Genomic DNA, 72089 nt, shown 5'->3' on the forward strand with positions numbered 1-72089 from the left:
GGGGTGAAACCTTCCCGTACCTGTACAGTAGGTTGCTTTTTATTTTCGTCCGACTCCACAGGAGATTGTGGCCCCAGTGAGGAAACTGCTCAACCAGACTCTAGTTTTGGATTGCAAACATTATGCACAAAACATACATTCATTTTTTGCTTCCCATGAAACCAATTAAACCAACAAACAACAAGCCTTCTTTTGTTTACTTTCCTCAATCATCAGTTTCACTCCTGGAGAGAAGCTCACTTACCTCCGTTTCAAATTGGTTTGACAGACATATTGGCGAATTCCCGGGCAAGAATTGTGTGTTAAAAGGCTCATTCAGTCCTGAACGAGCCGTTGCTGCTGCGTTAGACATATAATCCAAGGTCTAGTGCATATCACTGTGTTTATCATGGCTGATGACTCAGCTCAGCAGGATCATTTCTTATGCAAAACAATAAACGGATTGTCTCTACGGCAACACATTCAGTCAGTCTTACTTAACCACAAGCTGGGTCCTTGAAGCACACGCGTTACTTCATCTGACAAACGTTGATTTTATAGAACTAGCACTGCCTATTAGATATGAAGCAGGATGTGAGCTGGTTTTGATATGGCTGGACACAGCAGGTGATATGGCTGGAGGACATAGCAGGGTGTTAGCTGGTATTGATATGGCTGGAGGACATAGCAGGGTGTTAGCTGGTATTGATATGGCTGGAGGACATAGTAGGGTGTTAGCTGGTATTGATATGGCTGGAGGACATAGCAGGGTGTTAGCTGGTATTGATATGGCTGGAGGACATAGCAGGGTGTTAGCTGGTATTGATATGGCTGGAGGACATAGCAGGGTGTTAGCTGGTATTGATATGGCTGGAGGACATAGCAGGGTGTTAGCTGGTATTGATATGGCTGGAGGACATAGCAGGGTGTTAGCTGGTATTGATATGGCTGGAGGACATAGCAGGGTGTTAGCTGGTATTGATATGGCTGGAGGACATAGCAGGGTGTTAGCTGGTATTGATATGGCTGGAGGACATAGCAGGGTGTTAGCTGGTATTGATATGGCTGGAGGACATAGCAGGGTGTTAGCTGGTATTGATATGGCTGGAGGACATAGCAGGGTGTTAGCTGGTATTGATATGGCTGGAGGACATAGCAGGGTGTTAGCTGGTATTGATATGGATGGAGGAATAGCAGGGTGTTAGCTGGTATTGATATGGCTGGAGGACATAGCAGGGTGTTAGCTGGTATTGATATGGATGGAGGACATAGCAGGGTGTTAGCTGGTATTGTTATGGCTGGAGGACATAGCAGGGTGTTAGCTGGTATTGATATGGATGGAGGAATAGCAGGGTGTTAGCTGGTATTGATATGGCTGGAGGACATAGCAGGGTGTTAGCTGGTATTGATATGGCTGGAGGACATAGCAGGGTGTTAGCTGGTATTGATATGGCTGGAGGACATAGCAGGGTGTTAGCTGGTATTGATATGGCTGGAGGACATAATAAAGAATTGAAAGCATTTCGTGTTTAGAGAGTTAATACAGGAAAGTATAGTTATGTCTGGGAATCTCCAGGTTGTTCCATTGGCTGACGTATAACTATGACCTCCTGACCTCGCCTAGCCTGGTTCCACCTGGGCGTGTTCTGGTTGCCTCATTAACCCTCTTGGGCCAGACGTTTGGGTATTAATCACGCTTATAAATCACATTTAAACTCATTCCCAAACATTTTATCCCATTTGAAATGTAATCATTGACAAAGTCATTGACAACCAAACAAACAAAAAATTTGAACTAACAAAAACAACCCAACAGCAACATAAACAGATACTTCCATTCCTCCTCAATTTGCGCATCCCTGCTAAGTCTACGGTTTCTCCTCAGTTATTTAAAAAACACCACAGCAGGAGAAAAGCCAACCACCAAATCAGCTGCAGTTTAACTTGTTGGATGGAGTTCCAGTGTTGTTCTCTTCCCAAGATGTCATGTGACTCCCTGCTTCCCAAGATGTCATGTGACTCCCTGCTTCCCAAGATGTCATGTGACTCCCTGCTTCCCAAGATGTCATGTGACTCCCTGCTTCCCAAGATGTCATGTGACTCCCTGCTTCCCAAGATGTCATGTGACTCCCTGCTTCCCAAGATGTCATGTGACTCCCTGCTTCCCAAGATGTCATGTGACTCCCTGCTTCCCAAGATGTCATGTGACTCCCTGCTTCCCAAGATGTCATGTGACTCCCTGCTTCCCAAGATGTCGTGTGACTCCCTGCTTCCCAAGATGTCATGTGACTCCCTGCTTCCCAAGATGTCATGTGACTCCCTGCTTCCCAAGATGTCATGTGACTCCCTGCTTCCCAAGATGTCATGTGACTCCCTGCTTCCCAAGATGTCATGTGACTCCCTGCTTTCCAAGATGTCATGTGACTCCCTGCTTTCCAAGATGTCATGTGACTCCCTGCTTCCCAAGATGTCATGTGACTCCCTGCTTCCCAAGATGTCATGTGACTCCCTGCTTCCCAAGATGTCATGTGACTCCCTGCTTTCCAAGATGTCATGTGACTCCCTGCTTCCCAAGATGTCATGTGACTCCCTGCTTCCCAAGATGTCATGTGACTCCCTGCTTCCCAAGATGTCATGTGACTCCCTGCTTTCCAAGATGTCATGTGACTCCCTGCTTTCCAAGATGTCATGTGACTCCCTGCTTCCCAAGATGTCATGTGACTCCCTGCTTCCCAAGATGTCATGTGACTCCCTGCTTCCCAAGATGTCATGTGACTCCCTGCTTTCCAAGATGTCATGTGACTCCCTGCTTCCCAAGATGTCATGTGACTCCCTGCTTCCCAAGATGTCATGTGACTCCCTGCTTCCCAAGATGTCATGTGACTCCCTGCTTCCCAAGATGTCATGTGACTCCCTGCTTCCCAAGATGTCATGTGACTCCCTGCTTCCCAAGATGTCATGTGACTCCCTGCTTCCCAAGATGTCATGTGACTCCCTGCTTCCCAAGATGTCATGTGACTCCCTGCTTCCCAAGATGTCATGTGACTCCCTGCTTTCACTGACACAGACTCCACAGCAGGTTGACGTCTGGAAGCCTCGTCAGAAGACATGTCCCAGATATCCGTCCCTCATTTCAATTGCCTTTGGGACGTTACGCTCCCGAGTGGCGAAGAGGTCTAAGGCACAGCTTCTGAGTGCTAGAGGCATAACTACAGTCCCTGGTTCAAATCCAGGCTGTATCACATCCGGCTGTGATTGGGAGTCCCAAAGGGTGGCGCACAATTGGCCCAGCGTCGTTCAGGTTTGGCCGGGTTAGGCAGTCATTGTAAATAAGAATTTGTTCTTAACTGACTTGCTTAGTTAAATGTAAAAGTTGTGTCAAGCACAAATAGGTGAGGTCCCAAATTGCACCCTATTCCCTATATAGTACACTAGTTTTGACCGGGGCTCATGATCAAAAGTAGGGGACTATATAGGGAATAGGGTGCCATTTGGGATGCAGACATAAAGTATTGTCCAGTTGAGTTATGTTGGAGAGGCATGGAAACTGAGAGATGAAAAACATGGCGAAATGAGAACTCTGAGGAAGACCGCAAGGCTCCGGCGAAGGAGAACACGAGAAGGTCACAGAGCTCACATGGATCCTCTACGCTGTGTGTCCAGCCGGCCCGAGGTCTGGTCTGGTCACCCCGCCGCAGGGCAGGGGTTGGTTGGTAATACCTCCAGTCCTCCAGCAAACCTACTGTAATCTTGGGCCTGGTCAATATCATCCCCGCCTGAGTCTGCCACGCATGCAACTGACTGGCCAGAGAGACTGGCACATGACTGTCAGACTCTCCATCCACTCACTGTCTGAAAACAGATTTCTCTCACATGTACGAACAAGAAAAGATGAACACATTTACAAATAGAACTGTGTGTAATATGTCATTATGATCTGTGTATAATATGTCATTATGATCTGTGTGTAATATGTCATTATGATCTGTGTGTAATATGTCATTATGATCTGTGTGTAATATGTCATTATGATCTGTGTGTAATATGTCATTATGATCTGTGTGTAATATGTCATTATGATCTGTGTGTAATGTGTCATTATGATCTGTGTGTAATATGTCATTATGATCTGTGTGTAATATGTCATTATGATCTGTGTGTAATATGTCATTATGATCTGTGTGTAATATGTCATTATGATCTGTGTGTAATATGTCATTATGATCTGTGTGTAATATGTCATTATGATCTGTGTGTAATATGTCATTATGATCTGTGTGTAATATGTCATTATGATCTGTGTGTAATATGTCATTATGATCTGTGTGTAATATGTCATTATGATCTGTGTGTAATATGTCAATATGATCTGTGTGTAATATGTCATTATGATCTGTGTAATATGTCATTATGATCTGTGTGTAATATGTCAATATGATCTGTGTGTAATATGTCATTATGATCTGTGTGTAATATGTCATTATGATCTGTGTGTGATATGTCATTATGATCTGTGTGTAATATGTCATTATGATCTGTGTGTAATATGTCATTATGATCTGTGTGTAATATGTCATTATGATCTGTGTGTAATATGTCATTATGATCTGTGTGTAATATGTCATTATGATCTGTGTGTTATATGTCATTATGATCTGTGTGTAATATGTCATTATGATCTGTGTGTAATATGTCATTATGATCTGTGTGTAATATGTCATTATGATCTGTGTGTAATATGTCATTATGATCTGTGTGTAATATGTTATTATGATCTGTGTGTAATATGTCATTATGATCTGTGTGTAATATGTCATTATGATCTGTGTGTAATATGTCATTATGATCTGTGTGTAATATGTCATTATGATCTGTGTGTAATATGGCATTATGATCTGTGTGTAATATGTTATTATGATCTGTGTGTAATATGTTATTATGATCTGTGTGTAATATGTCATTATGATCTGTGTGTAATATGTCATTATGATCTGTGTGTAATATGTTATTATGATCTGTGTGTAATATGTCAATATGATCTGTGTGTAATATGTCATTATGATCTGTGTGTAATATGTCATTATGATCTGTGTGTAATATGTCATTATGATCTGTGTGTAATATGTCATTATGATCTGTGTGTAATATGTCATTATGATCTGTGTGTAATATGTCATTATGATCTGTGTGTAATATGTCATTATGATCTGTGTGTAATGTGTCATTATGATCTGTGTGTAATATGTCATTATGATCTGTATGTAATATGTCATTATGATCTGTGTGTAATATGTCATTATGATCTGTGTGTAATATGTCATTATGATCTGTGTGTAATATGTCATTATGATCTGTGTGTAATATGTCATTATGATCTGTGTGTAATATGTCATTATGATCTGTGTGTAATATGTCATTATGATCTGTGTGTAATATGTCATTATGATCTGTGTGTAATATGTCATTATGATCTGTGTATAATATGTCATTATGACCTGTGTGTAATATGTCATTATGATCTGTATGTAATATGTCATTATGATCTGTGTGTAATATGTCATTATGATCTGTGTGTAATATGTCATTATGATCTGTGTGTAATATGTCATTATGATCTGTGTGTAATATGTCATTATGATCTGTGTATAATATGTCATTATGATCTGTGTGTAATATGTCATTATGATCTGTGTGTAATATGTCAATATGATCTGTGTGTAATATGTCATTATGATCTGTGTGTAATATGTCATTATGATCTGTGTGTGATATGTCATTATGATCTGTGTGTAATATGTCATTATGATCTGTGTGTAATATGTCATTATGATCTGTGTGTAATATGTCATTATGATCTGTGTGTAATATGTCATTATGATCTGTGTGTAATATGTCATTATGATCTGTGTGTTATATGTCATTATGATCTGTGTGTAATATGTCATTATGATCTGTGTGTAATATGTCATTATGATCTGTGTGTAATATGTCATTATGATCTGTGTGTAATATGTCATTATGATCTGTGTGTAATATGTTATTATGATCTGTGTGTAATATGTCATTATGATCTGTGTGTAATATGTCATTATGATCTGTGTGTAATATGTCATTATGATCTGTGTGTAATATGTCATTATGATCTGTGTGTAATATGGCATTATGATCTGTGTGTAATATGTTATTATGATCTGTGTGTAATATGTTATTATGATCTGTGTGTAATATGTCATTATGATCTGTGTGTAATATGTCATTATGATCTGTGTGTAATATGTTATTATGATCTGTGTGTAATATGTCAATATGATCTGTGTGTAATATGTCATTATGATCTGTGTGTAATATGTCATTATGATCTGTGTGTAATATGTCATTATGATCTGTGTGTAATATGTCATTATGATCTGTGTGTAATATGTCATTATGATCTGTGTGTAATATGTCATTATGATCTGTGTGTAATGTGTCATTATGATCTGTGTGTAATATGTCATTATGATCTGTATGTAATATGTCATTATGATCTGTGTGTAATATGTCATTATGATCTGTGTGTAATATGTCATTATGATCTGTGTGTAATATGTCATTATGATCTGTGTGTAATATGTCATTATGATCTGTGTGTAATATGTCATTATGATCTGTGTGTAATATGTCATTATGATCTGTGTGTAATATGTCATTATGATCTGTGTGTAATATGTCATTATGATCTGTGTATAATATGTCATTATGATCTGTGTGTAATATGTCATTATGATCTGTATGTAATATGTCATTATGATCTGTGTGTAATATGTCATTATGATCTGTGTGTAATATGTCATTATGATCTGTGTGTAATATGTCATTATGATCTGTGTGTAATATGTCATTATGATCTGTGTGTAATATGTCATTATGATCTGTGTGTAATATGTCATTATGATCTGTGTGTAATATGTCATTATGATCTGTGTATAATATGTCATTATGATCTGTGTGTAATATGTCATTATGATCTGTGTGTAATATGTCATTATGATATGTGCGTAATATGTCATTATGATATGTGTGTAATATGTCAATATGATCTGTGTGTAATATGTCCTTACGATCTGTGTGTAATATGTCATTATGATCTGTGTGTAATATGTCATTATGATCTGTGTGTAATATGTCCTTATGATCTGTGTGTAATATGTCATTATGATCTGTATGTAATGTGTCATTATGATCTGTGTGTAATGTGACCTTATGATCTGTGTGTAATATGACCTTATGATCTGTGTGTAATATGTCATTATGATCTGTGTGTAATATGTCATTATGATCTGTGTGTAATATGTCCTTATGATCTGTGTGTAATATGTCATTATGATCTGTATGTAATGTGTCATTATGATCTGTGTGTAATATGACCTTATGATCTGTGTGTAATATGACCTTATGATCTGTGTGTAATATGTCATTATGATCTGTGTGTAATATGTCATTATGATCTGTGTGTAATATGTCCTTATGATCTGTGTGTAATATGTCATTATGATCTGTATGTAATGTGTCATTATGATCTGTGTGTAATGTGACCTTATGATCTGTGTGTAATATGACCTTATGATCTGTGTGTAATATGTCATTATGATCTGTGTGTAATATGTCCTTATGATCTGTGTGTAATATGTCATTATGATCTGTGTGTAATATGTCATTATGATCTGTGTGTAATATGACCTTATGATCGTTGAAGGTAGTGTAAGTTGTTGTGTATTTCTATTATTAGATTGTGGGATAAATTATATTTATCCAGTGTTTTCGAGTTTGATTTAATACATATCGTACTGCTCAGTGAGGCATGCTGCTTATAGTGTTCAGGTTGTCCCAGGCTCAGCCTCTCATAACAGACTGTTGTTCAGGTTGTACCAGACTCTCTCTCTCATAACAGACTTTTCAGATTGTACCAGGCTCTCTCTCTCATAACAGACTGTTGTTCAGGTTGTACCAGAATCTCTCTCTCATAACAGACTTTTCAGATTGTACCAGGCTCTCTCTCTCACAACAGACTGTTGTTCAGGTTGTACCAGGCTCTCTCTCTCTCATAACAGACTGTTGTTCAGGTTGTACCAGGCTCTCTCTCTCATAACATACTGTTGTTCAGGTTGTACCAGGCTCTCTCTCTCATAACAGACTGTTGTTCAGGTTGTACCAGACTCTCTCTCTTATAACAGACTTTTCAGATTGTACCAGGCTCTCTCTCTCACAACAGACTGTTGTTCAGGTTGTACCAGGCTCTCTCTCTCATAACAGACTGTTGTTGAGGTTGTACCAGACTCTCTCTCTCATAACAGACTGTTGTTCAGGTTGTACCAGACTCTCTCTCTCTCATAACAGACTGTTGTTCAGGTTGTACCAGGCTCTCCCTCTCTTAACAGACTGTTGTTCAGGTTGTACCAGGCTCTCTCTCTCATAACAGACTGTTGTTCAGGTTGTACCAGGCTCAGCCTCTCTTAACAGACTGTTGTTCAGGTTGTACCAGGCTCTCTCTCTCTCATAACAGACTGTTGTTCAGGTTGTACCAGGCTCTCTCTCATAACAGACTGTGGTTCAGGTTGTACCAGGCTCTCTCTCATAACAGACTGTTGTTCAGGTTGTACCAGACTCTCTCTCTCTCACAACAGACTGTTGTTCAGGTTGTACCAGGCTCTCCCTCTCTCATAACAGACTGTTGTTCAGGTTGTACCAGACTCTCTCTCTCTTAACAGACTGTTGTTCAGGTTGTACCAGGCTCTCTCTCTCATAACAGACTGTTGTTCAGGTTGTACCAGGCTCAGCCTCTCATAACAGACTGTTGTTCAGGTTGTACCAGACTCTCTCTCTCTCACAACAGACTGTTGTTCAGGTTGTACCAGGCTCTCCCTCTCTCATAACAGACTGTTGTTCAGGTTGTACCAGACTCTCTCTCTCTTAACAGACTGTGGTTCAGGTTGTACCAGGCTCCCTCTCATAACAGACTGTTGTTCAGGTTGTACCAGGCTCTCTCTCTCTCTCATAACAGACTGTTGTTCAGGTTGTACCAGGCTCTCTCTCTCTCATAACAGACTGTTGTTCAGGTTGTACCAGGCTCTCTCTCTCTCATAACAGACTGTTGTTCAGGTTGTACCAGGCTCTCTCTCTCATAACATACTGTTGTTCAGGTTGTACCAGACTCTCTCTCTCTCATAGCAGACTGTTGTTCAGGTTGTCCCAGGCTCAGCTTCTCTTAACAGACTGTTGTTCAGGATGTACCAGACTCTCTCTCTCATAACATACTGTTGTTCAGGTTGTACCAGACTCTCTCTCTCATAACATACTGTTGTTCAGGTTGTACCAGACTCTCTCTCTCTCATAGCAGACTGTTGTTCAGGTTGTCCCAGGCTCAGCCTCTCTTAACAGACTGTTGTTCAGGTTGTCCCAGGCTCAGCCTCTCTTAACAGACTGTTGTTCAGGTTGTACCAGGCTCTCTCTCTCATAGCAGACTGTTGTTCAGGTTGTACCAGGCTCTCTCTCATAACAGACTGTTGTTCAGGTTGTACCAGACTCTCTCTCTCATAACAGACTGTTGTTCAGGTTGTCCCAGGCTCAGCCTCTCTTAACAGACTGTTGTTCAGGTTGTCCCAGGCTCAGCCTCTCTTAACAGACTGTTGTTCAGGTTGTACCAGGCTCTCTCTCTCATAGCAGACTGTTGTTCAGGTTGTACCAGGCTCTCTCTCTCATAACAGACTGTTGTTCAGGTTGTACCAGGCTCTCTCTCATAACAGACTGTTGTTCAGGTTGTACCAGACTCTCTCTCTCATAGCAGACTGTTGTTCAGGTTGTACCAGGCTCTCTCTCATAACAGACTGTTGTTCAGGTTGTACCAGGCTCTCTCTCTCATAACATACTTTTCAGATTGTACCAGGCTCTCTATCTCACAACAGACTGTTGTTCAGGTTGTACCAGACTCTCTCTCTCATAACAGACTGTTGTTCAGGTTGTACCAGGCTCTCTCTCATAACAGACTGTTGTTCAGGTTGTACCAGGCTTTCTCTCTCATAACAGACTGTTGTTCAGGTTGTACCAGACTCTCTCTCTCATAGCAGACTGTTGTTCAGGTTGTCCCAGGCTCTCTCTCCCGCTCTTAGCAGACTGTTGTTCAGGTTGTCCCAGGCTCAGCCTCTCTTAACAGACTGTTGTTCAGGTTGTACCAGGCTCTCTCTCATAACAGACTGTTGTTCAGGTTGTACCAGGCTCTCTCTCATAACAGACTGTTGTTCAGGTTGTACCAGGCTCTCTCTCTCATAACAGACTGTTGTTCAGGGCTAGAGGCCAGCTATCAGTTAAGGTTCCCTTTTTCCATTCATTTGTGAGATCTGTTATGGAAATGAATTGTGTTTGGTTAGCTTTGCAGGCTGACAGGAACACATGGGAACGAATGGCCAAACAAAGGGAAAAGAGTGAAACCTCTCATATCAGACTGCAGAGGATGCAAATGAGATGGCATGAGATTCCTTGTGGTGTCCCCCAAATGGCACCCTATTCCCTATATAGTGCACTGCATTTGACCGGAGCCCTATTGGCCTTGGTGAAAAACAGTGCACTAAACAGGGAAGAGGGTTCCATTTGGCCTCTTAACCCTCTATGCTACATTATGCAGGAAACATAATCTTTTCATCTTTCTGCTTGTTTTGTATTTAAATCAGAGATCGCTGCGTCGCTGCAGAATCTAAACAAAGATTTAACCAACGAACGCATTTGACGTGAACATTTTGCACAAGACAAGTTGTAAGTTACAGCAAACATGACTAAAATCTCAGATTTAAAGGTCTGCCATCGACCGCTTCCAAAAGTAGCAAAGATAAATCACAATAGTAGTTGTTGGCATGTGTCCCAAATGGCATCCTATTCCCTCTATAGTGCACTACTTTTCACAAGAGCCCTATGGAACCTGGTGAAATGTAGTGCACTATATAGGGAATATGGTGCCATTTGGCACGTTATTTATGGGCCAAAGCCAGCAGTCTAGTCTGTGAAAACAGTTCTGCTAGGCTAGCCACCAAAGGGTGCAGCATTGTGATATGTAATTGGTGTGTGGGTAAGGGTTTTGACTTGGTCAGAGGGACAGGGCTAAGCTGTGTAGTAGATGGTTTACCTCCTCTCACCACGTCTCCTTTGTGAGTCCGTTGGTGTCAGGGGAGAGACCTCACCGCAGGACAGCTGACCAGGCGTCCACGCCTCGTCCACGCCTCGTCCACGCGTCACTGATGCCGTGTGTGTGTAGGATGTCCAGCTACCGTTACGCTGGGTTGTGGTGTGACTGTCGTGTGTGTGTGTGTAGGATGTCTCCAGCTATCGTTGTGTTGTCGTTGTGGTGTTGTGACTTCACAGCCGAGGTTTCCCTCCTGCCTACGAGGATGAGGCTCGTGTCTAACTACGTAGACTGTAGGTCTGGTACGTATTGTTCTAGGTTTTCTACGTCATCTGTCTGGTACGTCACCCAGTGGGTGAGTCACGATCGTCTGCTAATCCCTGTTTTAGAACAGAACTTTAGAATAGAACTTTAGAATAGAACTTTTAGAATAAAACTTTAGAATAGAACTTTAGAATAGAACTTTAGAATAGAACTTTAGAATAGAACTTTAGAATAGAACTCAGTGCAGTTCTGGAGAGACTGGCAGTTGTCTTCTGTGCTGATCTCACAACACACACACACACAGCGCCCCTGAAGCCATATACAGTCCATATTTAATGACACCCTTGATACAGATTGCCAATAATAACTAAAAGAAAATAGTAATAAATAAAATAAATAGTACCAAGCTATATTGTATGCTCCACTAATGTGGTAAAGTTACATTATTTTATGATAATACAACTGTAAAGAGAAAGAGATTTTGTTTAGTAAAATAAGTCCTGTTTTTAATACCTTTCATTGCCTCACCTTGCCAAGATAACACAACCTTTACTAAAATGTTGGATGAGATTGGAGAATACATTGTATCATTCCTCCATTCAGCGCCATTTTCAGAATTCAATTTTCATGTCATTTGAATAAAGGTTCCGATCCAAGAGCCAGTGCCGTTTATCAAACTCCAGGCGTTTACATTTGTTGGAACCTTTGTCTAAAGAAAGATTCATAAGCAGAAAATAACAACATACCTGTAAAATATAGTGGTGGATCTGTGGTGTTATGGGGTTATTTAGCTTCCACTGGCCCTGGGGTCCTTGTTAAGGTCATACCTGTAAAATATAGTGGTGGATCTGTGATGTTATGGGGTTATTTAGCTTCTGCTGGCCCTGGGGTCCTTGTTAAGGTCATACCTGTAAAATATAGTGGTGGATCTGTGATGTTATGGGGTTATTTAGCTTCCACTGGCCCTGGGGTCCTTGTTAAGGTCATACCTGTAAAATATAGTGGTGGACCTGTGATGTTATGGGGCTATTCAGCTTCCACTGGCCCTGGGGTCCTTGTTAAGGTCATACCTGTAAAATATAGTGGTGGACCTGTGATGTTATGGGGCTATTCAGCTTCCACTGGCCCTGGGGTCCTTGTTAAGGTCATACCTGTAAAATATAGTGGTGGATCTGTGATGTTATGGGGCTATTTAGCTTCCACTGGCCCTGGGGTCCTTGTTAAGGTCATACCTGTAAAATATGGTGGTGGATCTGTGATGTTATGGGGTTATTTGGCTTCCACTGGCCCTGGGGTCCTTGTTAAGGTCATACCTGTAAAATATAGTGGTGGATCTGTGGTGTTATTGGGTTATTTGGCTTCTGCTGGCCCTGGGGTCCTTGTTAAGGTCATACCTGTAAAATATAGTGGTGGATCTGTGATGTTATGGGGTTATTTAGCTTCTGCTGGCCCTGGGGTCCTTGTTAAGGTCATACCTGTAAAATATGGTGGTGGATCTGTGATGTTATGGGGTTATTTAGCTTCCACTGGCCCTGGGGTCCTTGTTAAGGTCATACCTGTAAAATATGGTGGTGGATCTGTGATGTTATGGGGTTATTTAGCTTCCACTGGCCCTGGGGTCCTTGTTAAGGTCATACCTGTAAAATATAGTGGTGGATCTGTGATGTTATGGGGCTATTTAGCTTCCACTGGCCCTGGGGTCCTTGTTAAGGTCATACCTGTAAAATATGGTGGTGGATCTGTGATGTTATGGGGCTATTTAGCTTCCACTGGCCCTGGGGTCCTTGTTAAGGTCATACCTGTAAAATATAGTGGTGGATCTGTGATGTTATGGGGTTATTTGGCTTCTGCTGGTCCTGGGGTCCTTGTAACCGAAAGGTTGCTGGATCAAATCCCCGAGCTGACAAGGTAAAAATATGTTGTTCTGCCCCTGAACAAGACAGTTAACCCACTGTTCCCCTGAACAAGACAGTTAACACACTGTTCCCCTGAACAAGACAGTTAACCCACTGTTCCCCTGAACAAGGCAGTTAACCCACTGTTCCCCGGTAGGCCGTCATTGTAAATAAACATTTGTTCTTAACGGACTTGCCTAGTTAAAAAAATAACTTTTAATCTAAATTGGTTGACTTATAAGAGTAGGTCAATTAATATTTGGACTCCACAGCACACTAAATGTCAATCAGATAAAGGTGTAGTTTGGAAATAGGGAGGAACTATTGGGGTGCAGGAATATGTTAATATCTTTAGAAATATGTTAATATCTGTAGGAATATGTTAATATCTGTAGGAATATGTTAATATCTGTAGGAATATGTTAATATCTGTAGGAATATGTTAATATCTTATATGTGTAACGGCCGATGTTGGTGGAAGTAGGTGAGGACCAAGATGCAGCGTGGTATGTGTCCATATTTATTAAATGAACACGGAAATAACAAAAACAACAAAGAGAACGACTGAAAACAGTTCTGTGTGGTGCAGACACACAACAGGAAACAGCAAAGACATAACAAAAGAACTAAGGTCAGAACGAGATATGAGATATGTTAATATCTTTAGGAATATGTTAATATCTTTAGGAATATGTTAATATCTGTAGGAATATGTTATTATCTGTAGGATAATATCTGTAGGAATGTGTTAATATCTGTAGGAATATGTTAATATCTGTAGGAATATGTTAATATATTTACGAATATGTTAATATCTGTAGGAATATGTTAATATCTTTAGGCGGAAGTGGACACTCAGGACTGCAATGAATAATAAACAACCACATTGACAAACTATACTTTACATCTCAGAAATCCCAGTCCTACTTTTCCTAATACCTGTACACAGTATTTGCATAGTCAATAGTTCTAGGGTGGGAGGAGTTTAGCCATAATTTAGTCATAATTAATTTGAATTTGATTACAAATTCCAGACAAACAGTACAGTACCTTAAAGGACTCACAACCCCTTGACTTGTTACATATTTTGTTGTGTTACAGCCTGAATTTAAAATGTATTGATGTGAGATGTTGTTTTACTGACCGACACACCATACACCATAATGTCAAAGTGGAATCATGTTTTTATACTTTTTTTTAACATTTTTATAATAAATAAATGAAAAGCTGAAATGTCTTGAATCAATACGTATTTAACTCCTTTGTCATGGCAAGCCTAAAAAAAGTTCAGGAGTAAAAATGTGCTTAACAAGTCACATAATAAGTTACATGGACTCACTCTGTGTGCAATAATAGTGTTTAACGTGATTTTTGAATGACTACCTCATCTCTGGACACCATGCATGCAATTATCTATAAGGTCCTTCAATCGAGCAGTGAATTTAAAAATAGATTCAACCACAAAGACCAGGGAGGTTTTTCGATGCCTCGCAAAGAAGGGCACCTATTGGTAAATGGGTAAAAAAGCAGACATTGAATGTCCCTTTGAGCATGGTGAAGTTATTAATTACACTTTGGATGGTGTATAAAAACACCCAGTCACTACAAAGATACAGATGTCCTGTCTAACTCAGTTGCCGGAGAGGAAGGAAACCGCTCAGGTATTTCACCATGAGGTTGGTGGTCACTTTAAAACAGTTACAGAGTTTAATGGCTGTGACAGGAGAAAACTGAGGATGGATCAACAACATTGTCGTTACTCCACAATACTAACCTACATGACAGAGTGAAAAGAAGGAAGCCTGTACAGAATAAAACATATTCCAAAACATGCATCCTGTTTGCAGTAAGGCACTAAAGGAAAACTGCTAAAAATGTGGCAAAGAAATATACTGTATGTCCTGAATACAAATCATTATGTTTGGGGCAAATCCAATACAACTCTTCATATTTTCAAGCATGGTGGTGGCTGGATCATGTTATGGGTATGCTTGTCATACGCAAGGACTGGGGAGTTTTTTTTGTGTGTTTTTTTTTACCCCTTTTTCTCCCCAATTTCATGGTATCCAATTGTTTAGTAGCTACTATCTTGTCTCATCGCTACAACTCCCGTACGGGCTCAGGAGAGACGAAGGTTGAAAGTAATGCGTCCTCCGATACACAACCCAACCAAGCCGCACTGCTTCTTAACACAGCGCCATCCAACCCGGAAGCCAGCCGCACCAATGTGTCGGAGGAAACACCGTGCACCTGGCAACCTTGGTTAGCGCGCACTGCGCCCGGCCCGCCACAGGAGTCGCTGGTGCGCGATGAGACAAGGATTTCCCTACCGGCCAAACCCTCCCTAACCCGGACGACGCTAGGCCAATTGTGCATCGCCCCACGGACCTCCCAGTCACGGCCGGTTACGACAGAGCCTGTGCACGAACCCAGAGTCTCTGGTGGTGCAGCTGGCGCTGAAGTACAGCGCCCTTAACCACGGCGCCACCCGGGAGGGACTAGGGAGTTTTTTAGGATAAAAAGAAACGGAATAGAGCTAAGCACAGGCAAAATCTTAGAGGAAAACCTGATTCAGTCTGCTTTCCAATAGACACTGGGAGACTGGCAGCTTCATTAAATAGTACCCACAAAACACCAGTCTCAACGTCAACAGTGAAGAGGCGACTCCGGGATGCTGGCCTTCTAGGCAGAGTTCCTCTGTCCAGTGTCTCTGTTCTTTTGCCCGTCTTAATCTTTTATTTTTATTGGCCAGTCTGAGATATGGCTTTTTCTTTGCAACTCTGCCTAGAAGGCCAGCATCCCGGAGTCGCCTCTTCACTGTTGACGTTGAGACTGGTGTTTTGTGGGTCCTATTTAATGAAGCTGCCAATTGAGGACTTGTGAGGCGTCTGTTTCCTAAACTAGACACTCTAATGTACTTGTCCTCTTGCTCAGTTGTGCACCGGGGCCTCCCACTCCTCTTTCTATTCTGGTTAGGGCCAGTTTGCGCTGTTCTGTGACGGGAGTAGCACACAGCGTTGTGTGAGATCTTCAGTTTCTTGGCAATTTCTCGCATGGAATAGCCTTCATTTCTCAGAACAAGAATAGACTGACGAGTTTCAGCAGAAAGGTATTTGTTTCTGGCCATTTTGAGCCTGTTATCGAACCCACAAATGCTGATGCTCCAGATACTCAATTAGTCTAAAGAAGAACAGTTTTCAGCTGTGCTAACATAATCGCAAATGGGTTTTCTAATGATCAATTAGCCTTTAAAATTATAAACTTGGACTAGCTAACACAACGGGCCATTGAAACACAGGAGTGATGGTTGCTGATAATGGGTCTCTGTATGCCTATGCACAGAGGCCCATTCAAATCAGCCGTTAAAAAGACAAAATCAGGTCCATTAAAATCAGCTGTTTCCAGCTGCAAAAGTCATTTATAACATTAACAATGTCTACACTGTATTTCTGATTAATTCGATGTTATTTTAATGGACAAAAAAATGGGCTTATCTTTTAAAAATAATGACATTTCTAAGTGACCCCAAACTTTTGAATGGTAGTATATGTAAATGAGATTTTTCAGTATTTCATTTTCAATACATTTGGAGAAGAAAAAAAATCTAAAACCCATCTTTTCACTTTGTCAATATGAGATATTATTATACGTAAATCCATTTTGAATTCAGGCTGTAACACAACATCATGTGGAACAAGTGAAGGGGTGTGACTACTTTCTGAAGGCACTCACTGTAAGGTATATGACAGTTCTGTCTGTAATTAACCAGGAAATATGGTAGGTTTGATGGATATGGTTAATCTTCTGTGAGGTTGTTGTCTTCACAAAATGTGCTCGACACAAGTCACCCAACCTCTCTCTGAACCAATACCTGGTCACCCAACCTCTCTCTGAACCAATACCTGGTCACCCAACCTCTCTCTGGACCAATACCTCGTCACCCAACCTCTCTCTGGATCAATACCTCATCACCCAACCTCTCTCTGGACCAATACCTGATCACCCAACCTCTCTCTGGACCAATACCTGATCACCCAACCTCTCTCTGGATCAATACCTCATCACCCAACCTCTCTCTGAACCAATACCTGGTCACCCAACCTCTCTCTGGACCAATACCTGGTCACCCAACCTCTCTCTGGACCAATACCTGATCACCCAACCTCTCTCTGAACCAATACCTGGTCACCCAACCTCTCTCTGAACCAATACCTGGTCACCCAACCTCTCTCTGGACCAATACCTGGTCACCCAACCTCTCTCTGAACCAATACCTCATCACCCAACCTCTCTCTGGACCAATACCTGATCACCCAACCTCTCTCTGAACCAATACCTGGTCACCCAACCTCTCTCTGGACCAATACCTGGTCACCCAACCTCTCTCTGAACCAATACCTGGTCACCCAACCTCTCTCTGGACCAATACCTCGTCACCCAACCTCTCTCTGGATCAATACCTCATCACCCAACCTCTCTCTGGACCAATACCTGATCACCCAACCTCTCTCTGGACCAATACCTGGTCACCCAACCTCTCTCTGAACCAATACCTGGTCACCCAACCTCTCTCTGGACCAATACCTGATCACCCAACCTCTCTCTGAACCAATACCTCGTCTTCCCCATCCAGGAAGGAGACAATAACAACCTAAACATTCGGCATTATAGGCATTAGGCAAGAATGATCAATGCCCTCCTTTGTTCATTTCATTATTTGAATAACTATTTTTTAAATAACTTAAAAGGCTATTGTTCATATGAGTTAACGGCATTATACATCAAATTGTAAATATTCATTTTTATTTCCAGTGCTAAACCATAGGTGGAGTAAAACAAACTGCCTCTATAGTCTACGTAAGTGATGACGCAATCATAGCAAGTATGCATTTATTTTAAGGAGAAACCCTGTAAGAAGGCAAAGCGAAGAAGCCCGCTAGTCGTAATGCCACCAAAGTGGGTGGGCACACTTCCTAAGTATAAGTATGGAAACAACCTCGTCTCGTCCTAACGGATTTCTACTACAGAGGAGACGGAGATGAGCGCTAACATTATGAGACCACAGCCAGCAATGAAATTACACGTGGTGAGTATTTTACCTTCACGTTGTTTATATTTTCCGTGGACTATGTTTGGCGAAGGGGTTTATTCTAACGATTGAATAGATTATTCCAACGAGTGAATTGTGAGATTAGAACAGTGTGCAGATGAACGATACATCCCGGTTATATTCGATGCGATGCGCTCCTTCATCAAAACGCAGCACAGGTAGGTAGTCTATTCTGTGTTTAAATCATCTTTGATTATAGAAATTGTAGCTCTTTGTCTTTGGTGAAGGGGAGTCTAATATTAGTAGAAATTAGACGTTTCTAACTGTGATTGTTTTGAAACCTCGTTGTATGGACGAAAGTTTTGATCAAATTTCTTTTACATATTTCATATTTTGTATTTTAATGTAAACTAAGTCGATAATGTTTATGCGTCAATGACTGTTATAAATAGTACCGGCTTCATAGAGCCTAAACACCAACATGCTGCAATATTTCTCGACCACATGAGTCTCCTGACAGAGGTGTGTATTGTATTTTCAACTCTCTCCGTCATGACTCAATTTGTTTCAGGCTGAATTTGCATAACTTGTTGGTTAGAGATGGTTCCCACCCCTACACATTCCATGTGTAATTTTCCTAAACCAATCCTAAAAAGGAACCATGAACTGCATCAGTATTCATTTTTATTTGTGCGACATGAAACGTGACAATAAGTCCATTTTCTATTTACATTATTTTTTTTTTTTAACTAGGCAAGTCAGTTTTAAGAACAAATTCTTATTTTCAATGACGGCCTAGGAACTGTGAGTAAACTGCCTTGTTTTTGGGGGCAGAACGACTTTTACCTTCTCAGCTCGGGGATTCAATATTGCAACCTTTCGGTTACTGGCCCAACGCTCTAACCACTAGGCTACCTGCCGTCCCTACACTCTAACCACTAGGCTACCTGCCGCCCCTCCACTCTAACCGCTAGGCTACCTGCCGTCCCTCCACTCTAACCACTAGGCTACCTGCCGCCCCTACACTCTAACCGCTAGGCTACCTGCCGTCCCTCCACTCTAACCACTAGGCTACCTGCCGTCCCTACACTCTAACCACTAGGCTACCTGCCGTCCCTACACTCTAACCACTAGGCTACCTACCGTCCCTACACTCTAACCTCTAGGCTACCTGCCGTCCCTACACTCTAACCACTAGGTTTCCTGCCGTCCTGCACTCTAACCACAAGGCTACCTGCCGTCCTGCACTCTAACCACAAGGCTACCTGCCGTCCCTCCACTCTAACCACTAGGCTACCTGCCTGTCCGTACACTCTAACCACTAGGTTACCTGCCGTCCCTCCACTCTAACCACTAGGTTCCCTGCCGTCCCTACACTCTAACCTCCAGGTTACCTGCCGTCCCTCCACTCTAACCACTAGGTTCCCTGCCGTCCCTACACTCTGTCCCTACACTCTAACCGCCAGGTTACCTGCCGTCCCTCCACTCTAACCACTAGGTTCCCTGCCGTCCCTACACTCTAACCGCCAGGTTACCTGCCGCCCCTACACTCTAACCACTAGGTTACCTGCCGTCCTACACTCTAACCACTAGGTTACCTGCCGTCCCTCCACTCTAACCGCCAGGTTACCTGCCGTCCCTCCACTCTAACCACTAGGTTCCCTGCCGTCCCTACACTCTAACCGCCAGGTTACCTGCCGCCCCTACACTCTAACCACTAGGCTACCTGCCGTCCTACACTCTAACCGCCAGGTTACCTGCCGTCCCTCCACTCTAACCACTAGGTTCCCTGCCGTCCCTACACTCTAACCGCCAGGTTACCTGCTGTCCCTCCACTCTAACCACTAGGTTCCCTGCCGTCCCTACACTCTAACCGCCAGGTTACCTGCCGCCCCTACACTCTAACCACTAGGTTCCCTGCCGTCCCTACACTCTAACCACAAGGCTACCTGCCGTCCCTACACTCTAACCACTAGGTTCCCTGCCGTCCCTACACTCTAACCGCCAGGTTACCTGCCGTCCCTCCACTCTAACCACTAGGTTCGCTGCCGTCCCTACACTCTAACCACAAGGCTACCTGCCGTCCCTCCACTCTAACCACTAGGTTCCCTGCTGTCCCTACACTCTAACCACTAGGTTCCCTGCCGTCCCTACACTCTAACCGCTAGGTTACCTGCCGCCCCACTAGGCTAATGGAATTGAGATGTAGGTTATGTTTTTATTTCCTGTAGGACCAATGTGAAGTGAATCAAGATTCCATAGATAGTGAGTGACTGCTGTGAGAATTTGTCCTAAAAGTGCCTGCTTCTGGCAGGTAGTAGTCAGGCGATGATGTGCCATAATAATGCTATAGGATATTACACTGGTGGTAGTGTTAGTTCTCACCTCTCTGTTTTGGTACAGAAAGCACAGTTGTTTCCTTTGATGTGTTTTGCATGGTGTCCTTCCTATCTGGGCCTCATAAAGGGGTTTGCATATGTCCATGTTGAGATCTGTATCAGATAAAACACCAGTAGAGAACTTGTATGAAAATAAACGTATTCTATTTTCATTGAACTCTTTGTGTGTGTGTGTGTGTGTGTGTGTGTGTGTGTGTGTGTGTGTGTGTGTGTGTGTGTGTTAAATGATTGAAACACAGATACACATTGTGTCTGATATGATAGGCTACACTTGCCTTCTGTGTAAATGAATGCAGGTGATATTAATTTGAAAGCAGAGCCAGAGAGCTATTCTTCTATGTGGATTGTTCTACATGTGGCTTGTTATCTTTTAACTCTTTATCTTTATGCTCTGCCCCCGGTGGTGTCTGCACTCGGTGGCGTCTGCACTCGGTGGCGTCTGTTACAGACAACTTCCCCAAAATGAGCCGTTCACGAGGTGACAGAGAGACAGAGAGAAATGTGTCAAAAGGTCACCCTATAACGCCCTGCAGAATAAACACAAATCTTATTTTTTGTTGTCAAATACTGAGGCTTTACACACAGACACACACACACACACCACCTAACGTTTATTAAGAAAGGAACACATAATCCTAAAGGGAAGCTTATTTACAGCGACTACAGTAACTTCCTCTTTTACATCAACAGTAGTAGTAATGCCGTCAGTAGTGTTTCTGTCATACCGGTCTACTCTAATAACATGGAAACACTGAGAGACAGTGTCTCTATCCTTTTCTCTACTCTAATAACATTGAATCACTGAGAGACAGTGTCTCTATCCTTTTCTCTACTCTGATAACATTGAAACACTGAGAGACAGTGTCTCTATCCTTTTCTCTACTCTAATAACATGGAATCACTGAGAGACAGTGTCTCTATCCTTTTCTCTACTCTAATAACATTGAAACACTGAGAGACAGTGTCTCTATCCTTTTCTCTACTCTAATAACATTGAAACACTGAGAGACAGTCTCTATCCTTTTCTCTACTCTAATAACATGGAATCACTGAGAGACAGTGTCTCTATCCCTTTCTCTACTCTAATAACATTGAAACACTGAGAGACAGTGTCTCTATCCTTTTCTCTACTCTAATAACATTGAAACACTGAGAGACAGTGTCTCTATCCTTTTCTCTACTCTAATAACATTGAAACACTGAGAGACAGTCTCTATCCTTTTCTCTACTCTAATAACATGGAATCACTGAGAGACAGTGTCTCTATCCTTTTCTCTACTCTAATAACATTGAAACACTGAGAGACAGTCTCTATCCTTTTCTCTACTCTAATAACATGGAATCACTGAGAGACAGTGTCTCTATCCTTTTCTCTACTCTAATAACATTGAAACACTGAGAGACAGTGTCTCTATCCTTTTCTCTACTCTAATAACATTGAATCACTGAGAGACAGTGTCTCTATCATTTTCTCTACTCTAATAACATGGAATCACTGAGAGACAGTGTCTCTATCCTTTTCTCTACTCTAATAACATTGAAACACTGAGAGACAGTGTCTCTATCCTTTTCTCTACTCTAATAACATGGAAACACTGAGAGACAGTGTCTCTATCCTTTTCTCTACTCTAATAACATGGAATCACTGAGAGACAGTGTCTCTATCCTTTTCTCTACTCTAATAACATGGAATCACTGAGAGACAGTGTCTCTATCATTTCCTCTACTCTAATAACATTGAAACACTGAGAGACAGTGTCTCTATCCTTTTCTCTACTCTAATAACATTGAAACACTGAGAGACAGTGTCTCTATCATTTTCTCTACTCTAATAACATTGAATCACTGAGAGACAGTGTCTCTATCCTTTTCTCTACTCTAATAACATGGAATCACTGAGAGACAGTGTCTCTATCCTTTTCTCTACTCTAATAACATGGAATCACTGAGAGACAGTGTCTCTATCATTTCCTCTACTCTAATAACATTGAAACACTGAGAGACAGTGTCTCTATCCTTTTCTCTACTCTAATAACATGGAATCACTGAGAGACAGTGTCTCTATCCTTTTCTCTACTCTAATAACATGGAATCACTGAGAGACAGTGTCTCTATCATTTCCTCTACTCTAATAACATTGAAACACTGAGAGACAGTGTCTCTATCATTTTCTCTACTCTAATAACATTGAAACACTGAGAGACAGTGTCTCTATCCTTTTCTCTACTCTTTAAGTTGTTGTCACGTACTGTGGAAACAGCATGACTGATGCCATCTAAATTACTACAGGAACACGTTTCCGTTTAGGGTTTCACCCTGGTTCTCAGGTGAGTTAGGTGGTATGTGTAAACATCCTCCAAAATGACTCGGAAGTTGGTGGAAATGTCTATTGAAAGAATCCTTAAAAACAAACAGAATATACAGTGCCTTGCGAAAGTATTCGGCCCCCTTGAACTTTGCGACCTTTTGCCACAGTTCAGGCTTCAAATATAAAGATATAAAACTGTATTTTTTTGTGAAGAATCAACAACAAGTGGGACACAATCATGAAGTGGAACGACATTTATTGGATATTTCAAACTTTTTTAACAAATCAAAAACTGAAAAATTGGGCGTGCAAAATTATTCAGCCCCCTTAAGTTAATACTTTGTAGCGCCACCTTTTGCTGCGATTACAGCTGTAAGTCGCTTGGGGTATGTCTCTATCAGTTTTGCACATCGAGAGACTGACATTTTTTCCCATTCCTCCTTGCAAAACAGCTCGAGCTCAGTGAGGTTGGATGGAGAGCATTTGTGAACAGCAGTTTTCAGTTCTTTCCACAGATTCTCGATTGGATTCAGGTCTGGACTTTGACTTGGCCATTCTAACACCTGGATATGTTTATTTTTGAACCATTCCATTGTAGATGTTGCTTTATGTTTTGGATCATTGTCTTGTTGGAAGACAAATTTCCGTCCCAGTCTCAGGTCTTTTGCAGACTCCATCAGGTTTTCTTCCAGAATGGTTCTGTATTTGGCTCCATCCATCTTCCCATCAATTTTAACCATCTTCCCTGTCCCTGCTGAAGAAAAGCAGGCCCAAACCATGATGCTGCCACCACCATGTTTGACAGTGGGGATGGTGTGTTCAGGGTGTTGCTTTTACGCCAAACATAACGTTTTGCATTGTTGCCAAAAAGTTCAATTTTGGTTTCATCTGACCAGAGCACCTTCTTCCACATGTTTGGTGTGTCTCCCAGGTGGCTTGTGGCAAACTTTAACCAACACTTTTTATGGATATCTTTAAGAAATGGCTTTCTTGCCACTCTTCCATAAAGGCCAGATTTGTGCAATATACGACTGATTGTTGTCCTATGGACAGAGTCTCCCACCTCAGCTGTAGATCTCTGCAGTTCATCCAGAGTGATCATGGGCCTCTTGGCTGCATCTCTGATCAGTCTTCTCCTTGTATGAGCTGAAAGTTTAGAGGGACGGCCAGGTCTTGGTAGATTTGCAGTGGTCTGATACTCCTTCCATTTCAATATTATCGCTTGCACAGTGCTCCTTGGGATGTTTAAAGCTTGGGAAATCTTTTTGTATCCAAATCCGGCTTTAAACTTCTTCACAACAGTATCTCGGACCTGCCTGGTGTGTTCCTTGTTCTTCATGATGCTCTCTGCGCTTTTAACGGACCTCTGAGACTATCACAGTGCAGGTGCATTTATACAGAGACTTGATTACACACAGATGGATTGTATTTATCATCATTAGTCATTTAGGTCAACATTGGATCATTCAGAGATCCTCACTGAACTTCTGGAGAGAGTTTGCTGCACTGAAAGTAAAGGGGCTGAATAATTTTGCACGCCCAATTTTTCAGTTTTTGATTTGTTAAAAAAGTTTGAAATATCCAATAAATGTCGTTCCACTTCATGATTGTGTCCCACTTGTTGTTGATTCTTCACAAAAAAATACAGTTTTATATCTTTGTGTTTGAAGCCTGAAATGTGGCAAAAGGTTGCAAAGTTCAAGGGGGCCGAATACTTTCGCAAGGCACTGTATATATACATTTAGTCCCAGGCTGTGTTCCACTGTCTCTGATTTATGCAGCGTTACAACTAACGGATTATAATTTATGAGTGGGAGGCCGTAGCAAGAGTTTGGCACGGTCAAGTGGCTATTTGTTAATGATTAACTAAAGTTAATATAAACATTTCTGATGAAGAAAGACTCAGTTTCAATCATTTCTGATTCATCAGAAATGTTTATATTAACTTTAGTAAATCATTAACAAATAGCCACTTGACCGTGCCAAACTCTTGCTACGGCCTCCCACTCATAAATTATAATCTGTTAGTTGTAACGCTGCATAAATCAGAGACAGTGGAACACAGCCTGGGACTAAATGATATGGAGATCAATGACATACTCTGCCATGGTTACACATACTGTATGAATCTCTGCTATCGCTGCTACTGTTTTGCTTTAATACTTGGCTACTTGCGTGTACTGTTACAGGTTTCTAAAAGTTAGTTGGTGGACTTTATTGACCCAAATGTTGATTTGTGACTTTTATTACTTATGCTTATTTTTTTTATTTTTTTATTTTTAAACTGCATTGTTGGTTAAGGGTTTGTCAGTCAGCATTTCACTGTAAGGTCTACTACACCTGTTGTATTCAGCATTTCACTGTAAGGTCTACTACACCTGTTGTATTCAGCATTTCACTGTAAGGTCTACTACACCTGTTGTATTCGGCATTTCACTGTAAGGTCTACTACACCTGTTATATTCAGCATTTCACTGTAAGGTCTACTACATCTGTTGTATTCAGCATTTCACTGTAAGGTCTACCTACACCTGTTGTATTCAGCATTTCACTGTAAGGTCTACTACATCTGTTGTATTCAGCATTTCACTGTAAGGTCTACTACACCTGTTGTATTCAGCATTTCACTGTAAGGTCTACTACACCTGTTGTATTCGGCATTTCACTGTAAGGTCTACTACACCTGTTGTATTCAGCATTTCCCTGTAAGGTCTACTACATCTGTTGTATTCAGCATTTCACTGTAAGGTCTACTACACCTGTTGTATTCAGCATTTCACTGTAAGGTCTACTACACCTGTTGTATTCAGCATTTCACTGTAAGGTCTACTACACCTGTTGTATTCAGCATTTCACTGTAAGGTCTACTACACCTGTTGTATTCGGCATTTTACTGTAAGGTCTACTACACCTGTTGTATTCAGCATTTCCCTGTAAGGTCTACTACACCTGTTGTATTCAGCATGTCACTGTAAGGTCTACTACACCTGTTGTATTCAGCATTTCACTGTAAGGTCTACTACACCTGTTGTATTCAGCATTTCACTGTAAGGTCTACTACACCTGTTGTATTCAGCATTACACTGTGAGGTCTACTACACCTGTTGTATTCAGCATTTCACTGTAAGGTCTACTACACCTGTTGTATTCAGCATTTCACTGTAAGGTCTACTACACCTGTTGTATTCAGCATTTCACTGTAAGGTCTACTACACCTGTTGTATTCAGCATTTCACTGTAAGGTCTACTACACCTGTTGTATTCAGCATTTCACTGTAAGGTCTACTACACCTGTTGTATTCAGCATTTCCCTGTAAGGTCTACTACACCTGTTGTATTCAGCATTTCACTGTAAGGTCTACTACACCTGTTGTATTCAGCATTTCACTGTAAGGTCTACTACACTTGTTGTATTCAGCATTTCACTGTAAGGTCTACTACATCAGTTGTATTCAGCATTTCACTGTAAGGTCTACCTACATCTGTTGTATTCAGCATTTCACTGTAAGGTCTACTACACCTGTTGTATTCAGCATTTCCCTGTAAGGTCTACTACACCTGTTGTATTCAGCATTTCACTGTAAGGTCTACTACACCTGTTGTATTCAGCATTTCACTGTGAGGTCTACTACACCTGTTGTATTCAGCATTTCACTGTAAGGTCTACTACACCTGTTGTATTCAGCATTTCACTGTAAGGTCTACCTACACCTGTTGTATTCAGCATTTCACTGTAAGGTCTACTACACCTGTTGTATTCAGCATTTCACTGTAAGGTCTACTACACCTGTTGTATTCAGCATTTCACTGTAAGGTCTATTACACCTGTTGTATTCAGCATTTCACTGTAAGGTCTACTACATCTGTTGTATTCAGCATTTCACTGTAAGGTCTACTACACCTGTTGTATTCAGCATTTCACTGTAAGGTCTACTACACCTGTTGTATTCAGCATTTCACTGTAAGGTCTACTACACCTGTTGTATTCAGCATTTCACTGTAAGGTCTATTACACCTGTTGTATTCAGCATTTCACTGTAAGGTCTACTACATCTGTTGTATTCAGCATTTCACTGTAAGGTCTACTACACCTGTTGTATTCAGCATTTCACTGTAAGGTCTACTACACCTGTTGTATTCAGCATTTCACTGTAAGGTCTACTACACCTGTTGTAATTCAGCATTTCCCTGTAAGGTCTACTACACCTGTTGTATTCAGCATTTCACTGTAAGGTCTACTACACCTGTTGTATTCAGCATTTCACTGTAAGGTCTACTACACCTGTTGTATTCAGCATTTCACTGTAAGTTCTACTACACCTGTTGTATTCAGCATTTCACTGTAAGTTCTACTACACCTGTTGTATTCAGCATTTCCCTGTAAGGTCTACTACACCTGTTGTATTCAGCATTTCACTGTGAGGTCTACTACACCTGTTGTATTCAGCATTTCCCTGCAAGGTCTACTACACCTGTTGTATTCAGCATTTCATTGTAAGGTCTACTACACCTGTTGTATTCAGCATTTCACTGTAAGGTCTACTATACCTGTTGTATTCAGCATTTCCCTGTAAGGTCTACCTACATCTGTTGTATTCAGCATTTCACTGTAAGGTCTACTACACCTGTTGTAATTCAGCATTTCCCTGCAAGGTCTACTACACCTGTTGTATTCAGCATTTCACTGTAAGGTCTACTACACCTGTTGTATTCAGCATTTCCCTGCAAGGTCTACCTACACCTGTTGCATTCAGCATTTCACTGTGAGGTCTACTACACCTGTTGTATTCGGCATTTCCCTGTAAGGTCTACTACACCTGTTGTATTCGGCATTTCCCTGTAAGGTCTACTACACCTGTTGTATTCAGCATTTCACTGTAAGGTCTACTACACCTGTTGTATTCGGGCGCATGTGACAAATAACATTTGATTTGATTGTAAGAGTTGAACGTGCCAGATTAGTCATTCTCCTAGGTTTATTAAGTTGTAATGTCTCACGGTATGTGTATGTTATATCATCTGTATAATAACATTTGATTTGATATGGGTATTATGGGTACCGACCCATCTCATCTGCTCATAGCTGCTGGGGTCGTTGATGGTTTTAGGATTTCATCAAGACAGCTGTTTGATGCCAGGCCTCCCACTAGTATGTCCCAAATAGCACCCTAATCCCTATTCAGTGTACTCTTTTGACCAGGGCCCATAGGACTTTGGTCTAAAGTAGTGCACTATGTAGGGAATAGGGTGCCATAGGGCTCTGGTCTAAAGTAGTGCACTATGTAGGGAATAGGGTGCCATAGGGCTCTGGTCTAAAGTAGTGCACTACGTAGGGAATAGGGTGCCATTTTGGGATGTAGCCTCTGAGGCCTTTTAATGGGGGCGGATTTTACAGCAGTCAGTCTAGTTAGAGGCAGAGGGCTGGGTCAGTCTGTGTGTGTGTTTGATGTCTCTGAAGAGCTGAAATCCCCAGGCAGACCACCTGAACAGCAGTACTGACTCCATCCATCCATCCCTCAGCTCTCCAGCCTTCTGCTCCTCCATTGTAATAGACCTAATGATGTATACCATATAGCCGACTCTGTTATCTGTTATTGTGTGCAATACATCTGGTCCTCCGTAGTCTTGTTGCTTGGCGTTTGTTTTTTACTGAACTTAGAACGTCTGGAGGCGAGTTCTACTTTCTACTGATGTGTGCGTTCGTTCACTACTTCCCACAAAGCATTGGATTGGTGCAGGGATGGGCTCGTGGGAATTTACACCATATTTCTAATACCAGTCGTCTCCTTTCAAATGAGTTAAAAGGGCAGTGCAGTGATTTTACAGTTTCATTCCTGTTATTTTGGCACTTGGAGGTGGAAATAACACTCTCAAATTGTGAAAATTATGATAATGTCCTTTTTAGTGTAAGCTTTTTTTAAAAAAAAGAAAAAGCCTGTTCAGGTGGGTTGGAGTTTTTGGCCACAGCATGACATCACAATACGATTAGATTATTCTGACCAATGAGCAGTTCTATTTGGAGGGGTTAACGGGGTAGGCTCTACAGCAGGGTTCTCCAACCTTTTCTAGCATGAGAGCTACTTAAAATTTTTTAAAAAAGCTACTATTTTTTTTCAAACTTTCAAATAGGTACATCCTTCTCTTCTTCTCCTCTCCCCTGCAACTCTTTCCCTGGTCCTTAGTGTACAACATAAAGTAGTGTACTATGTTGTCAACTCTTCCCCTGGTCCTTAGTGTACAACAGAAAGTAGTGTACTATGTTATCAACTCTTCCCCTGGTCCTTAGTGTACAACAGAAAGTAGTGTACTATGTTATCAACTCCTCCCCTGGTCCTTAGTGTACAACAGAAAGTAGTGCACTATGTTGTCAACCCTTCCCCTGGTCCTTAGTGTACAACATAAAGTAGTGCACTATGTTTTCTGACAACATGCCTGGTAAAATAAGGGTTAATAAACAACTCCAATAGATGTTCTGAGTCCATGTTAATGATGACATCACATCAGAAGACCATTGTCTGGGGGTTTTGTGTAATTCCTCTTTAATTGGGCGTCTGTCCCTTTAAAATGTAGCGCGTGAGGAATGTGCCGTCTAACATGCCGGTCTGGCTGCTCATTCTATGGCAACGTTAGCAAATAACAAATTATACATACAAATGATATCTAATCATTAAATACTTCTGCCAGGTAAGCCTACTTGCAGTTAACATTTATATGAGAGTGTTTTTGGGGGAAAGTATTTCTGTCAACCAACAAGATGGTTATCACATCAACACACGGAGTGATAGACAGACGCTCGCACCACACCGACAGACAGGGGCGATATTTCTGGAAATTAATTGGCAGATATTGTGTTAGGCTTGGCTTTTTAAGCCAATAGTGGCTAGCCTATGGGGACCCTATTCCCTATATAGTGCACTACTGTTGACCAGAGCCCTATGGGACCCTATTCCCTATATAGTGCACTACTGTTGACCAGAACCTTATGGGGACTCTATTCCCTATATAGTACACTACTGTTGACCAGAGCCCTATGGGGACCCTATTCCCTATATAGTGCACTACATAGGGAATATTGGGCAATTTGGGACGTAGCCTAGGTCCTCCAATGCGTTCCTCTCAGTCAGCTGCTGGGTGTGTTCCTCCTCAGTGCTTAATGCAGGGAAATTATATACATGGAAATGACTGTCTGTCATACCTCCGGGGGTAGATGGTGGTTTAGGTTGAATATGGAAAGCCATTTAGGCTACAGCACTTTAGTTAGAGGAAGTCATATTTTGACTTGAAATCACCCTCCATAGCCTGAGTTAGTCAGAGGAAGTAGTATATTGTTTTTTTAAATCACCCTCCATAGCCTGAGTTAGTCAGAGGAAGTCATATTTTGACTTGAAATCACCCTCCATAGCCTGAGTTAGTCAGAGGAAGTAGTATATTGTTTTTTAAATCACCCTCCATAGCCTGAGTTAGTCAGAGGAAGTAGTATATTGTTTTTTAAATCACCCTCCATAGCCTGAGTTAGTCAGAGGAAGTAGTATATTGTTTTTTAAATCACCCTCCATAGCCTGAGTTAGTCAGAGGAAGTAGTATATTGTTTTTTAAATCACCCTCCATAGCCTGAGTTAGTCAGAGGAAGTAGTATATTGGTTTTTTAAATCACCCTCCATAGCCTGAGTTAGTCAGAGGAAGTAGTATATTGTTTTTTAAATCACGCTCCTGCCCTGATTTCAGCGGTTTGGACACTGACGAGCAGAATAACATCTCCTTGACTGATTACTGTGTAATACACTAGTAAACTCTTAATGCGTCCCAAATTGCACCCTATTCCCTATATAGCCCTATGGGTTCTGGTCAAAAGTAGTGCACTACATAGGGAGCCATATTTTAACTAGGCAAGTCAGTTAAGAACAAATTCTTATTTACAATGACGGCCTACCCCGGCCAAACCCTAACGACGCTGGGCCAATTGTGCGTCGCCCTACGGGACTCCTAATCACGGTCGGTTGTGATACAGCCTGGAATCAAACCAGGGTCTGTAGTGACGCCTCTAGCACTGAGATGCAGCGCCTTAAGACCGCTGAGCCACTAAGCCTCTGTCTGATTGAGGGGATGTACACACTCCAGCTGTATTCCCTCTCAGCTGGCGAACGGCCACAGGAGTCATCCAATGTGACTTCCCTTCAGATGATCAGAACATTGTAATTATGGGCGACAGAGCAGCGTGTAATTTGGGTCTAGAGTTCTGTAGCAGAATGTCATTGAATGGTGACTTCCAACTGAATGGTGAAAGGTCAAAAGTTCAACAATGTCTTTATTCCAGAACTTCCATATACAGAATGCACAGGGGCATTTCCCGGGAGTAAAACAAGCAACTTGCATGGGTTTAACAGTTTACAGGAAGTTATTTAGCTGACAGTTTACAGTAAGGATTTAGCTAACAATTTACAGTAAGGATTTAGATAACAGTTTACAGTAAGGATTTAGCTAACAGTTTACAGTAAGAATTTAGCTAACAGTTTACAGTAAGGATTTAGATGGATTTGGTCTGGAGACTGAAGGGAAGGGAAGGAAGAGAAGGTAGGAGAAGGGACAGAAAGACAGAAGGGAAGAGGGGCTTGGGAAATCAGTCTACTTCCTACGTTTTCAGTCTCCATGCTCCATGTTTATTTGGCCTGCAGCCAGTATAGGTCACCCCAAGCCAGTATAGGTCACCCCAAGCCAGTATAGGTCACCCCAGGCCAATATAGGTCACCCCAGGCCAATATAGGTGACCCCAAGCCAGTATAGGTCACCCCAGGCCAATATAGGTCACCCCAGGCCAGGACAGTATAGGTCACCCCAGGCCAGGACAGTATAGGTCACCCCAGGCCAGGACAGTATAGGTCACCCCAGGCCAGGACAGTATAGGTCACCCCAGGCCAGGACAGTATAGGTCACCCCAGGCCTGGCCAGTATAGGTCACCCCAGGCCAGTATAGGTCACCCCAGGCCAGTGTAGGTCACCCCAGGCCAGGACAGTATAGGTCACCCCAGGCCAGGACAGTATAGGTCACCCCAGGCCAGGACAGTATAGGTCCCCCCAGGCCAGGCCAGTATAGGTCCCCCCCAGGCCAGACCAGTATATGTCACCCCAGGCCAGTATAGGTCACCCCAGGGCAGGGCAGTATATGTCACACCAGGCAAAGGAAAGGTGACCCCAGAACATTATAGGTCACCCCAGGCCAGTATAGGTCACCCCAGGCCAGTATAGGTCACCCCAGGCCAGTATAGGTCACCCCAGGCCAGTATAGGTCACCCCAGGCCAGTATTGGCCACCCCAGGTCAGTATAGGTCACCCTAGGCCAGGACCGTTTAGGTCACCCCAGGCCAGTATAGGTCACCCCAGGCCAGTTTAGGTCACCCCAGGCCAGTATAGGTCACCCCAGGCCAGTATAGGTCACCCCAGGCCAGTATAGGTCACCCCAGGCCAGTATAGGTCACCCCAGGCCAGTATAGGTCACCCCAGGCCAGTATAGGTCACCCCAGGCCAGTATAGGTCACCCCAGGCCAAGGCCTATACAGTGCTGCAGGAGATTCTGAGGGACATTGCTGACTGGATACAGTGTTTTTCATGACAGTGGCGTAGGGGAGGTAGGGGAAGTCCCCGGAGGGAGAATTGACATCTGGGCCACAGCGGTGAAAGGCTGCTGCCTTGCTTACTGCTGCTTTACACTGTCAATCACAGACACGCTTCTATTTAGTCCTGCCTGGTTTCTGGCTTCATATAACACTTAGTCACTCAGTCAATCACCCCAGGCTTGGGTTACACCCGGTCAATCACAACAAGCCTGAACGCTTAGTTTCTCTGGCATCAGATAGGCTGTAAACATTCGCTCTGTCTAATCTGGTGGTTCTCCTCTCTGTTCTCTCTCCCTTTCTGTCTCTCTTTTTCACCTCTCTCTCTCCCTCTTCTCTCTTTCTCTGTTCTCAACTCTTCTCCTTCCTCTCTCTGTTCTCTGACTCTCTCTTTATCTTTCTATATCTCTCTCTCCCTTCTCTCTCCCTCTTCTCTCTCTGTTCTCTTTCATTTCCCCACTATCTCTCTTCTCCCTTCTCTCTATCCCCCCCTCTCTCTTCCCCCCCCTCTCTCTCTATTTCTCCACAGCTCTTCGCCATTTCCTTCTCCTGGGCGTTCCACGAGGTCCCACCCCCTAAGTACCAGCACTACGACCCCTTGACCTCTGAATTCCTCCTGTGTGACCAGTGTCCGCCCGGCACGGCCGTCCTGACCCACTGTACCGCCGAAACCCCCACCGCCTGCTCGCCGTGCCCCGACCGGTCCTTCTCAGAACACTGGCACTGGGGCGACAGCTGCCAGTACTGCACGACCGTCTGCAAGGAGAGACAGCTGGTCAGTCAGGAGTGTAACAGAACCCACGACCAGCTGTGTGAGTGTATCCCAGGCTACCACCTGGTGGTGGAGTTCTGCATCAAACACACGTCCTGTCCACCTGGCTTCGGCGTGACTGCTCTAGGTAGGTCATCTATGTTGTTATTACAATCAACCAATGACTGAATGAATTGATTGACTGAAATGTTGTTTTTGTTTTGTGTTTTGTTTTATGATGCAAATGAAGCGGTGGTGCTGAAGGTTCTTGTTCATTCTTTAACTGCTGTTGGTTTATTTAACTTGGCTGAAGATCCTCCCTCTCTTTTGATTGGTACTTCCAGTTATATACTCATACATAATGGTTTGCAAATGTTATTCCTGGTCAGCCCATGTCCTCAGAGGGGAAGTGTTTACTCAGCCTGTGGTAGGTCTAATCAGTCTACAATATAATAGTACTGTACTCTCCATTACCCAGAATCCACTGCTGTATGGTCCTGACCTGTTCTGTTCTCTATGAGAGCCCACTGATAGTACTATATGTGTTGGCAGAGGACCAGACAGAGGCAGAGCTGTGAGTGACAGGCCTTTTCATCAGACATAATAACTCTGCTGTCTGGCTGTTATCATCACCAGGATCTCTCCTCTCCTGTCAGCTCACTCAGATAGGTTATGTCCCACATGTCCCTATATAGTGCACTACTTTTGACCAGAGCCCTATGTGCCCTCGTCTAAAATAGTGCACTATATAGGGAATAGGGTGCCATTTGGGACACAGACAAAGCTACGCAGGATCAAGATCACGCCAGACACTAAACTACGCCTTTGTCATTTGTACTTTGTTCTCGTTGGCCTCCTTCCCCTCCTTTTAATTATAACGTTCCTCAGCCTTCAGTCCTGGTTTGTGATTCAGACGTATTCCAGGCCAGATGAGGAGAGGGGAGATGAGAAGAGGAGGGGAGAGGCTGGGAGAGAGGGGAGAGAAGAGGGGTGAGGAGAGGGGAAGGAAAGAAGAGAGTCAGAGGAAAGAGGAGAGAGGGGAGGAGAGAGGAGAAGAGAGGAGAGGATGGGAGAAGACGGGAGGAGAGAGGAGAGGGGAAAGGAGAGGATGGGAGAAGGGGAGGAGAGAGGATAAGAGAGGAGAGGAGGGGAGAAGAGAGGAGAAGGGTGGAGAGGAGTGGAGGGTTTTGTTTCTGGACAGAGTTTTAGTTTCAATAGTCTGTTGAACGTCTCAGTTAGAGATGATGAATAGAGACATGTCAGATTCTATTGGAAACAGTTAGACAGGATCAGCTCCATATTTCCTCTCTGTCTCTGTATCAGACAGTTAGACTGGGGCTAGAAGATGTTTCCTACCTGAGTCTGTATCAGACAGTTAGACTGGGGCTAGAAGATGTTTCCTACCTGAGTCTGTATCAGACAGTTAGACTGGAGCTGGAAGATGTTTCCTACCTGAGTCTGTATCAGACAGTTTAGACTGAGGCTGGAAGCTGTTTCCTACCTGAGTCTGTGTTAGACTGGGGCTGGAAGATGTTTCCTACCTGAGTCTGTGTTAGACTGGGACTGGAAGATGTTTCCTACCTGAGTCTGTATCAGACAGTTAGACTGGGGCTAGAAGATGTTTCCTACCTGAGTCTGTATCAGACTGTTAGTCTGGGACTGGAAGATGTTTCCTACCTGAGTCTGTATCAGACAGTTAGACTGGGGCTGGAAGATGTTTCCTACCTGAGTCTGTATCAGACAGATTGGGGCTGGAAGATGTTTCCTACCTGAGTCTGTATCAGACGGTTAGACTGGGGCTAGAAGATGTTTCCTACCTGAGTCTGTATCAGACTGTTAGACTGGGGCTAGAAGATGTTTCCTACCTGAGTCTGTATCAGACTGTTAGACTGGGGCTGGAAGATGTTTCCTACCTGAGTCTGTGTTAGACTGGGGCTGGAAGATGTTTCCTACCTGAGTCTGTGTTAGACTGGGACTGGAAGATGTTTCCTACCTGAGTCTGTATCAGACAGTTAGACTGGGGCTAGAAGATGTTTCCTACCTGAGTCTGTATCAGACAGTTAGACTGGAGCTGGAAGATGTTTCCTACCTGAGTCTGTATCAGACAGTTTAGACTGAGGCTGGAAGATGTTTCCTACCTGAGTCTGTATCAGACAGTTAGACTGGGGCTGGAAGATGTTTCCTACCTGAGTCTGTGTTAGACTGGGGCTGGAAGATGTTTTCTACCTGAGTCTGTATCAGACTGTTAGTCTGGGACTGGAAGATGTTTCCTACCTGAGTCTGTATCAGACAGTTAGACTGGGGCTAGAAGATGTTTCCTACCTGAGTCTGTATCAGACAGTTAGACTGGAGCTGGAAGATGTTTCCTACCTGAGTCTGTATCAGACAGTTTAGACTGAGGCTGGAAGATGTTTCCTACCTGAGTCTGTGTTAGACTGGGACTGGAAGATGTTTCCTACCTGAGTCTGTATCAGACAGTTAGACTGGGGCTAGAAGATGTTTCCTACCTGAGTCTGTATCAGACTGTTAGTCTGGGACTGGAAGATGTTTCCTACCTGAGTCTGTATCAGACAGTTAGACTGGGGCTGGAAGATGTTTCCTACCTGAGTCTGTATCAGACAGTTAGACTGGGGCTGGAAGGTGTTTCCTACCTGAGCCTGTATCAGACTGTTAGACTGGGTCTGGAAGATGTTTCCTACCTGAGTCTGTATCAGACTGTTAGACTGGGGCTGGAAGATGTTTCCTACCTGAGTCTGTATCAGACAGATTGGGGCTGGAAGATGTTTCCTACCTGAGTCTGTATCAGACAGATTGGGGCTGGAAGATGTTTCCTACCTGAGTCTGTATCAGACTGTTAGACTGGGACTGGAAGGTGTTTCCTACCTGAGTCTGTGTTAGACAGTTAGACTGGGGCTGGAAGATGTTTCCTACCTGAGTCTGTATCAGACTGTTAGACTGGGACTGGAAGATGTTTCCTACCTGAGTCTGTATCAGACAGTTAGACTGGGGCTGGAAGATGTTTCCTACCTGAGTCTGTATCAGACAGACTGGGGCTGGAAGGTGTTTTCTACCTGAGTCTGTGTTAGACAGTTAGACTGGGGCTGGACGATGTTTCCTACCTGAGTCTGTGTTAGACAGTTAGACTGGGGCTGGAAGATGTTTCCTACCTGAGTCTGTGTCAGACAGACTGGGGCTGGAAGGTGTTTCCTACCTGAGTCTGTGTTAGACTGGGACTGGAAGATGTTTCCTACCTGAGTCTGTATCAGACAGACTGGGACTGGAAGGTGTTTCCTACCTGAGTCTGTGTTAGACAGTTAGACTGGGGCTGGAAGATGTTTCCTACCTGAGTCTGTATCAGACAGACTGGGGCTGGAAGGTGTTTCCTACCTGAGTCTGTGTTAGACAGTTAGACTGGGGCTGGAAGATGTTTCCTACCTGAGTCTGTATCAGACAGACTGGGGCTGGAAGGTGTTTCCTACCTGAGTCTGTGTTAGACAGTTAGACTGGGGCTGGAAGATGTTTCCTACCTGAGTCTGTGTCAGACAGACTGGGGCTGGAAGATGTTTCCTACCTGAGTCTGTGTTAGACAGTTAGACTGGGGCTGGAAGATGTTTCCTACCTACCTAATTTGTTTCAAATTGGGATTAACATTGATTTAATTGTACATTTTTTAGTCAATGAACTTCACAAAATACTCTGTAATGTCAAAGTGGAAGAACAATTCAAATATATATTTTATTTTATTAATGTAAAATAAAACACTAATATATCTTGATTAATGAAGTATTCAACCCGCTGAGTCAATACATGTCAGAATAACCTTTGGCAGCGATTACAGCTGTGTCTTTTCTGGACATCTCTCCTGTCTGACCTTTATTTCCTTTGTTTTGTCATTATGTAGTATGGGCAGGGCGTGAGTTGGGGTGGGAAGTCTATGTTTGTCTTTCTATGATTTTGGGGATTTCTATGTTTCGGGCCTAGTATGGTTCTCAATCAGAGGCAGGTGTCATTAGTTGTCTCTGATTGAGAATCATACTTAGGTAGCCTGGGTTTCACTGTTTGTTTGTTGGGTGATTGTCTATGTTAGTTGCTTGTGTTCAGCACAGTTCTCATTATAGCCTCACGGTCGTTATTCGTTTATTGTTTTGTATAGTTTGTATTCAGTGTTCAGTGCTTTCTTTTATTTTAAAAATCATCATGAACACATACCACGCTGCATTTTGGTCCGCTTCATACGACGATCGTGACATCTCCAAGAGCTTTGCACACCTGGATTGCATATTTGGCCTTGTCCTGCTGAACAGTGAATTTGTCTCCTAGTGTCTGATGGAAAGCAGACTGAACCATGTTTTGCTTAGCTCTATTCTGTTTATTTTTCCCTAAAAAAAACTCCCTTGTCCTTGCCGATGACAAGCATACCCATAACATAATGCAGCCACCACCTCCCTTGTCCTTGCCGATGACAAGCATACCCATAACATAATGCAGCCACCACCTCCCTTGTCCTTGCCGATGACAAGCATACCCATAACATAATGCAGCCACCACCTCCCTTGTCCTTGCCGATGACAAGCATACCCATAACATAATGCAGCCACCACCTCCCTTGTCCTTGCCGATGACAAGCATACCCATAACATAATGCAGCCACCATCTTCCTTGTCCTTGCCGATGACAAGCATACCCATAACATAATGCAGCCACCATCTTCCTTGTCCTTGCCGATGACAAGCATACCCATAACATAATGCAGCCACCACCTCCCTTGTCCTTGCCGATGACAAGCATACCCATAACATAATGCAGCCACCATCTCCCTTGTCCTTGCCGATGACAAGCATACCCATAACATAATGCAGCCACCATCTTCCTTGAAAATATGAAGATTGAATAACCCTTTGTATTCAGGACAAAAAGTGAATTGCTTTGCCACATTCTTTTCAGTATTTTTTTTGTGCCTAATTGCAAATAGGATGCATGTTTTGGAATATTTTTTATTCTGGAAATGTTTCTTTATTTTCACTCCGTCCTTTATGTTATTATTTCTGGAGTAACTACAGTGTTGTTGATCCATCCTCAGTTATCTCCTATCTCAGCCATTAAACTCTGTAACTGTTTTAAAAATCACCATTGGTGAAATCCCTGAGCAGTTTCCTTCCTCTCTGGCAACTGAGTTGGAAAGGGTTCCTGTATCTTTGTAGTGACTGGGTGTATTGATACACCATCCAAAGCGTAATGAATAACTGCACCATGCTCAAAGGGATATTTTTACCCGTCTACCAATAGGTTCCCTTCTTTTTACGAAAACATTGGAAAACCTCCCTGGTCTTTGTGGTTGAATCTGTGCTTGAAATGCACTGCTTGACTGAGAGACCTTACAGATAATTAAATGTATGGGGTACAGAGATGGGGTAGTCATCATTTTTTAAATTCTGAACACTACCAAAACATTTCTGACGCATTGAAGGTCCCCAAGAACAAAGTGGCCTCCATCATTCTTAAATGTAAAAAGTTTGGAACCACCAAGGTTCTTCCAAGAGCTGGCCACCCGGCCAAACTGAGCAATCAGGGGAGAAGGGCCTTGATCAGGGAGCTGACTAAGAACCCAATGGTCAATCTGACAGAGCTCCAGAGTTCCTCTGTGGAGATGGGTGAACCTTTCAGAAGGACAACCATCTCTGCAGCGCTCCACCAATCAGGCCTTTATGGTAGAGTGGCCAGACGGAAGCCACTCCTCAGTAAAAGGCACATGACAGCCCGCTTGGAGTTAGCCAAAAGGCACCTAAAGACTCTCAGACCATGTGAAACAAGATTCTCTTGTCTGATGAAACCAAGATTGAACTCTTTGGCCTGAATGCCAAGCGTCACATCTGGAGGAAACCTGGCACCATCCCTACGGTGAAGCATGGTGGTAGCAGTATCATGCTGTGTGGATGTATTTCAGCGGCAGGGACCGGGAGACTAGTCAGGATTGAGGTAAAGATGAACAGAGCAAAGTACAGAGAGATCCTTGATGAAAACCTGCTCCAGAGCGCTCAGGACCTCAGACTGGAGTGAAGGTTCACCTTCCAACAGGACAATGTCCTTGAGGGTCCCAGCCAAAACCCGGGCATCTCTGGAGAGACAATGAAAATAGCTGTGCAGCGTCATTCCCCATCCAACCTGACAGATCTTGAGAAGATCTGCAGAGAAGACTGGGAGAAACTCCCCAAATACAGGTGTGCCAAGATTGTAGCGTCATACCCAAGAAGACTCCAGGCCGTAATCACTGCCAAAGGTGCTTCAACAAAGTACTAAGTAAAGGGTCTGAGTACTTATGTAAATGTCATATTTCAGTTTTTTTGTATTTTTATACATTTGCAAACATTTCTAAAAAAACTTTTTTTTTGTTTTGTCATTATGGGGTATTGTGTGTAGATTGATGAGAAAATAATAAGTCTGTAACGTAACAAAATGTAGAAGAAATTAAGTGGTCTGAATACTTTCCAAATGGCCTGTATGGCTTGTCAACCTGAGGATCCATGACCTCTGTATGGCTTGTCAACCTGAGGATCTATGACCACTGTATGGCTTGTCAACCTGAGGATCTATGACCACTGTATGGCTTGTCAACCTGAGGATCTATGACCACTCTATGGCTTGTCAACCTGAGGATCTATGAACACTGTATGGCTTGCCAACCTGAGGATCTATAACTTCTGTATGGCTTGTCGACCTGAGGATCTATGACCACTCTATGGCTTGTCAACCTGAGGATCTATGACCACTGTATGGCTTGTCAACCTGAGGATCTATGACCACTGTATGGCTTGTCAACCTGAGGATCTATGACCACTATGGCTTGTCAACCTGAGGATCTATGACCACTGTATGGCTTGTCAACCTGAGGATCTATGACCACTGTATGGCTTGTCAACCTGAGGATCTATGACCACTGTATGGCTTGTCAACCTGATGATCTATGACCACTGTATGGCTTGTCAACCTGATGATCTATGACCACTGTATGGCTTGTCAACCTGAGGATCTATGACCACTGTATGGCTTGTCAACCTGAGGATCTATGACCACTGTATGGCTTGTCAACCTGAGGATCTATGACCACTGTATGGCTTGTCAACCTGAGGATCTATGACCACTGTATGGCTTGTCAACCTGAGGATCTATGACCACTGTATGGCTTGTCAACCTGAGGATCTATGACCACTGTATGGCATGTCAACCTGAGGATCGATGACCTCTGTATGGCTTGTCAACCTGAGGATCTATGACCACTGTATGGCTTGTCAACCTGAGGATCTATGACCACTGTATGGCTTGTCAACCTGAGGATCTATGACCACTGTATGGCTTGTCAACCTGAGGATCTATGACCACTGTATGGCTTGTCAACCTGAGGATCTATGACCACTGTATGGCTTGTCAACCTGAGGATCTATGACCACTGTATGGCATGTCAACCTGAGGATCGATGACCTCTGTATGGCTTGTCGACCTGAGGATCCATGCCCACTGTATGGCTTGTCAACCTGAGGATCTATAACTTCTGTATGGCTTGTCAACCTGAGGATCGATGACCTCTGTATGGCTTGTCAACCTGAGGATCGATGACCTCTGTATGGCTTGTCAACCTGAGGATCTATGACCACTGTATGGCTTGTCAACCTGAGGATCTATGACCACTGTATGGCTTGTCAACCTGAGGATCTATGACCACTGTATGGCTTGTCAACCTGAGGATCTATGACCACTGTATGGCTTGTCAACCTGAGGATCTATGACCACTGTATGGCATGTCAACCTGAGGATCGATGACCTCTGTATGGCTTGTCGACCTGAGGATCCATGCCCACTGTATGGCTTGTCAACCTGAGGATCTATAACTTCTGTATGGCTTGTCAACCTGAGGATCGATGACCTCTGTATGGCTTGTCAACCTGAGGATCTATGACCACTGTATGGCTTGTCAACCTGAGGATCTATGACCACTGTATGGCTTGTCAACCTGAGGATCTATGACCACTGTATGGCTTATCAACCTGAGGATATCTAGTGAAGATGCTCTGCTGGTCACTTGTAGTAATAACTAGTCATTTCATATAGACCTATGAGTTAATGTACTTACACAAATATGCCTTGTCACATGTTTTGTCATCAGGTCATCTGTTTTCACGCAAATATACTTTGTCACACGCTTTGTCATCATGTCATCTGTTTTCACGCAAATATGCCTCGTCATCTCTGTCAAATATCATCATACTGGATGCATGAAGGACCTTATACAGTCTCCGATTCTCACTTCTTCTCTGATCTAAAACAGGATGTGGTAGATAGCGTTATAGCACCGTTAGTAGTTTACTCCTCTCTAAACAATGCCACAGAAACTCCACACTTCCACTGCTGCTTTATGATGAGAACGACGTACCACAACTTGTAACTTGACATATTGGAAATGTATAACCTGAAGAGGCTTGATGTGAAAAGAGCCATTTCTCTCAGATTGTGATAAAAACATGATCCCCACCTGTAAAAAAAAAAGAAAGAAATGATCTTGGTCAGGTGTCATAAATTGGAAGTTTGTTTTGTGTTCTTCTCTCCTAGGTACACCAGAGATAGACACAGCGTGTGAGGCGTGTCCACAGGGCCTGTTCTCCAGCCGGATGTCTGCCAGGGAGCCGTGTGTGCCTCACAGGAACTGCTCTGGGCTGGGCTTGAAGACCCTCCGACCGGGGACCCCCACCCAGAACACACTGTGTGAGAACGAGGCTGAAGGATCTGTCCTGGAGTGCTCCCATCACAACACACAGTGTCCCACTGGTGAGAATATACAGGATAATGGTGATATATGCCAGACTCTCTTATCCAAAGGGATTTAAAGTCATACATTGTTTTTTTTTTTGTATGGGTGGCCCCAGCGGGAATCAAACCCACTGCCTTTGGCGTTGCCAACGCCATGCTCTACCTACTGAGCCACACATGACCACAGCACACGCACCACGTAATGTCTATTAAAAAAGGAATGAGCATCCCTAATCCACAGCTCTGCACGACGACCCACTCAGCTTCACACCGACTAAATGACCACAGTGTCTGAGTCCTGTACTTTTACTAAGTATGTGAGTCTGAATGGGACAGATGTGCAACAGAGGTTAATGAGTAACTCTACCTGAAACTGAAAGACTTGTTTTCACTCCCCAAGAAAATACCTAGGCTTGATCTCAGCAGGTAAACACTGGTTGAAACCCAGTTAATCACAGCTGCCTACAGCGTTTCACTTGAACAGCAGTTCTACATCATCCCACCAACTCCAGTAACTCCAGACGTCATCCCACCAACTCCAGTAACTCCAGACGTCATCCCACCAACTCCAGTAACTCCAGACGTCATCCCACTAACTCCAGTAACTCCAGACACCATCCCACTAACTCCAGTAACTCCAGACATCATCCCACTAACTCCAGACATCATCCCACTAACTCAAGTAACTCCAGACGTCATCCCACTAACTCCAGTAACTCCAGACGTCATCCCACTAACTCCAGTAACTCCAGACATCATCCCACTAACTCCAGTAACTCCAGACATCATCCCACTATCTCCAGTAACTCCAGACATCATCCCACTAACTCCAGACGTCATCCCACTAACTCCAGTAACTCCAGACATCATCCCACTAATTCCACTAACTCCAGACATCATCCCACTAACTCCAGTAACTCCAGACGTCATCCCACTAACTCCAGTAACTCCAGACGTCATCCCACTAACTCCAGACGTCATCCCACTAACTCCAGTAACTCCAGACATCATCCCACTAACTCCAGTAACTCCAGACATCATCCCACTAACTACAGAAACTCCAGACATCATCCCACTAACTCCAGACATCATCCCACTAACTCCAGACGTCATCCCACTAACTCCAGTAACTCCAGACGGCATCCCACTAACTCCAGTAACTCCAGGCATCATCCCACTAACTCCAGTAACTCCAGACTCCATCCCACTAACTCCAGTAACTCCAGACATCATCCCACTAACTCCAGTAACTCCAGACATCATCCCACTAACTCCAGTAACTCCAGACATCATCCCACTAACTCCAGTAACTCCAGACATCATCCCACTAACTCCAGTAACTCCAGACGTCATCCCACTAACTCCAGTAACTCCAGACGTCATCCCACTAACTCCAGTAACTCCAGACGTCATCCCACTAACTCCAGTAACTCCAGACATCATCCCACTAACTCCAGTAACTCCAGACATCATCCCACTAACTACAGAAACTCCAGACATCATCCCACTAACTCCAGACATCATCCCACTAACTCCAGACGTCATCCCACTAACTCCAGTAACTTCAGACGGCATCCCACTAACTCCAGTAACTCCAGGAATGATCCCACTAACTCCAGTAACTCCAGACGCCATCCCACTAACTCCAGTAACTCCAGACGCCATCCCACTAACTCCAGTAACTCCAGATGCCATCCCACTAACTCCAGTAACTCCAGACGTCATCCCACTAACTCCAGTAACTCCAGACATCATCCCACTAACTCCAGTAACTCCAGACATCATCCCACTAACTCCAGACGTCATCCCACTAACTCCAGTAACTCCAGACATCATCCCACTAACTCCAGACGTCATCCCACTAACTTCAGTAACTCCAGACGTCATCCCACTAACTCCAGTAACTCCAGACATCATCCCACTAACTCCAGTAACTCCAGACATCATCCCACTAACTCCAGACGTCATCCCACTAACTTCAGTAACTCCAGACGTCATCCCACTAACTCCAGTAACTCCAGACGTCATCCCACTAACTTCAGTAACTCCAGACGTCATCCCACTAACTCCAGTAACTCCAGACGTCATCCCACTAACTCCAGTAACTCCAGACGTCATCCCACTAACTCCAGACATCATCCCACTAACTCCAGTAACTCCAGACGTCATCCCACTAACTCCAGTAACTCCAGACGTCATCCCACTAACTCCAGTAACTCCAGACGTCATCCCACTAACTCCAGACATCATCCCACTAACTCCAGACGTCATCCCACTAACTCCAGTAACTCCAGACGTCATCCCACTAACTCCAGTAACTCCAGACGTCATCCCACTAACTGCAGTAACTCCAGACAGTTTCTTCTTGATCAGATGGTCAGGGGGCCGGAACACAATTACAGATAATTTGTAGACTGCAAATTGACCGCAAGAAGCCCAAACATATATAATATTTGACTAATACATAATAATTTCAAACCTTGCATACATTTGTATAGGGTGGCTCACAACCCATAGGGCGGCTCACAACCCATAGGGCGGCTCACAACCCATAGGGCGGCTCACAACCCATAGGGCGCCTCACAACCCATAGGGCGGCTCACATCCCATAGTGCGGCTCACATCCCATAGGGCGGCTCACATCCCATAGGGCAGCTCACAACACAAAGGGCGGCCTACAACCCATAGGGCGGCTCACAACCCATAGGGCGGCTCACATCCCATAGGGCGCCTCACATCCCATAGGGCGGCTCACATCCCATAGGGCGCCTCACATCCCATAGGGCGCCTCACATCCCATAGGGCGGCTCACATCCCATAGGGCACTTCACATCCCATACGGCGCCTCACATCCCATAGGGCACTTCACATTCCATAGGGCGGCTCACATCCCATAGGGCGGCTCACAAATGGCCCATCGTCGTACCGGTTAGGGTTTGGCCGGTGTAGGCCGTCATTGTAAATAGGAATTTGTTCTTATCTGACTTGCCAAGTTAAATAAAGGTTAAATAAAATAAGAAGTTTACGATCACTTGTCTTTCTAGTATACGTGGGAATACTTGGGAACAGATTTCCTAAATTAAAATCAATTGGAGCTGATTTGTGGTGTTTTTACAGTCTTTTATGCCCAACCATGAAAAACATGTTTGTTTTTTTGCTCACAGGCCGCCAGTTTGGGTCTTACTCAGGCTGAAACCATGAAGAATGCTGCTGAGAACACACACACACACACACACACACACACACACACACACACACACACACACACACACACACACACACACACACACACACACACACCACAGAACCACAACACATTAGACTGAGCCTGATGAGTCTCCCAGGAGACCGAACACAGTACTGAGTTCTCATTCTAGAACCTGAACGATGCACACAGAACACCTGTCTTCCATCACACCATCTCTGCTGTGTGATGTAACACAATGAGCCGTGTCAGGGGGAGGTTGACTTCCATGAGAATCAACTCTTCACATGAAACTGAGTTCCTATAGGATGACTAACAACTCTCAGAGTAGAACACCCAGAACTGTTACTTTCCCTGGGGACTGACGCTCTCTTTAACAATTCATTCAGGATTTATTTTCGTAGGATACGACACACATACAATTACAATGATTCAGTCCTTCTATTTCTATGGTGACACCACAGATCGTTTGCAAAGAATTAGAAAATAGTTTGAAGTAAAAATGTCAAATTGAGAGGAAATATGTCTAAGCCGTTGGTTGCTGTAAGTCAGACCTGCTGTAAGTCAGACCTGCTCTAAGTCAGACCTGCTGTAAGTCAGACCTGCTGTAAGTCAGACCTGCTGTAAGTCAGACCTGCTGTAAGTCAGACCTGCTGTAAATCAGACCTGCTGTAAATCAGACCTGCTGTAAGTCAGACCTGCTGTAAGTCAGACCTGCTGTAAGTCAGACCTGCTGTAAGTCAGACCTGCTGTAAATCAGACCTGCTGTAAATCAGACCTGCTGTAAATCAGACCTGCTGTAAGTCAGACCTGCTGTAAATCAGACCTGCTGTAAATCAGACCTGCTGTAAGTTGGGTGGTCCTTTGCATGGGGTGATGTAAGTTTCCTTCAACAATCAGTCTTCCAGATAGATGACACAGGAACTTTGGTATTAAACTCTTTAGTAATAAAATGTAATTGCAGACAGAGATTCACATACAGAGTACCTCAGTAGTCCATCGTAACGATCTGTGTGGAGAAACAGGAGACAACGCTCTTTATACAATCTACCGTCAATCATATCATAACATTGTTGCATTGGATTAGAAACAAAGTATCTAAGATGAGAAAAACAGGTCTAGACTGTGGTTTCTCTCTACTATCTCGTCCTTGAGGCTGTGTGACTATCAGCAGGTGCAGACGATTCTCATCCTGAGAACTAAAGCAGTGCATCTCCATTTACCCAGTACTTTTCCATCATTGCACATTGCAGGTATACAAAGGTTATCACATAAATACAGTAATCATGGCGTCAGTGTAGCCCCACACCCGAACACCAGGGTAACCCCCAACCAAGTCAGCCCTGCTGTAGGTCAGACCTGCATCCCAAAATGGCACCCTATTACCTATATAGTGCACTACTTTTGACCAGAGCCCTAGTGGCCCTGGACAAAAGTAGTGCGCTATAAAGGGAACGCGATGCACTTTAGAAGTCAACTACAGACTTAGGAACGAAGCCAGGAGTACATAAGGAGGAAGGAGGAGAGGCTGTGAGGGAAATGAGTGTGTCGCCGCTGGGATGGAACAAAGAAGTGAGAGGAAGTGATGTTTTCATTATCTGGTCTGGTAATGACTGGATACCCTCCATTACACACACACATACACACACACACACACACACACACACACACACCACATCAGAGTGAGCCTGATGAGTCTCCCAGGAGACCCAAACACAGTATTGAGTTCTAGAACCAGAACGATGCACACACACACACAGAACACCTTTGTTCCATCACAGCAGGTCTGCTGTGTGACGTATCAGGGGGAAGGTTGAGGTCCATCTCCACAGGCGTTGAGGTCTTCATGTGAACTGGTGCTCATCATCTAGCGATTTGATATCTGTTCAATAGAATAAATGAATGTTTATTTGATAGAACCTGAAACAGAAAGGATGTTTCTGGAATAGGATACAATTATGGTCCCAATAGAGTAAACCTAACACATCTGTCTCTTCACACAGAATCAATCAACATCTCAATGTATTGGAAAGAAAACATGTACCTAAGTACCAGGATGTAACGTCAGTGTCCTCTCTCTCTCTCCCCCTCTGTCTCAGACGTGTCGCTGTGTGAGGAGGCCATCTTCCAGTCTCTGGCGTCTCTCCGTCTGTCCTCCGTCCCCCTGGAGCGTCTCCTGGAGAGCCTGCCTGGGAAGAGGGTGGACAGGAAGAGTCTGGAGAAGCTTAAGAAGGCCTGCTCCCCCCAGGAGCAGATACTACTCCTGTTGAGACTCTGGAGAGAACAGAACAAAGACCAGGTTAAACTCTACGGCATCATTCAAGGTCAGTAGGATCTGTTTAGTAGAGCTCTGCTATTGGCTGCTGCATATGAGTTCTAAAGACTTCTATCCAATGAGAGGGTTCTGTTATGTCCTGGGCTCATCATATCTATTATCCAGTGAGAGGGTCCTGTTATGTCCTGGGCTCATCATATCTATTATCCAGTGAACCACTGTGAGTGGAAGGTGTCCAGGTTAGGGGTGTCCAGGTTAGGGGTGTCCAGGTTAGGGCTGTCCAGGTTAGGGCTGTCCAGGTTAAGGCTGGTATTTTAGATGATGGTTATTGGTCAGCCAAATGACCGCAGTCACCGTAATAACTGCTACAGCACCTTGCTTGTGCACCTTGCTTGTTTCAGCCTGGAGCAACAACGTTTCATCACACTGTAGAGTCCATGTTATACCAGAGACTGACTCAACCACACGAGTTCCCAGCCATCCCGTCTTCAGTCAGCTGGTGTACAGGTTAGGGGTTATACCAGAGACTGACTCAACCACACGAGTTCCCAGCCATCCCGTCTTCAGTCAGCTGGTGTACAGGTTAGGGGTTATAGCAGAGACTGACTCAACCACACGAGTTCCCAGCCATCCCGTCTTCAGTCAGCTGGTGTACAGGTTAGGGGTTATAGCAGAGACTGACTCAACCACACGAGTTCCCAGCCATCCCGTCTTCAGTCAGCTGGTGTACAGGTTAGGGGTTATAGCAGAGACTGACTCAACCACACGAGTTCCCAGCCATCCCGTCTTCAGTCAGCTGGTGTACAGGTTAGGGGTTATAGCAGAGACTGACTCAACCACACGAGTTCCCAGCCATCCCGTCTTCAGTCAGCTGGTGTACAGGTTAGGGGTTATAGCAGAGACTGACTCAACCACACGAGTTCCCAGCCATCCCGTCTTCAGTCAGCTGGTGTACAGGTTAGGGGTTATAGCAGAGACTGACTCAACCACACGAGTTCCCAGCCATCCCGTCTTCAGTCAGCTGGTGTACAGGTTAGGGGTTATAGCAGAGACTGACTCAACCACACGAGTTCCCAGCCATCCCGTCTTCAGTCAGCTGGTGTACAGGTTAGGGGTTATAGCAGAGACTGACTCAACCACACGAGTTCCCAGCCATCCCGTCTTCAGTCAGCTGTTTGTTCTACAAATTAGTTTTTAAATTTCCCTGATGTTCTTCATCCATAACCGTTGGTTACACGGTTATACGATAATTGTGGCAGCCCTAATCCAGCTGTCTTAAGAGTAGTATCATGACTAACCTTTCTCCATTATCCTTTCCCTCCACTGTGAGCGTAAGGTGTCCAGGTGTCTTACAGTAGTATCAGTTTAACCTGAGTTCCTCCTCTACCCTGTTATCTCAGGTGTGAACCACTGTGATCGTAAGGTGTCCAGGTGTCTTACAGTAGTATCAGTTTAACCTGAGTTCCTCCTCTACCCTCCTCTACCCTGTTGTCTCAGGTGTGAACCACTGTGAGCGTAAGGTGTCCAGGTGTCTTACAGTAGTATCAGTTTAACCTGAGTTCCCTCCTCTACCCTGTTATCTCAGGTGTGAACCACTGTGAGCGTAAGGTGTCCAGGTGTCTTACAGTAGTATCAGTTTAACCGGAGTTCCTCCTCTACCCTGTTATCTCAGGTGTGAAACACTGTGAGCAGAAGGTGTCCAGGTGTCTTACAGTAGTATCAGTTTAACCTGAGTTCCTCCTCTACCCTGTTGTCTCAGGTGTGAACCACTGTGAGCGTAAGGTGTCCAGGTGTCTTACAGTAGTATCAGTTTAACCTGAGTTCCCTCCTCTACCCTGTTATCTCAGGTGTGAAACACTGTGAGCAGAAGGTGTCCAGGTGTCTTACAGTAGTATCAGTTTAACCTGAGTTCCCTCCTCTACCCTGTTGTCTCAGGTGTGAACCACTGTGCGCGTAAGGTGTCCAGGTGTCTTACAGTAGTATCAGTTTAACCTGAGTTCCCTCCTCTACCCTGTTATCTCAGGTGTGAACCACTGTGAGCGTAAGGTGTCCAGGTGTGCGGGTTTGAAGAACCTGACCCTGGGTGACCTGATGATGGTGATGAAGAGTCTTCCAGGGGTCCGGGCCCACGAGGAAGACATCAGGGCCGTGGTCTCCTCATGCCGCTCCCAGCAGTACCTCCTGCAGCTCCTACACCTTTGGAAGAGCCAGAACAAGGACCTGGACATCAATAAGGTATTGGTCCGCCACCACCGTGCACATTAACACGCCTGCCTTAATCTAGACCAATTATCACTGTGTGGACATTCCTCTTTGTTCCTTTTCTACGAACCAACAACAACAAGATGAGATTATCCAATTAGAAGTGTGTTGGGTTTCCTTTGATGAAAGCACCGCAACGGAGAAGACGGAGTAACTGTCTTGATCACTTTGTGTTCACCTTGATCGTTAAAACGATGTAGTCTGTGTATGTATTTGTTTAAATGGTCAAAATAAAAGCTAATCTATTAATCCATCAATGAAAGGGACTGGCTCACAGCCTGAGCCGGCTCCGGCAGCAGGGGGCACCACGCCCGCTCCTCAGGAGCATCAAGAAGATCAACCGGATCATCTCCACCTCCTCCATACACAAGATGTACGAGAAGATGTTCCTCAACATGATCGAGGACGGGACCTGCTTCAACACCAAACCCTACAACCAATAGGAGAAATGGGGCGGGTCTAAGGGGGGGAGGGGGAGGGGCAGAACTGGGTTTCAAATACTTAAAAAATGTATAATTTGTTAGAGTCTGCCTGGAGTGTCAGATGGATGGGGTTTGGCGTTTTGTGGTGTTTCTATTGGTTTATTGCTCCAGACAAGCTCAATCAGGGTCAGATAAAGGTTGTAAATTCATGTTTAAAGTATTTGCCAACCAGGTCTGATGGGGGTGGATCCTAACGTCCACTTACGTCAAATTTTCACTTGGTCTCCCATTGATATCAATGCATGACTAAGTCAAAAAATTCAATTTAAATGTAAATTAGGATTAGTCCTAACTGTGTGAAAACCAGGGTTGGGGTCAATTTAGTTGAAATTCAATTCATGAGGATTTTTATTTCTGTTTGTGAATTTGAATTTGAATTCACTTGCTGAATTGACTGAATTAAAAATGGAATTGATTCCAACCTTAGCGAAAAGACAAAACTATTTAAAATGTGTATATAGTCTGGTGTCTTTAAGGTGAGGTAGAGGGGTGATAGGGAAGGGGGTGGTGATAGGGAAGGGGGGGTGATAGGGAAGGGGGTGGTGATAGGGAAGGGGGGGTGATAGGGAAGGGGGGGTGATAGGGAAGGGGTGGTGATAGGGAAGGGGGGGTGATAGGGAAGGGGGGGTGATAGGGAAGGGGGGGGGGTGATAGGGAAGGGGGGGTGATAGGGAAGGGGGGGGTGATAGGGAAGGGGGGGTGATAGGGAAGGGGGTGGTGATAGGGAAGGGTGGGGTCGTCTTGCTTTTTCACTGTTTTAAAAGGAGGAGATTTATTTCATAATGAAATGTTTCCTCCTGTGTGCGTTCCAAATGGAACCCTATTCCCTATATAGTGCACTACTACCCAATGGGCCCTGGTCAAAAGTAGTGCACTATATAGGGAATAGGGTGCCATTCCCCCCCCCCGCTGTTCTGTGTGGACTGCTGACATCCAAAGCTCTATTGACACTGTCAAAACATTTCAAACATTGTCAGCTTTTATGAATGTACAAAGGAGTGCAATTTGTTTTATTTAAATGTCATTTTTCTTACCAAATTTGTTTGTAAAAGCGTATTTTTATTTCTCTATTCAAAACAACTGTGTTCTGAATGCTGCAGGTTTGAATGTTGTTTGTTTGTAGCTGAAGGGATTTGTTTTAGAAGTCATTTTTGTATAAAAAGGTATGGATCTTTATTTGGGATGTTTTTGGTTGGACCAGCCCTTTTCAAGTCCTTCACATTTGTAAACATTATGTCGAATTATCTGATTAAAATCCATTTGATAAAATTGTTGTATGTGTTTTTTTAAATGACAAGTGTTGTATTGTTTTGATTTCCCCTCACATTAGTGTGAATGTTGAACCCTGGTGTCGTTACTCTCCTTGGCAGTAACCTGTGCCTGACGGAATGGTTTCTGATACACACCACTCCTCCTATTGACTCAGTCTTGTTACGGACATTTCAATCTCCTAACAATTTGCTTATTAAGAAACAGGAAATAGCTTCCTCATTACACTTACTCAATAAGGATGTGGTATTCCTTCCTTGGTAATATCGTGTTTATGTGAAGCTTCAGTGTACAGCTGACATGTCCACACTGTCCTGTTCTATGAAATGACTTGACTCATCTTTACTCTCTTGCAAAATTAGTCATTCTGTCATTCTGTCTCCTGGAAGGTTCTTCACTGTGTCATTCTGTCTCCTGGAAGGTTCTTCACTGTGTCATTCTCTCTCCTGGAAGGTTCTTCACTGTGTCATTCTGTCTCCTGGAAGGTTCTTCACTGTGTCATTCTGTCTCCTGGAAGGTTCTTCACTGTGTCATTCTGTCTCCTGGAAGGTGGTTCACTGTGTCATTCTGTCTCCTGGAAGGTGGTTCACTGTGTCATTCTGTCTCCTGGAAGGTTCTTCACTGTGTCATTCTGTCTCCTGGAAGGTTCTTCACTGTGTCATTCTGTCTCCTGGAAGGTTCTTCACTGTGTCATTCTGTCTCCTGGAAGGTTCTTCACTGTGTCATTCTGTCTCCTGGAAGGTTCTTCACTGTGTCATTCTGTCTCCTGGAAGGTTCTTCACTGTCTCACCTCCACTAGTGTGGTCCCAGATCTGTTTGTGATGTCTTCTAGGGTCATTGTCTCCTCTGTACCAGATGAGACTAGTTGTAACCAGATCAAACTAGTTACGACTATACTAGTCTCATCTGGTTACAACTAGTCTGATCTGGTTACAACTAGTCTGATCTGGTTACAACTAGTCTCATCGGGTTACAACTAGTCTGATCTGGTTACAACTAGTCTGATCTGGTTACAACTAGTCTCATTGGGTTACAACTAGTCTGATCTGGTTACAACTAGTCTGATCTGGTTACAACTAGTCTCATCGGGTTACAACTAGTCTGATCTGGTTACAACTAGTCTGATCTGGTTACAACTAGTCTGATCTGGTTACAACTAGTCTCATTGGGTTACAACTAGTCTGATCTGGTTACAACTAGTCTCATTGGGTTACAACTAGTCTGATCTGGTTACAACTAGTCTCATTGGGTTACAACTAGTCTGATCTGGTTACAACTAGTCTGATCTGGTTACAACTAGTCTCATCGGGTTACAACTAGTCTGATCTGGTTACAACTAGTCTGATCTGGTTACAACTAGTCTCATCGGGTTACAACTAGTCTGATCTGGTTACAACTAGTCTGATCTGGTTACAACTAGTCTCATTGGGTTACAACTAGTCTGATCTGGTTACAACTAGTCTGATCTGGTTACAACTAGTCTGACCTGGTTACAACTAGTCTGATCTGGTTACAACTAGTCTGATCTGGTTACAACTAGTCTGATCTGGTTACAACTAGTCTGATCTGGTTACAACTAGTCTCATTGGGTTACAACTAGTCTGATCTGGTTACAACTAGTCTGATCTGGTTACAACTAGTCTGATCTGGTTACAACTAGTCTCATTGGGTTACAACTAGTCTGATCTGGTTACAACTAGTCTGATCTGGTTACAACTAGTCTCATCTGGTTACAACGAGTCTGATCTGGTTACAACTAGTCTGATCTGGTTACAACTAGTCTGATCTGGTTACAACTAGTCTGATCTGGTTACAACTAGTCTGATCTGGTTACAACTAGTCTGATCTGGTTACAACTAGTCTGATCTGGTTACAACTAGTCTGATCTGGTTACAACTAGTCTGATCTGGTTACAACTAGTCACCTGGTTACAACTAGTCACCTGGTTACAACTAGTCTGATCTGGTTACAACTAGTCTGATCTGGTTACAACTAGTCTGATCTGGTTACAACTAGTCTCATTGGGTTACAACTAGTCTGATCTGGTTACAACTAGTCTCATCGGGTTACAACTAGTCTGATCTGGTTACAACTAGTCTCATTGGGTTACAACTAGTCTGATCTGGTTACAACTAGTCTGATCTGGTTACAACTAGTCTGATCTGGTTACAACTAGTCTGATCTGGTTACAACTAGTCTGATCTGGTTACAACTAGTCTCATTGGGTTACAACTAGTCTGATCTGGTTACAACTAGTCTGATCTGGTTACAACTAGTCTGATCGGGTTACAACAAGTCTGATCTGGTTACAACTAGTCTGACCTGGTTACAACTAGTCACCTGGTTACAACTAGTCTGATCTGGTTACAACTAGTCTGACCTGGTTACAACTAGTCTGATCGGGTTACAACTAGTCTGATCTGGTTACAACTAGTCTGATCTGGTTACAACTAGTCTGATCGGGTTACAACTAGTCTGATCTGGTTACAACTAGTCTGATCTGGTTACAACTAGTCTGATCTGGTTACAACTAGTCTGATCTGGTTACAACTAGTCTGATCTGGTTACAACTAGTCTGATCTGGTTACAACTAGTCTGATCTGGTTACAACTAGTCTGATATGGTCACAACTAGTCTGATCTGGTTACAACTAGTCTGATCTGGTTACAACTAGTCTCATTGGGTTACAACTAGTCTGATCTGGTTACAACTAGTCTGATCTGGTTACAACTAGTCTCATCGGGTTACAACTAGTCTGATCTGGTTACAACTAGTCTCATTGGGTTACAACTAGTCTGATCTGGTTACAACTAGTCTGATCTGGCTACAACTAGTCTGATCTGGTTACAACTAGTCTCATTGGGTTACAACTAGTCTGATCTGGTTACAACTAGTCTGATCTGGTTACAACTAGTCTGACCTGGTTACAACTAGTCTGATCTGGTTACAACTAGTCTGATCTGGTTACAACTAGTCTGATCTGGTTACAACTAGTCTGATCTGGTTACAACTAGTCTGATCCTGTTACAACTAGTCTGACCTGGTTACAACTAGTCTGATCTGGTTACAACTAGTCTCATCTGGTTACAACTAGTCTCATTGGGTTACAACTAGTCTCACCTGGTTACAACTAGTCTGATCTGGTTACAACTAGTCTGATCTGGTTACAACTAGTCTGATCTGGTTACAACTAGTCTGACCTGGTTACAACTAGTCTGATCTGGTTACAACTAGTCTCATTGGGTTACAACTAGTCTCATCTGGTTACAACTAGTCTGATCGGGTTACAACTAGTCTGATCTGGTTACAACTAGTCTGATCTGGTTACAACTAGTCTGATCTGGTTACAACTAGTCTGATCTGGTTACAACTAGTCTGATCTGGGTACAACTAGTCTGATCTGGTTACAACTAGTCTGATCTGGTTACAACTAGTCTGATCTGGTTACAACTAGTCTGATCTGGTTACAACTAGTCTGATCTGGTTACAACTAGTCTGATCTGGTTACAACTAGTCTGATCTGGTTACAACTAGTCTGATCGGGTTACAACTAGTCTGATCTGGTTACAACTAGTCTGATCTGGTTACAACTAGTCTGATCTGGTTACAACTAGTCTGATCTGGTTACAACTAGTCTGATCTGGTTACAACTAGTCACCTGGTTACAACTAGTCGGATCTGGTTACAACTAGTCTGACCTGGTTACAACTAGTCTGATCTGGTTACAACTAGTCTGATCCCTGTTGGTTTGACGTTCCTTTGTACCTACTGCCGTTGTCACTCCATCTCACCTTGCTCCTCAGAAAGGAACCAGAGCTCCTTGTTTGGTTGTCAGGAGTGTGTAGTCAGGGTAACTTCCTACGGAGGATCATAATGTTGTCATACATGTTATTATGATATCTTTAAAGGTCAGCTGACCAGAGTCTAGCCTGATCCCCAGACATGTTAGTGCTGTCTTGCCAAGTCCTATTGTCATTGGCAGCAACAACGACCATAGGAGTTGGTAAGACAGTACAAACTAGATCTGGGAGCAGGTTAGACTCTGGTCAGCTGACCTTTACAGACTGTTCTGCTGTGGTCTACATGAGGACCCAGCAGACCTTCCACATTTTACCTTTAGGAAGTAGTGGTGACCTTTACAGACCTTTTTATAGACGTGTTTGGTTGTCATGGGAAGTAAGAGTGAGAATGTGTGTGTGTGAGTGAGAGAGAGAGAGGATGATGTGTGTTTTTTTTTTTTACAGAGTCTATATACAGGGGGTACCAGTACAGAGTCAATGTGGAGACTATATACAGGGTATTACGGTACAGAGTCAATGTGGAGGCTATATACAGGGGGTACCGGTACAGAGTCAATGTGGAGGCTATATACAGGGGGTACCGGTACAGAGTCAATGTGGAGGCTATATACAGGGGGTACCGGTACAGAGTCAGTGTGGAGGCTATATACAGGGGGTACCGGTACAGAGTCAATGTGGAGGCTATATACAGGGGGTGCCGGTACAGAGTCAGTGTGGAGGCTATATACAGGGGGTACCGGTACAGAGTCAATGTGGAGGCTATATACAGGGGGTACCGGTACAGAGTCAATGTGGAGGCTATATACAGGGTGTACCGGTACAGAGTCAATGTGGAGGCTATATACAGGGGGTACCGGTACAGAGTCAATGTGGAGGCTATATACAGGGGGTACCGGTACAGAGTCAATGTGGAGGCTATATACAGGGGGTACCGGTACAGAGTCAATGTGGAGGCTATATACAGGGGGTACCGGTACAGAGTCAATGTGGAGGTTATATACAGGGGGTACCGGTACAGAGTCAATGTGGAGACTATATACAGGGTGTACCGGTACAGAGTCAATGTGGAGGCTATATACAGGGGGTACCGATACAGAGTCAATGTGGAGGCTATATACAGGGGGTACCTGTACAGAGTCAATGTGGAGGCTATATACAGGGGGTACCGGTACAGAGTCAATGTGGAGACTATATACAGGGGGTATCGGTACAGAGTCAATGTGGAGGCTATATACAGGGGGTACCGGTACAGAGTCAATGTGGAGGCTATATACAGGGGGTACCGATACAGAGTCAATGTGGAGGCTATATACAGGGGGTACCGGTACAGAGTCAATGTGGAGACTATATACAGGGGGTATCGGTACAGAGTCAATGTGGAGGCTATATACAGGGGGTACCGGTACAGAGTCAATGTGGAGGCTATATACAGGGGGTACCGATACAGAGTCAATGTGGAGGCTATATACAGGGGGTACCGATACAGAGTTAATGTGGAGGCTATATACAGGGGGTACTGGTACAGAGTCAATGTGGAGGCTATATACAGGGGGTACCGGTACAGAGTCAATGTGGAGGCTATATACAGGGTATTACGGTACAGAGTCAATGTGGAGGCTATATACAGGGGTACTGGTACAGAGTCAATGTGGAGGTTATATGCAGGGGGTGCCGGTACAGAGTCAATGTGCGGGGGCACGGGTTAGTCGAGGTAATATGTACATGTAGGTAGAGTTAAAGTGACTATGCAGAAACCATAAATAGAGAGTAGTAGCAGTGTAAAAGAGGGAGGGGGGGGACAATGCAAATAGTCTGGGTAGCCATTTGATTAGCTGTTTAGGAGTCTTATGGATTGGGGGTAGAAGCTGTTAAGAAGCTTTTTGGACCTATACGTGGTGCTCCGGTATCGCTTGCTGTGCGGTAGCAGAGAGAACAGTCTATGACTAGGGGAGTCTTTGACAATTTTTAGGGCCTTCCTCTGACACCGCCTGGTATAGAGGTCCTGGATGGCAGCAAGCTTGGGCCATACGCATTACCCTCTGTATTGCCTTGAGGTAGGAGGCCGAGCAGTTGCCATGCCAGGCGGTGATGCAGCCAGTCAGGATGCTCTCAATGGTGCAGCTGTATAACTTTTTGAGGATCTGGGGACCCATGCCAACTCTTTTCAGTCTCCTGAGGGGGAATAGGCGCTGTCTTGCCCTCTTCACCTGTTATGACTAACTGGGGACACCAGGCGTGTTATGACTAACTGAGGACACCAGGCGTGTTGTGACTAACTGGGGACACCAGGTGTGTTATGACTAATTGGGGACACCACGCGTGTTATAACTAATTGGGGACACCAGGTGTGTTATGACTAATTGGGGACACCAGGTGTGTTATGACTAACTGGGGACACCAGGTGTGTTGTGACTAACTGGGGACACCAGGCGTGTTGTGACTAACTGGGACACCAGGTGTGTTATGACTAACTGGGGACACCAGGTGTGTTGTGACTAACTGGGGACACCAGGCATGTTGTGAAGGTGTTATAATATGATCTAATAGAGGGCATGTCTCCATCCCTGACTGACTCCTCCCCTTCCTCTTTCTAGTCCACGGTTGACGATAAAGGGCGATAAGGTCTGAATCAGCCCACAATAGAGGATAGGACTCCTCCCCTTCCTCTTTCTAGTCCGGTTGACGATAAAGGGCGATAAGGTCTGAATCAGCCCACAATAGAGGATAGGACTCCTCCCCTTCCTCTTTCTAGTCCATGGTTCACGATAAAGGGCGATAAGGTCTGAATCAGCCCACAATAGAGGATAGGACTCCTCCCCTTCCTCTTTCTAGTCAGGTTGACGATAAAGGGCAGAGAGAAGGATCCATGATCAAGTCCTTTTACAGCTGGACAAGCGACAACATCAACATGGTGAGTCACTCTTCTGATGATGGGATAATGACACATACAAGGATGTTCCTTTTTAACACATTATTTATATATTGCAACATTTTAAAGTTACATATTTTGGTATATTGTACAATGTGAATGTGTTGCCATGACAAAAGCTGTTTGTAATTATTAGTCCATTTTACAATAATGTTGTGTAATAAATTGGTAGCCCCTTAGCCTACAGTTGAAACCTTTATATCAATCAAATGTATTTAATAAAGCCATTTTTACATTGTCACAACGTGCTCTAAACAAAGTGAATTATTTTATTATATTTACAGTTGTTCACAATCCTCGTAGTGCTGGCGTCGGTTGATCTCAGCTGTAGCGCAATGAAAGAGGTTCTTCAAAGTCAGACCCCCGCCACGTATCACCACCTGGACTCCTCCACCGGCCAGTTACTCACCTGTCATCGCTGTCCACCTGGCCATCACATGTCTGCGCACTGCACCGCCACCACGCAGACCGTGTGTACACCATGTCCATCAGGCCACTACACTCAGTACTGGAACTACCTGCACAAGTGTCTGTACTGCGGCACGTTCTGTGGGGAGCACCAGGTGGTCAAGGAGGAGTGCTCGGTTCTCAATGACAGGGTGTGTGAGTGCAAAGGAGGATATTTCTGGGACGCCGATTTCTGTATCAGACACACGGAGTGTCCTTCTGGCTACGGGGTGAAACGGAGAGGTAAGAAACAGAATGGACAGATATATCACCATTTCCGTCTTTGTCCTTCTGGCTACGGGGTGAAACGGAGAGGTAAGAAACAGAATGGACAGATATATCACCATTTCCGTCTTTGTCCTTCTGGCTACGGGGTGAAACGGAGAGGTAAGAAACAGAATGGACAGATATATCACCATTTCCGTCTTTGTCCTTCTGGCTACGGGGTGAAACGGAGAGGTAAGAAACAGAATGGACAGATATATCACCATTTCCGTCTTTGCGCAATAGCGTTATTTTGCAGATAGATCGAATAACGGTTTATAACGGTTTATAACGGTTTATAACGGTTTATAACGGTTTATAACGGTTTATAACGGACAAATAGTAATATACATTTGTTTAAACATTTCAAATGCCCCCACAGGTACGACGGAGACGGACACAGAGTGTGAAAAATGCCCTCACGGTTCCTTCTCCTACAGCACTTCTTCGCGCGCGCTGTGCGTAAATCACACCGATTGCGCATCACTGGGGCGGAAGACGGTCCTCAGGGGTACGTGTTGGCACGACAACCTCTGCGCCCTTTCCTGTGAAGAACTGAAAGATGGAGGTGGGTATCACATTAACTACACGATCTTGATATGGACTTGTGTTTTTAGCTGTGGTGTATTTCAAACCCAAAATACTGAAACAGAATTGGTGGTCTATATTTTATTTATTGCAGACTTTTATGAAATGTAATGAAAGTAATATTCGTATATTTTGGCATTACATTGGTATTATGCATTAGTATTACGTTAGTGTTACTGACAGACAAATGCAAATGTTTTCCTCGTTGGCAGGTGAGTTTAAACTACTCAGAACCTTCCTTCCTGACTTCTTCGCTCATCACAAGATGAGAGTGGTGAAGCTGAGGAAGCTGGTCTGGAAGTTGACGGCCACTGAAGAGGAGCAGGAGCACCAGGTTAGAGAGACAGACCCTAAGTAATTGTGTGTGTATGTACTGATCGATGCTACTGAATGTAATGTCATATATGAACACATAAATATGATAAATGGAGACCTAGAATAGCAGGTCTCTGTCTTCCTCCGTTTTGAGTCAGTACAGAACCGTAGTTATATTTCTCTTGTTTTACAGTGGGGCAAAAAAGTATTTAGTCAGCCACCAATTGTGCAAGTTCTTCCACTTAAAAAGATGAGAGAGGCCTGTAATTTTCATCATAGGTACACTTCAACTATGACAGACAAAATGAGAAAAAAAATTGCAGAAAACCACATTGTAGGATTTTTAATGAATTTATTTGCAAATTATGGTGGAAAATAAGTATTTGGTCAATAACAAAAGTTTATCTCAATACTTGTGGACAGGTGTCTTTTATACTGATAACAAGTTCAAACAGGTGCCATTAATACAGGTAACGAGTGGAGGACAGAGGAGCCTCTTAAAGAAGAAGTTACAGGTCTGTGAGAGCCAAAAATCTTGCTTTTTTGTAGGTGACCAAATACTTATTTTCCACCATAATTTGCAAATAAATTCATTAAAAATCCTACAATGTGATTTTTTGGATTTTTTTTCCTCATTTTGTCTGTCATAGTTGAAGTGTACCTATGATGCAAATTACAGGCCTCTCTCATCTTTTTAAGTGGGAGAACTTGCACAATTGGTGGCTGACTAAATACTTTTTTTGCCCCACTGTACAGTGATGTAGTTGTGTCGTTAAGCTGTTGTTGTCTATTCATGTTGTGTATTATGTCCTGGGTTATGTTGCGTGTGGGACCCAGGAAGAGTAGTTGCTGCTCTGGTAACAACTAACGGGGATCCTAATTAAATACCAAATGACCAACACACACAGTTAGAGGTTTACATTTAACCTGGCCTCTAATCAATGATTTCACTTCATTATTCTCTTGTATTTGCCTTCTCTTGTTCTATTTCTCCTTCATTTTATTATTTGAAAATGTGCCTCAATTTTAAATGCAATTTAAATAAAGTTGAATTTGATTTGATTTGAGCAGGAGCAGCAGCAGCACCCGGCCAGCAGCCTCTCCCAGTCCGGCCAGAGAGGCCTCTTGCAGGGCCAGGTGAAGGACTGGATCAGGCATGCCTCAGAGGAAGACCTGAGGAGACTCCCTGAAATACTGAGGAAGACCCATCAGAGTGTGATGGCAGAGAGACTAGAGGGGAAGATGAGGGAGTTACAGGAAGCCTCTGATTGTAACTCGGTTAGAAACGGGGTGACCTCATCACCTCACTGTGATGTAGAAGAGGTTTCACAATCTGAATAACTCACTGATTGGATACAGTACCATATAGCCTACAGTGATCATGAATATACTACTGTAAACCACTGTGCTGTATGCTGTATGCTTGTGTGTTCACTGGTTATCAGCTGACTTCCAAAATACTGATCCGTTATGGTTGTACAATGTGTCTGCTTTGTCCTGGTCAAATAATGAAACATTAATGTCAGTCCTCAGGGAACGAGATGGTCCTTTTTCCTACTAAAGCCATGACACCACCTTCACACTGTCATCTAATACCTCACACAGTGGTTCTACCTTCATACTGTCGTTGTCTTCTTATCTATTACCTCACACAGTGGTTCTACCTTCATACTGTCATCTAATACCTCACACAGTGGTTCTACCTTCATACTGTCGTTGTCTTCTTATCTAATACCTCACACAGTGGTTCTACCTTCATACTGTCGTTGTCTTCTTATCTAATACCTCACACAGTGGTTCTACCTTCATACTGTCGTTGTCTTCTTATCTAATACCTCACACAGTGGTTCTACCTTCATACTGTCGTTGTCTTCTTATCTAATACCTCACACAGTGGTTCTACCTTCATACTGTCGTTGTCTTCTTATCTATTACCTCACACAGTGGTTCTACCTTCATACTGTCATCTAATACCTCACACAGTGGTTCTACCTTCATACTGTCGTTGTCTTCTTATCTAATACCTCACACAGTGGTTCTACCTTCATACTGTCGTTGTCTTCTTATCTAATACCTCACACAGTGGTTCTACCTTCATACTGTCGTTGTCTTCTTATCTAATACCACACACTTTAGGAAACAGATGTAAATCAACAAGGAATCACCTCTTATCTCTCTGTTCCCCCAAACCTCCTCATGCCTCCTGTCAACAGATATATTGTAAAATATGATTTGTCAACAAGTAGTCAAGTCTTTCCACACTCATAAAGAGGTGACCCCCTCCCCCCCACACTCATAAAGAGGTGACCCCCACACACTCATAAAGAGGTGACCCCCCCACACTCATAAAGAGGTGCCCCCCACACACACATAAAGAGGTGACCCCCCCCACACTCATAAAGAGGTGACCCCCCCCCACACTCATAAAGAAGTGACCCCCCCACACTCATAAAGAAGTGACCCCCCCCCCCACACTCATAAAGAGGTGACCCCCCCCCACACTCATAAAGAGGTGACCCCCCCACACTCATAAAGAGGTGACCCCCCCCCCACCCTTAACATTTCACTCCATCCAACACCCAAACCTTCACCATGCAATATGTCAACAACAGGCTAGCTAGCGTGATTCATGTCTTCACAAGGCTCCTCTACAATTGTGGTGACACACCGTGGTAAAGTTAGTGTGTTGGTGTGCGTTTATGTCCAACATACTATAACCAGGGTAAAGGTGACATAGACGTGTATTTTACCTCATGGGGTCACTCAATATGGCAGACTATTTATTTCTATAGAGGGGAGATGGTGAGGTCCCCGTGTCTGACTGCTGAAGGCAACCAGGTCAGGCCACCGTCACGTCTGGTTCCTGGGTCTCAAATGTTCCTCAAATTAGATCCTTTGAACCAATAGGGTGTGTGCGTGCGTGCGTGCGTGTGTGTGCGTGCGTGTGTGTGTGCGTGCGTGCGTGCGTGCGTGTGCGTGCGTGTCTGTGTGTGTGCGTGCGTGCGTGCGTTAATTAACTAATAGGGTCCGCTGATGGAGGTGAGGTGACCACTCAACCAAACGTTTGAAACCTCAAACCTGACACAGAGAAGCCCCTAAACGGTGCTTTCCTTCTTCACCAAGCAGCAGAACACGTTAGGGACAGAAGGGGACAAACCACAATGTAAAAAAAGTTAAGTGCTTTAACTGGAAATGGTGGAGAGACAGAAAAATGAAGGTCCAGTCATCTGTCTCTTTAAAAATCTAGATTTAGGTCTTTTAGATAATTGTGTTTGTCTGTGTCCCAGACCCGCAGTCTTAAGTGATTTCCATCCTGTTTGTCATACATCTTTAGCCCGGCACGTCACCATTTATAGTCAGTAATCAATGGAAAAAAATATATATTCAGTAATCAATGTAAAAATAAAAACAACTTAAATTGTCACAAATTGCTTTTTAAATCTATTGATGAGTGTCTGAAATAGACTTCTCTGAAATAGTCTTCTCTGAAATGGTCCAAACAACCCCTGGCTGTCATTGACCACTGTCTGTACGATTACAATTTCAGGGAGAGAGAACGAGAACAGAACTGAAACAATTATTTTAACTTCAGGACTTTCCCCAGGAAACGAACCGATCAGAAAACCCCCCGGGTGATGTTGTCCAGGGATGTCTCCCAAATGGAACCCCATTCCATATATAGTGCACTACTTTTGACCAGAGTCCTATAGGGCCCTGACGCAAAGTAGTGCACTATATAGGGAATAGGGTTCCATTGGAGATGTAGGCCAAACCTCTACATGTTAAGGAGCATTCTGACATGGTTGTTTTGAACATCCCACATTTGTTCTTTCTCTGGCTATTTCTGCTTCATTCCACCATGACACACAATAGGTATCCTTTCTCTCTCTCTCGCTCTCTCTCTCTCTCTCTCTCTCTCTCTCTCACCCCCCTCTCTCTCTCTCTTTCTCCCCCCCCCCTCTCCCTCTCTTTCTCACCCCCCTCTCTCTCTCTCTTTCTCCCCCCTCGCTCTCTCTCTCTCTCTTTCTCACCCCCCTCTCTCTCTCTCTTTCTCCCCCCACGCTCTCTCACTCTCTCTCTCTCTCTTTCTCACCCCCCCCCCTCTCTCTCTCTCTCTCTTTCTCCCCCCTCGCTGTCTCTCTCTCTCACTCTCTCTCTTGTGCTCTCTCTTGTGCTCTCTCTCTTGTGCTCTCTCTTGTGCTCTCTCTCTTGTGCTCTCTCTCTTGTGCTATCTCGCTTCTTCTTTCTTTCGGTCTTTCTCAGAAGCTGGAGGCTGGAACACTCTGAATGTTCCAGATCAGTCCCAAACACAGTCACCCGAATTTCCACGTTTTTTCCCCTGCATTTTATTTTTGTGAAAGTGTGACTGTGTTTCTGCCTGACCACAATGCCTGAAAAACAAATATTTTTCCTTCTGGAATAAACACACAGATTACATCCTAAATGACACTCTATTTCCTATATAAGTGCACATATGTTGACCAAGCCCCATAAAGGCTCTCATTAAAAGTAGTGCACTATATAGGAAATAGGGTGTGATTTGGGATACACAAACACAGCACACTTGGTTAAACTAGACACAATAAGCTCAGTTCCAGCCCTTTAGCTTTAAGGGATAATACATGTCATGTCTTCTGCTGTGAGCAGATCCAATGACAGAGTAGTAGATAAATAGCACCTGCATGATTACAGCCTGTGGTGTTCTGAGAAAGACAGGGAACCCTGTGAGCACACAGCAAGGCAGATAGTGTTACCATCTTCTGCTCCTAAGGGGTCTGTGTTGATATCAACAAAGCCAAAACAATGATTCTCAACCTTATGTTCCGAGTGAGGTTGTTATCTGTGTTGGGTGCCCAACATAGATATCTTTGACACTTGTTGGGGTGCCCTGATTTGTTATGGGTGTTCCCAGTACCCCCCCCCCCCCCCCCAACCCACCTGTAAGTTGAACCCTGCTGTCAACACAACTAATGTACTGTAATCGAAATGGTACGTCTTGGAGAAAGACACCAAATATAGCTCCCTTCTCACTAGTTTCAAATGAACAAGAGAATCTCACCGCTCAAGAATAAGGAACCGTTCCTCATCCCGGATGATGCTGGGCACAATTGGCCCAGCGTCGTCCGGGGTTTGGTCCCGGGGTAGGGGGGCGAAACATTGTAAATATGAATTTGTTCTTTAACTGACTTGCCTATTGTAAAAAATCTGCTCAGTACAAAGATTCTGATGTTGGACTCCTGAACAAAACCTGTCCCTTTACTGCCATCTATTGGCAGGATTAAGTCATCATTTGTTATAATTTCCCATTTATTTTCTTGACCAGACAGGTTCAACACTTTAGGGTAAATCTAACCTCATCCCAAGACTAATTGCGGATAGCAATAGGAGGAAGTGTCTGGTAAACGAGATCAGGGTGAATCCATATTAAAAACAACGTAAACAGGACGTGCTGACTGGACTCCTGTCCTGTGGTAATGACTCAGTGATTTAAGATTGAAGTCAAGGTGATGGGTAGTGATGAACTTTATGCTCCATCCTGCTCACTGCATCACAAAGTCCTCATGGAGAAATGCAGCCCAGACTGTCAGTGGTGAAAGCATGTGTTCATGGTCTCTGTGCAAACTGTCTTGACCCTTTATGTGAGGTTTTAATGGCTCAGGACCAATTCAACTGAGGTGACACATAGAAACATTGATCCTCAATATCACCTCTGCCTCCTCATCCCCTCCTCCCCCATCTCCACCACCACTATCCTCTTCCTCCTCCTCCACCACCAACATCGTCTTCCTCCTCCTCCACCACCACCATCATCTTCCTCCTCCTCTTCCTCCACCACCACCACCATCCTCTTCCTCCTCCACCACCCCCATCCTCTTCCTCATCCACCACCACCATCCTCTTCCTCCTCATCTTCCTCCCCCCATCTCCACCACCACCATCCTCTTCCTCATCCACCACCAACATCGTCTTCCTCCTCCTCTTCCTCCACCACCACCATCCTCTTCCTCCTCCTCCACCACCACCATCCTCTTCCTCCTCCACCACCCCATCCTCTTCCTCATCAACCACCACCATCTTCTTCCTCCTCCTCTTCCTCCCCCCTCCTCCACCACCACCATCCACCGTCCTCTTCCTCCTCCTCCCCCTCTCCTCCTCCATCACAATCCTCTTCCTCATCCTCTTCCTCCCCCCTCCTCCACCACCACTATCCCCTTCCTCCTCCACCACCAACATCGTCTACCTCCTCCTCCTCATCCACCACCACCATCCTCTTCCTCCTCATCTTCCTCCCCCCATCTCCACCACCACCATCCTCTTCCTCATCCACCACCAGCATCATCTTCCTCCTCCTCCACCACCACCATCCTCTTCCTCCTCCTCCTCCACCATCCTCTTCCTCCTCCACCACCCCACCCTCTTCCTCATCAACCACCACCATCTTCTTCTTCCTCCTCCTCTTCCTCCCCCTCCTCCACCACCACCATCCACCATCCTCTTCCTCCTCCTCCCCCTCTCCTCCTCCATCACAATCCTCTTCCTCCTCCTCTTCCTCCCCCCTCCTCCACCACCACCATCCTCTTCCTCCCCCTCTCCATCACAATCCTCTTCCTCCCTCCTCATCCACCACCACCATCCTCTTCCTCTTCCTCCGCTCCTCCTCCACCACCACAATCATCAACATCCTCCTCTTCCTCCCCCCTCCTCCACCACCACAATCATCTTCCTCCTCCTCTTCCTCATCCCAATCAGCTTCATAATCATTCTCTTCATGATCCTCCTCCTCCGTTTCCTCCTCAATATCCTGCTCTTCATTACCATCGTCATCAACATTACCTTCCCCATCAACATCAACATTACTTTCCACATCAACATCAACATTACCTTCCTCATCAACATTACCTTCCCCATCAACATTACCTTCCCCATCAACATTACCTTCCCCATTCAACATCAACATTACCTTCCCCAACAACATCAACATTACCTTCCCTCATCAACATCAACATTACCTCCCCCATCAACATCAACATCACCCCCCCATCAACATCCACATTACCTTCCCCATCAACATCAACATTACTTTCCCCATCAACATCAACATTACCTTCCCCATCAACATTACCTTCCCCATCAACATTACCTTCCCCATTCAACATCAACATTACCTCCCCCATCAACATCAACATCACCCCCCCATCAACATCAACATTACCTTCCCCATCAACATCAACATTACCTTCCCCATCAACATCAACATTACCTTCCCCATCAACATCAACATTACCTTCCCCATCAACATCAACATTACTTTCCCCATCAACCTCAACATTACCTTCCCCATCAACATTACCTTCCCCATCAACATCAACATTACATTCCCCATCAACATTACCTTCCCCATTCAACATCAACATTACCTTTCCCATCAACATCAACATTACCTTCCCCATCAACATTACCTTCTCCATCAACATCAACATTACCTTCCCCATCAACATTACCTCCCCCATCAACATTACCTTACCCATCAACATCAACATTACCTTCCCCATCAACATTATCTTCCCCATTCAACATCAACATTACCTACCCCATCAACCTCAACATTACCTTCCCCATCAACATTACCTTCCCCATCAACATCAACATTACCTTCCCCATCAACATCAACATTACCTTCCCCATCAACATCACCTTCCCCATCAACATCAACATTACCTTCCCCATCAACATCAACATTACTTTCCCCATCAACCTCAACATTACCTTCCCCATCAACATTACCTTCCCCATCAACATCAACATTACATTCCCCATCAACATTACCTTCCCCATTCAACATCAACATTACCTTTCCCATCAACATCAACATTACCTTCCCCATCAACATTACCTTCTCCATCAACATCAACATTACCTTCCCCATCAACATTACCTCCCCCATCAACATTACCTTACCCATCAACATCAACATTACCTTCCCCATCAACATTATCTTCCCCATTCAACATCAACATTACCTACCCCATCAACCTCAACATTACCTTCCCCATCAACATTACCTTCCCCATCAACATCAACATTACCTTCCCCATCAACATCATCATTATTTTTTCCTCCCCATCAACTTCATCACATTCATCTCCATCATCTTCACAATCATCAAATTCCTCCTCCTCTTCCTCATCATCATCATCATCTCTAGGCCAACCCTCCACTCCACTTCCACTTACCCCTTTATTCCTATAGCAGGTAATGTAAAGCAGGTAGCCTTGTACTTAAGAGTGTTGGGCCAGTAACTGAAAGGTCACTGGTTCGAATCCCCGATCCAAATATGTGGACAAAAATCTGTCAATGTGCCCTTGAGCAAGGCACTTCAACCTTATAATACAGCATTAACACACAGTACAACATGTAGCTTCACACAGCGCCAGCAGATGTCCCCTTCTCCTCGCTGCTGCTGCGTTCCTTGACCCGTCTACAGCCAGCCAGCCACGACGGCCCGGGCGTCGCAGGAGAGGAGGGGCTGGCGCATCACGGTCTGTAACGTACTACGAGGGCTCTGTGTGAGGGTGTGTGATTCTTCCGGTGGCGGTTCATTCTCGCGAGGTGAGCCCTGAATGGTGTCATCTACTAGCCGTTAATCAGCGGATTCTCTGAGGAAATCTGTTATTTTTAAATGTATGATTTTCCTATCCTGAGTTTTAGAAGCGGACAGGAAACGGAGGGATATGCGCCTAGGCAAATGTGGATACATCTTACCGAAAACGCGAGGGGAGGGAAACATGTAACCGGGCGTTCGGAGCGGCACCTGACACTTCGCGAGCAGGACTCTCTGTCTGTTGTATCCACCCGTTATTTTATTATTTGAATTATTGACACACAGTATTTTTGTGTTTTCCGTTGGATATTATCGTCGAGACAAGACTGCAAAAATGAGCGAGGAAGTATCGGAGGTCCCCAAAGAACTGCTGGGTAAGACATGTGAACACCGGTTTGTTACGGTAGCTACTAACGGCTAGTAAAGACAACCCGCTGTGTCTTATTGTGATCCAGGGAAACCCACGGGCTTGTAATGATGCGGGATTTTACTGTGTGGCAAAATGTAGTTACTGCTATTTCAGTAATAACCATCCAACAGAGAAACGCTGTATTCGCTGAATTCCATTGTTAGACTATCATTTAACATTTATCCAGACTGGCTGGGTTTAGCGACATAAAATCGTATAATAGCAGAAAAATCGTTTAGATAGAGAGACATCCCAGTGTAGTCTCAGTGAGATTGTCGTTCATCCCTTTTTAAATCGTGTCTTTATCCCAGTAAATCATTGTCCCGTTGTATTGGGCTACAGTATTATTAAACCCGTGAGTACATCTCTAACGGTTTGGAAACCTCAGGCATGGCGGAGTGTAGCTTCAGACGGTCTTTGGGTCTTTGTAGGTGTTTCTCTCTGGTAATCACCTTGTAAAACGTAGAATATCTGAGCTAATGTCACCTACGTGTAACATCAGTCAGGCAACTCATCTCGTTCAAACCTCATGGTCCACGTGTGTGTCTATGTTATTAGTCCCTAGCTACGACATCAGATGGACCTGCACCTGCTGGATGTAGAGGAGTTGATGTAAAGGACAACTCATTATACAGTGTAGTCCTAAAGCATGGTGTGTGTTCATTGGCCTTTATGCTATACAGTGTAGTCCTAAAGCACAGTGTGTGTTCATTGGCCTTCATGCTATACAGTGTAGTCCTAAAGCATGGCGTGTGTTCATTGGCCTTCATGCTATACAGTGTAGTCCTAAAGCACGGTGTGTGTTCATTGGCCTTCATGCTATACAGTGTAGTCCTAAAGCACAGTGTGTGTTCATTGGCCTTTATGCTATACAGTGTAGCCCTAAAGCATGGTGTGTGTTCATTGGCCTTCATGCTATACAGTGTAGTCCTAAAGCATGGTGTGTGTTCATTGGCCTTTATGCTATACAGTGTAGTCCTAAACCACGGTGTGTGTTCATTGGCCTTCATGCCATACCAGAGGAGTTACACTGTAACTAAAAGATAATTACCTAGCTGTGACCCTATAGGCATACAGTGTTCAATAATCACATCCAAATGTTATTTATCACATGTGCTGACTACAACAGGTGTAGGTAGACCTTACAGGGAAATGCTGAATACAGCAGGTATAGTAGACCGTACAGTGAAATGCTGAATACAACAGATGTAGTAGACCTTACAGTGAAATGCTGAATACAACAGGTGTAGGTAGACCTTACAGTGAAATGCTGAATACAACAGATGTAGTAGACCTTACAGGGAAATGCAGAATACAACAGGTGTAGTTGACCTTACAGTGAAATTCTGAATACAACAGGTGTAGTAGACCTTACAGTGAAATGCAGAATACAACAGGTGTAGTATACCTTACAGTGAAATGCTGAATACAACAGGTGTAGTAGACCTTACAGTGAAATGCTGAATACAACAGGTGTAGGTAGACCTTACAGTGAAATGCTGAATACAACAGGTGTAGGTAGACCTTACAGTGAAATGCTGAATACAACAGATGTAGTAGACCTTACAGTGAAATGCTGAATACAACAGGTGTAGTAGACCTTACAGTGAAATGCTGAATACAACAGGTGTAGTAGACCTTACAGTGAAATGCTGAATACAACAGGTGTAGTAGACCTCACAGTGAAATGCTGAATACAACAGATGTAGTAGACCTTACAGTGAAATGCTGAATACAACAGGTGTAGGTAGACCTTACAGTGAAATGCTGAATACAACAGATGTAGTAGACCTTACAGGGAAATGCAGAATACAACAGGTGTAGTTGACCTTACAGTGAAATGCTGAATACAACAGGTGTAGTAGACCTTACAGTGAAATGCAGAATACAACAGGTGTAGTATACCTTACAGTGAAATGCTGAATACAACAGGTGTAGTAGACCTTACAGTGAAATGCTGAATACAACAGGTGTAGGTAGACCTTACAGTGAAATGCTGAATACAACAGGTGTAGGTAGACCTTACAGTGAAATGCTGAATACAACAGGTGTAGTAGACCTTACAGTGAAATGCTGAATACAACAGGTGTAGTAGACCTTACAGTGAAATGCTGAATACAACAGGTGTAGTAGACCTTACAGTGAAATGCTGAATACAACAGGTGTAGTAGACCTTACAGTGAAATGCTGAATACAACAGGTGTAGTAGACCTTACAGTGAAATGCTGAATACAACAGGTGTAGTAGACCTTACAGTGAAATGCTGAATACAACAGATGTAGGTAGACCTTACAGTGAAATGCTGAATACAACAGATGAAGGTAGACCTTACAGTGAAATGCTGAATACAACAAGTGTAGTAGACCTTACAGGGAAATGCAGAATACGACAGGTGTAGTAGACCTTACAGTGAAATGCTGAATACAACAGGTGTAGTAGACCTTACAGTGAAATGCTGAATACAACAGGTGTAGTAGACCTTACAGTGAAATGCAGAATACAACAGGTGTAGTAGACCTTACAGTGAAATGCTGAATACAACAGGTGTAGTAGACCTTACAGTGAAATGCTGAATTACAACAGGTGTAGTAGACCTTACAGTGAAATGCTGAATACAACAGGTGTAGTAGACCTTACAGTGAAATGCTGAATACAACAGGTGTAGTAGACCTTACAGTGAAATGCTGAATACAACAGGTGTAGTAGACCTTACAGTGAAATGCTGAATACAACAGGTGTAGTAGACCTTACAGTGAAATGCTGAATACAACAGGTGTAGTAGACCTTACAGGGAAATGCTGAATACAACAGGTGTAGTAGACCTCACAATGAAATGCTGAATACAACAGGTGTAGTAGACCTCACAATGAAATGCTGAATACAACAGGTGTAGTAGACCTTACAGTGAAATGCTGAATACAACAGGTGTAGTAGACCTTACAATGAAATGCTGAATACAACAGGTGTAGTAGACCTTACAGTGAAATGCTGACTGACAAGCCCTTAACCAACAATGCAGATTCAAGAAAAATACGTGATA

General features: G+C 43.9%; 3 protein-coding genes across 4 annotated transcripts in view; all 3 read left to right on the forward strand.

The window, feature by feature from the left end:
* Positions 1-18225: 18225 nt before the first annotated feature.
* Positions 18226-50387, forward strand: LOC139378690 (tumor necrosis factor receptor superfamily member 11B-like). The gene is made up of 6 exons (XM_071121106.1): positions 18226-18373; positions 33182-33551; positions 42005-42220; positions 47507-47731; positions 49706-49917; positions 50208-50387. The coding sequence occupies exons 1-6, from the start codon at positions 18326-18328 to the stop codon at positions 50385-50387; spliced, it is 1251 nt and encodes a 416-aa protein (XP_070977207.1). The 5' UTR covers positions 18226-18325.
* Positions 50388-58300: 7913 nt separating this feature from the next.
* Positions 58301-61573, forward strand: LOC139378700 (tumor necrosis factor receptor superfamily member 6B-like). 2 transcript variants are annotated; one of them, XM_071121125.1, is made up of 5 exons: positions 58301-58406; positions 58709-59114; positions 59518-59703; positions 59936-60057; positions 61110-61573. In XM_071121125.1, exons 1-5 carry the CDS (start codon positions 58362-58364, stop codon positions 61377-61379), a joined length of 1029 nt encoding a protein of 342 aa, XP_070977226.1. In that variant the 5' UTR covers positions 58301-58361; the 3' UTR covers positions 61380-61573. The 2 variants fall into 2 exon arrangements, with proteins under 2 accessions (XP_070977226.1, XP_070977219.1); XM_071121118.1 differs by having other exon boundaries at positions 58311-58406; positions 61107-61573.
* A 7108-nt stretch (positions 61574-68681) lies between these two features.
* Positions 68682-72089, forward strand: part of LOC139419367 (F-actin-uncapping protein LRRC16A-like) — a 208182-nt gene continuing 204774 nt past the window's right edge. The window contains exon 1 of the mRNA XM_071169311.1: positions 68682-69014. Within this exon, the coding sequence (XP_071025412.1) occupies positions 68975-69014 (40 nt within the window). The 5' untranslated portion in view covers positions 68682-68974. The remainder of the gene's footprint in view (positions 69015-72089) is intronic.

This window comes from Oncorhynchus clarkii, chromosome 2 (genome assembly GCF_045791955.1).
Source record: "Oncorhynchus clarkii lewisi isolate Uvic-CL-2024 chromosome 2, UVic_Ocla_1.0, whole genome shotgun sequence".
Taxonomy (NCBI): Eukaryota; Metazoa; Chordata; class Actinopteri; order Salmoniformes; family Salmonidae; genus Oncorhynchus; species Oncorhynchus clarkii.

What these genes read in the sequence shown, in the direction of transcription:
- LOC139378700 (XM_071121118.1), top strand. Translation starts at nt 58,362, where the DNA reads ATGATCAAGTCCTTTTACAGCTGGACAAGCGACAACATCAACATG. An exon ending in CAAGCGACAACATCAACATG is followed by an intron (nt 58,407 to 58,708) that starts GTGAGTCACTCT and finishes TTATATTTACAG; the next exon opens with TTGTTCACAATCCTCGTAGT. An exon ending in CTACGGGGTGAAACGGAGAG is followed by an intron (nt 59,115 to 59,517) that starts GTAAGAAACAGA and finishes ATGCCCCCACAG; the next exon opens with GTACGACGGAGACGGACACA.
- LOC139378690 (XM_071121106.1), top strand. Translation starts at nt 18,326, where the DNA reads ATGAGCGCTAACATTATGAGACCACAGCCAGCAATGAAATTACACGTG. An exon ending in ACTCTACGGCATCATTCAAG is followed by an intron (nt 47,732 to 49,705) that starts GTCAGTAGGATC and finishes CTGTTATCTCAG; the next exon opens with GTGTGAACCACTGTGAGCGT. An exon ending in AGGACCTGGACATCAATAAG is followed by an intron (nt 49,918 to 50,207) that starts GTATTGGTCCGC and finishes CATCAATGAAAG; the next exon opens with GGACTGGCTCACAGCCTGAG.